The 60,948-nt window shown below is 49.9% G+C and overlaps 2 protein-coding genes across 2 annotated transcripts; both read right to left on the bottom strand.

The window, feature by feature from the left end:
* Window positions 1-1,627: 1,627 nt before the first annotated feature.
* Window positions 1,628-44,424, bottom strand: LOC122375208 (heparan sulfate 2-O-sulfotransferase pipe-like). Its single transcript, XM_043354467.1, has 9 exons — window positions 44,094-44,424; window positions 37,471-37,607; window positions 28,649-28,752; window positions 22,495-22,683; window positions 21,389-21,468; window positions 13,274-13,430; window positions 3,509-3,633; window positions 2,743-2,897; window positions 1,628-2,452 (listed from the first exon to the last, which is right to left on the bottom strand). Exons 1-9 carry the CDS (start codon window positions 44,150-44,152, stop codon window positions 2,286-2,288), a joined length of 1,173 nt encoding a protein of 390 aa, XP_043210402.1. The 5' UTR covers window positions 44,153-44,424; the 3' UTR covers window positions 1,628-2,285.
* Window positions 44,425-55,657: 11,233 nt separating this feature from the next.
* LOC122375201 (alpha-(1,3)-fucosyltransferase 10-like) lies at window positions 55,658-57,272 on the bottom strand. Its single transcript, XM_043354455.1, has 2 exons — window positions 57,241-57,272; window positions 55,658-56,989 (listed from the first exon to the last, which is right to left on the bottom strand). The coding sequence occupies exon 2, from the start codon at window positions 56,843-56,845 to the stop codon at window positions 56,114-56,116; it is 732 nt and encodes a 243-aa protein (XP_043210390.1). The 5' UTR covers window positions 56,846-56,989; window positions 57,241-57,272; the 3' UTR covers window positions 55,658-56,113.
* Window positions 57,273-60,948: the final 3,676 nt, after the last annotated feature.

Genomic DNA, 60,948 nt, shown 5'->3' with positions numbered 1-60,948 from the left:
TGAATGAAAAGTCCGGTGCTGCTCATCCCAAGTTTATAAAAGTCGCCAAGTCGAGCAGGGACACTGCCTGGCATTTGCACCCCTGTAGGTCAATACCTACGACTGTTAAACGCAATCGGGGACCAAGACGCGTTAAAGGGACCCTCCCACCTTAACATTAGTTTTGAGTTGAGATAGCCAAAATTGCGGCCAGGCTCAGAAACCACCATTTATCCTGGTCGCAACCCCCGCAGCTTTATGGTGTTCAAGAAATTTCTTCCCTTTACTTGCAGGGTGGGACCAGCGTGGTCCCTATCTCTTAACCATTACGGGAATCTGATGACGTCATCAGGCTTTCGAACGTCAGTTAAATGTTTGACTAAAACGTTTTGTAGCACGCGGTGGTATATGCTGCTTTGAGCGCAACAAATGCCGCACTTTCAAATAAAGTTGCTAGGAACAGCGGAGATCCCAAAAAGTAAACAAAAGTAAAAGTCTAATATCTTTAAAACCGGTGAATATTTTTCGATGAAATTTGGTAGATATTCGTTTTTGCGCTTTCTGAACCGAGCGACATCACTTTCATGCCAATTCATTAACTTTTTTGAAGGTGGGAGGGTCCCTTTAAAGGGACTATCCCACCTTCTAAAATGTTGTTAAAACCAGTTAAATTGTGCCCGACTTTATAGATTGGATGACCAGGAACACGGTTCTGGCATTTATTTTTCATTAAACATCTTAGGCTTCCCATATTCCAAACACAAACTTTCAAATATGTGACGTCACAGCCCAAAATTACCTCCTTCCCCAGGCCACATTACTGTCATGAAGCTGATTCTTTTTACTCTGTAGGCACCACAACAAAGTTCAGACCAAGTTTTAAGCGATTTTTCAACGAACAAACCCATTTAAATCAGAATGACCAAACGAGGTGACGTCACACTAACGGTCGCTCCATGTTGAAGATAGGGCCTTGCACAAGGCCCATTTTCAAATGAAGGGAACGAATTTCTTCAACACCAAGAGGCCGCGGGGTTGCAACCTAGATAGATAGTGGTTTCTGAACCTCGCCTCAAACTTGGCTATCTCAACTCAAACCCCATGTTAAAGGTGGGATAGTCCCTTTAACCAAGCTTTCGGGTGTCGTTATGTGTTTTCAGTTCAGAGACCCTTCTTGGTGAAGCCAGCGCGATAAGTCAAAGGCGGAGTTATCTGATTATCGCCGTTCCCATTGTAACCCAGAAGTGATTTAGATCACTGAGGGCTATTGCGGGGGCTGGGGGCATTGACGACCAGTGAGGGCTAGGGCCAGTAAGAATGAACCAATGTCTCTGTACGGAGTATCGTTTTGGCTCTTTGTGCATGTCTTCCATGTTATTGTATCCAGGCGCAGCCGCTTTGTTTTGACTGGAAGTCCTTGCATATCGCTTTTACCATGATATACACCAGAAATGCGTAATTTGTTTCGTTCGTCTTTCGAAGATACCGGTTCAGTGTACACCCGCCTCTGTGGTGTCGAGACTACCAACAAGCAAAACATCAGCTACCATGCGCTCTAACAACCCGAAACGATGGCGCTCACATCATTACACCGTATATTATGTGTCACAGGAACAGGGGCGGCATGTCACCTCCGCCGGCCCCCTCCCCCTCCCCCCTGCCTCCCGTCCGTCCATATAGACTCGGCGCAGCAGAGACGGCGCCGCACGTATGGCGAACAGCGCTGGAAGAGCCGCGGCCGCGCAGGTCCCCGGCACCGCCTGAGATTCGAGCGGGTGGCCGCCGCGCTCCGCACCACACCCAGACACATACACACACACGTCCGTATCACAGCTGCTGAGGGGCCTCCGCGCAGGGGCGCCCTCGGCTCGGTAGTAGCTGCACCAGACCGACAGAAGATCGCCCACGAACGCGCGCGCACGCCAGTGGCAGTAGTTTGACCCGGCCCTCCGCCGAACGTCACCTCCGGCCTCAGTACAGCCAGCGAGCCGTCCACAATACAGTAAAAATACAATACAATACCATAAAATAACAACCCTAAGGACGGTCAGGTCAGGAGAGCACGAATAAAATACGAAAAACAAAGTCCCCAGGGTGGTTCGTAGTCTGTGGAAGTCAAGTCTTCACAGACCGATTGCATTTTCCCGCGCAGTTTGCGGAGATCGTCGACGATTTGACCGCGCACTATCACAACCGGAGCGGCCGCCAAGGGCCTCAGACACACAGTACAGACAGACACGGAATGTTGACCCGGCCGGTCGTGACGCCGCGCACCCGTTGTCGTGACGACCGGCGGCAGGCGGCGGTCAGTTTTCCGGCAGGCCCAGCGCGAGATATTGCTGGTGCAGCCGCTGCTTGCAGAACTCGTAAAACTCGATCTCGTGCGTGAAGTTTTTCCGGACAATGTCTTTGACGTATTCGGCGACAGGCGGCTTGTAGCTGTTCTTGTTCACATTGCTCAGCCTTTTCTCCTCTGAAACAAATGGTGCACATCAGGTCAGAACGTGTGACTTGCGACATGGTGTAACGAATAATGAAGTCGTAATATGCACGAGGCTGTTTATTATACTATGGAGTGGACGCTTGAAGCAATATAGATATGCACATTACAGTAGCTGAGCAAAGTAAAACTATAAAAAATCATTTCACCAACGGCGAGCAGTGACGTGCAGTGTTTTGTCACACGACAAGACAATCTAGCTTGAAACAAGCCGTCGTGTTTAGCCCGATATACGGCGCAAAAGTCCATCACTCGTCACTTACCCTGGTAGATATCTGATGCGCCGGCGAAGAACCGTGGAATGTAGTGCTCCAGCACGGTCAGCGTCTTGTTCATCTCCTCCAGCACACCCACGACGGCGTAGTACTTCTCCACGTTCCGCTTGGCCTTCTGCATGGCCACCTCCGAGTTGAAGGCGCTGACGGAGCGGGCGTCGAGGTCAGACGAGGGACCGAAGGCGAAACGGGACATTGTGATTAAGCTGCCTGACGAATACAATCTGGACTCTTGAAAACCAGAAATTCTAAATACTTTGTCATGAGCTTTAAAGCCATGTTTTATTCTCTTTAAGTAGCAATAACGTCTGTCACAAGCTGTTTCCCTCTGAAGTCTGACAAATAAACGGTTTTAGACTGAATGATCGGTGAACTGCTTACAGTTGATGTCGGTTCGCGCGTTGCGAGTCTGTAATAGCGAGGATACGACATGCAACACTCATTTAGTGCAAACATAAAGGTGCCTTCTGCATGTTTGGCAAAATGTGTGATGACTACCTACTAAAGTTCTCATTGGATAGCGAAAACAGAACACGTGTCCACCGTGCACTGTGCTGTGCCCATTGTCTGCGGAGTGCGGGGTCGGCGAGGGACTTTTTGGGGGTCGGGAGATGTTACACAGGACAAAATGAACACCCGGGCAGCGAAAATCCTAGCTGTAAATCCCCGAGTAAAAGTTACAAGGCTGTCTGCCGAGTGCCCCGGATTAGTTCCGGAACTGGCCACCAGATGTCAGTCGCGGCGCGTCACTCACGAGCAGTCCTCCTCCATGCCGCAGAAGAAGCCGGTCATGCGCCGGTGGTCGCCCACGCGGTCCTTCTTGTCGCCCTCGATGTAGCGGCACTCCCAGTCGTTGCTCAGCACGCACTGTTCGTAATCCTGCGGAGCCCACAGCAGTGGCGGTGATCGACCGCAGCGCCGCCAAGCGAACCGGCGCCGAAACACAGACTCCCCGCCAGGCAGCGCTAGTGCGACCGCTGGACGGAGGACAGAGGACGGGGGGTGGCTGGGAGGAGGTGGGCGGGGCGGGACAGGAGAGGAGGTAGGTCACCGAGCTGTCTTGATTTCGGAAACTGTCTACGTGAGTGCTATGTCCACAAAAAGCGAGCGAAAGAAAAGAAGCGAGAGCAGAAAAGAAACAGCTGATTGTTACGGCCAGCTGAAGAGTTCTAACGATTGGTGCGACCCCACGCAACTGGCTGAGGCCAGCAGACGACCCTGGGCAGTGCTCTGCTGGTGCTAAGGCTCGCCAGCCGCCAGTCGCACCGACTGCGCCAGGGCATGCTCGCCTGAACTCTGGATCAGGTGTCTGGTGCCTGTGAACCACGGCAGCTGTGCGGGCACGGACTCACGTGCACTCGCGCTCCATGCCGCAGAAGAACTCTGTCAGCTGGCCGTAGTCCTCTCGCACACTGCCCTGCTCGTATGAACACTCGGCGTGGCCGGCCTCCACGCACGTGGCATAGTCCTGCACGCCACGCCAGCGGGTTTAGAGGGACCGGGACCGGGGCCGGGGCCGGGGACCTGAGGCCGGGGTCGGGGAGGCACGCAAGGAGCGATAAATCAAAGCCGGAGGAAGCGAGACTGAACGGGGAGGGCCATCGTGCATCCACCATATGCAAGTATACAAAAACAGGGTTCAATAGAAGAGTGGTGAGACAGTGAGCGAGCCTGAAAATATAATACAGGGAATATACTTGCAAAACGGGAATGGGCTTACAGTATTATACAAGCTGCCTACTTTCCTTCAGAGCACAGTCCTAGCCCTGTCAACAAATTATTGAAGAGCAAGGATCCCGTACCGTTAATTATTTGTACACGGTTTAGGTGGGTAAAGATAGTTACGGGCATTAACTAGTTAGTTTCAGGTTACATATTGGTTATAGTGGATTCAGATGCATTTGCCCAATACGCGTTCTCATGCCTCATTTTACACTTCTGCAGTGATACCTATATCATCAGATTTTGCACAAGACATGCAACAAGACCAGCGCGGCGGTTCATAGGCAAAGTAAGAAGTAAACAAAGGCGCTGGGAATAAGGACAAATGTTGGATACAACACAATGAACCTGATATAACGAGCGACACAATACGGCATCCGATTTAAAAACGAGCAGACACCTGGTTCACCTCCCGCGTACAATAGGCATCATCAAATGACTCATCACTAATGTACAGTTGACGACACAGGAAGACTAGAGCACTCACGGTAAAAGTAAGCTGATGGGCTCATCCAACGTATCAGAAGGGCATTAACCGTGCTTACATAAAACAGGATATTTTGCGCATTATTTAGCATATTTTAGACGAGAACCAGTTGTACCACAACAAACGGGTCCAGGGTCCGGGGAATGTCCTTCAATGGTGTTTTTCAGACATGTCTGTTGAGTACATTTCAATTGCTCACGATAGGGGAAAAAGTACCGAGTTGACGTTAGCTGCATCAGCAGAGGTGAAAAAAATGTCTACGCTGTCTCCAACTGTATAAGCTGGCATACTGGCTCTGTCTCCAGGCAAATTGTAAACTTTTTGGCTGAGCAGCACACGAAGCCCTTATTTATACAGCCTTTACAATTTTTTGGCTTTGAAAGACACTCAAGTTCCGTTAGATAAAAGTTGAAGTATTTTCAAGAGCTGAAAAAGGGTCAAAAAGTGGAAACAGAATATTTTGGATTTTGGAGTTGCTTTTGGGGGAGTGTTCCTTTTATACCTTCAAAAACTTTCTGCCATCTTTCTGCCATCTGGACCCAGCAATAACCATTAAAAGACTGGTTGTGTTTATGCTGTGTTCCCATGCTTTTGATCCGCTGTAATCACGAATGCCGCGAACAAATGCGAAGGGTGTATATGTTTCTGGGATAGACTTATGGCAAAACGATTGAATTGATGGTTTACCAATGCTTATAGAGCTTGTGTCAGACCAGACAAAATCAGCTAAGCCCTGCGTCAGTCGTCCTGGACCAACCGTTCGATTACGGACGGTCCGCGTGGCGTTCGCATTGGGGTCCGCCTGATGAAAGACGCCGTTGTACCATTTTATGGCACACAGATGTTACGGTCGGTCCTTGGCCCTTGGGCAATGGGCAGCAGTGTGGAGGCTGTGAGGGGATCGGCTAGACGTGTGTGCTGGTGGCTGCTCTCCTTCATCTACACAAAGGCAAGGAAATTGAAAATTTCAACTTGCTTGGCTGCTAAATCAGCAATACTTATGAATACAATGGGTGTTATTTTCCTAAAATAAAAGCCGGACGGACGCAAGTATCAGCTTTCGAAAGGACTATTCCTTCGGAGGTCGGCACTTCAAACAAATCGTAAGAATTACCTACGAACAAATTTAGGCTAGCAGGGCGTTCAATAATTTCTATGTATACCTAAAACAGACAAAAAAGCAGGCTAGCACTGCACTTGTGGGCATCATCACCGGGTGTTATTCCAAAACAGAGGGCTAGTCAATGAGCAACACGCAGATGCCTTAATTTGCCTACCAACTCTCCAATTAAAAGCAAGTTATATTTGGGTAACGTCGCGCCTGCCTTATAATGGCTCGCGGACACTCCAGGCAAATTATTATTACCAACCTTGTTTATAAAGTGCAATGCTGCCCGTCGTCCCCGGATACCCCTCCCCACCCCCTGCCGCCCGCTCCCCGGCCCGTCCGCCAGGCCGGCCCGTGGCCTCGGGATCCGCCAACCTTCAGTGTAGGTGGCGCTACTGCCAACTGCCGGACCGGGGCCTTACACCAGCCGCCATGGCCACCGTTGGCAGGTCGAGAAATGCAGAACTGCAAGGGACTGATTTGGCTACTGGAATGAAGTTATGCATTGATAATGAAAACGTCATCTCGCATCTCCCTACTATTTTAAAGCTATAATTACCTTTGAATCCTATTTAAATATAAATCCTATAAAAATATAAATCCTATTTTCTATTTTTATCAATGACCTCCCTTCCGATCTAGACTCAGAATGTTTACTCTACGCAGACGATGCCAAAATCTTCAGGAAAATCACGACGCGCCAGGATGCTGCCACTCTGCAGACGGACATCGACCGGCTGAGCTCCTGGTCGGCCACATCAGGCGCGGATCCAGGGGGGGGCGACGGGGGCGGCCGCCCCCCCCCCCCCCGCCATCCGAAAAAGGCGCCCATATCCCGCGGCAGAGAGGGCGCCCCGAGCAGAAGAGCGGCGACACAGCAAAGGTTCAGCAGAAATAGGGCGCCTCCAGCAGAAGTTGGGCTCACCAAGCAGGAGAGTGACGCCCAATTGCCTATTCCCAGCAGATGAGAGTCGCCCCAGCAGCAGATGGGCGCCCCCAGCAGAAGAGGGCGTCTCGTTACAAGAATATAAAATACGTTCTGTTCAAGAGGGGCGCCCCTGGCAGCGGAAGGGCACCCTTAGCAGGAGACGTGTCCCCCTGAAGAGGAGCGACGCCCCAGCAAAAGGAGAGAGGCGCCCCCATTCCGAGAAGAGGGGCGCCCTGACAGCAGCTGGGCGCCCCAGCAAAAAAAGGAGCCCCATAGTAAGAAAATGGGTGCCACTGGCAGAAGAGGGGCGCCCCAGCAGAAGAGAGGGGTCTCCAGTAGGAGACGGGCGCCCCAAGCAGAAGAGGGGCGCCCCAGCAGAAGAGAGGCGCCACAGCAAAAGTTAATCAGAAATAGGCAGCCTCCAGCAGAGGTTGGGCCCGCCAAACAGGATATGGGCGCCCCATTGACAATATCCGGCAGAAGACAGACGCCCCAGCAGCAGATGGGCGCCCCCGGTAGAAGAGGGGCGCCCCATTACAAAAAGAAAAGGAGTATATTCTACCAAGAGGGGCGCCCCTGACGACAGCGGAAGGGCAACCCCAGCAGAGGGGCGGTGCCCCAGTAAAAGGAGAGGTGTGCCCCGTTCCGAGCAGCAGAGGGTCGCCTCGCCCCAGAAAAAAAAAAACAGGAGCCCCATAAGAAGAAAAGGGGTGCCTCTGGCAGAAGAGAGACGTTCCCCGCAGTGGAAGGGCGCCCCCACAAGAGTGGCGTCTCCAGCAAAAGAGAAGTGCCCCCTGCAAGAGAGGGGCACCCCACCAAGAGTTGGGCAGAAGTGGGGCGCCTCCAGCAGAATTTGGGGTCGCCAAACAGGAGAGGGTCGCCCTATTCACAGTAGAAAAGACTCCTCAGCAGCAAAGGGGCGCCCTAACAGAAAAGGTGCACTCGTAGTAGAAGTGGGACGCATCAGGAAGAAGAGGGGCACTTCTAGCAAAAGATGGGCGTCCCAGATAAGTGGGCCGCCTACAGCAAATTGGTCGTTCTTAGAAGGAAGAAATGAGGCGACTTAAGCAAAGTGGGTCTCTCCATAATGGATTAGGCGATCCAAGCAGAGGTTGGGCGCCCCCGGGAAGTGAGGCATACCAGCATAAGTGAGACGCTTCCAGAAAAAGGACCGGGAGGAGGAGGACTGCACCAGTAAATGGAGGTCACCTTTTTGCTAATATCTTTTGCTAGGGTAGCGGTGCCCATCTACGACTTTTAACCCGTGCCGTGCTGGTGGTCTGAGTTTTCCGTGTCCTGCTGGGGAGGGGGGGGGGCACACTCCCTCGTCTAATTCGGCTCCTGGGCCGCGTAGTGACACGCGATAAGCGGCATTCGAAAGATCGTCAAAAAACAGGACGAAAACAAAACGGTCATTTTTTAGGTCAGGTCGAATGTCAGGTCACCAGAGGTCATCAAAGGTAAAATGTTGCCTGTTTCAACATTTTTCCGTTTTCGAAGCAGCGGCACATAACTCGGAAACCAATAGAGCTATAGCGCCGCAGAAAAGCGCATTCGATAGCCCTTTTAAAGGTGTTTCTGCAAGCTGCGCTCAGATTTGACCTCAGGTCAACGGTTTAGCCTTCAGAGGGCAAAAGACTAAAAATAGCCTTTTTACGAACAATGTTTTCCTGCAATAACTTTTGACTCAAGAGAGTCTCGACATTACGTTTGCCAGCATTGCGTTTCTGTCGTCGAGACACGTCGAACAAACTAAAGGTTGACGTTATGAAGGGTAATTTTGAGAATTTGACCTCAGGTCAAGGTCATGACCTGACCGGGAAAGGTCATGATGCATAGCAGTCGATGCGTATCGTCGAGCTGAACACAGCTGAGGTGTTTTTATCGCTCTAGCTTGAATCTATCAAAAGTTATTTAAAAAAAAACTGCTGCGGACCTTTCATGACATGGGATGACCTCTGGGACATAATGAGTGGTCACACTAGGTGCAATGTTCTTATTCAGTGTGTTAATTTTATATGTATCCCAATGCTTGATATTGTCTAGAATGGCGCTCGTCCAAAAGAGATGCCTTTCAGTTTTCTCCCAAAGACTTAATTATACCTACCTACCTAATGGAGACGTCGCACAACTGACCTGACCTTAGGTCACAGATATCGAAATTCCGAGATATACATTTCATGAATAGTGTTGCTTTCATCAATCGCTGAAAGGTTCAAAGCAATCGTTCAGTCGGTATAGCAATGGTAAGCATTTGAACTTTTTCTTAGGCTAGGTCCCTTGGCATAACCTGGTGACCTGACCTTCCATCACCCGCGTCAGACATTTTTACAACATGTGCAAAAAAGATGCATGATAAGGTATGCTGAAAATGGCGGCGCTGCGCGCAGCCGTTTTCCAGATATTTGCGAAAAACCTGAGGGGGAGCGCAATAACGCCCCCTAGCACGGCGCGGGCTTTTAGCTCCCGATTTTGACGGTTTGGCGCCCCCTTTGTATGGAGCGCCCCCGGATCGCCAGGTCGCCCCCATTTCGACTTGCCGCCCCCCCTCCCGAAAATTCCTGGATCCGCCCCTGGGCCACATGGGGTCTGTCTCTAAACCCAGCCAAATGTAAAGCATTCAGTGTGACTCTGCGGCGCGCTCCCGTTCGGACCACCTACCGTATTGGCAGCGCTGTTCTGGAGAGCGTAGACGAGATCAAAGATCTTGGCGTCACAATTGACAGCAAGCTGTCATTTTCGGCGCACGTGTCCCGGATTGTATGCCAGGCAAACAGGGCCCTAGGCCTGATGATCAGAACCTTTCAGGCCGGGACTAAGAGATCGAAATTTAACAAACATACGTTACTCGTTACTTACTATGCCAATGTTCGTTCAATTTTGGAATACGGTTGCGTGGTCTGGGCGGGAGCGGCCAAATCCCACACAGAGCGGGTTGATCGTGTGCAGCACAAATTCTTGTTGTGGTTGAATAGCCACACATCCTCGCCATGTTCCTCTCTGTCCTATCCTTCTCTTCTGCATCATTTTGGTATTACATCACTGTCTGTCCGTAGAAACCAACACGACCTGCTCTTCCTGAGGAATATCCTGGCCGGTAAAATCCGTTCTTCTAACCTCCTTGGTAGATTTCCGCTCCATGTGCCGCCGCGATCAACCCGCTCACAGCGGCTCTTCGCCGAGCTTCCCTGGCGCGTACGGACCGTCGGGGATGGTTTTCTGCGCCGACTACCGAGGGCCATGAACGTGTTTTTAACTAGAAGTCCCGCTGATGTTTTTAGCGATAGTTTCTACACTTTTAGAGGACACGTTTTAAACTATGTGAAAGGGCTGGAAGCGGCGTGATCGCATCCGCTGTGCTTTTAGTGTTTCTTGTTTACTAGGCTTTTTAGGCTATTATTTATTTATTTACATCTCCTGTGTTTATAACCCTACGTGTTTTTATCTTCAGTGTGTGTGTGTGTATGTAGGTGTGTGTGTGTTGTGTGTGTGGTTGTGTGCTGTTTTACTGTCTCTTTGACTTCGCCTTTTAACACGCGCAGTGGAAGGGTTGCGAGTACTACGCCCAGTGGAAGGGGGGGGGGCGGATGTCGCCCCCCCCCCTAAGATCTCAGCTCCCACTGGAGCTAGAAAGACGAAATTTGGAGGGTAGGTGAAGGCAATGGGGAACTCTGTTGTGTGTGAATTTCATGACCCTAGGTCAATATCTTCAAGGTCAAATGAGGTCAAATGTGGTCAAATTTGCCATTTTAGCGACTTTTTTACGTTTACACGCCGATAACTCAAAAAGTTACCGGCCGATTTTTTTAAATCTTTCACTATACGAAAGAGCAAACATTTGTGAGTATGTATGGTGAATTTCTAAATAACCCAACAATAAATATGGCAGTTAGAAGCCTGCGAAGGGTAAGATGTCGCCGGCTGAAGCGGCATCGGCCGACGCGGGAAACGCGGCAATCACAATTTTGTGTTTACACACTCATAACTCAAGTTGTTACCGGCCGATTTTCAAAATTCTTTGACCATATGATTGCCTCTACATTTCTCAGTCTTCTCACCGAATTTGACGCGAATCTAATATAATCAGCGGTAAGGAGCGCGATGTAAAGACGGAACCGTCCCGCCCCGGCACAGTCTACAATTCAGGCGGCGCGTAACGGCTAGCGCCGGCCGCCGCGCCGCCGCGCCGCCGCGGCGGCAGGATGTTTGACTTTACACCGCTATTACTAGAAAAGTTTTGAACCGATTTTCTTACTTCTTGCACGAGAAGATCCGCAGTTCAATTCTGGACAGGTAGCCGAAATTTCACATTGATATTATGCTTGCGGCGCGAGTTATTGGCGAAAAACAGGAGGGGTGGGCGAAATCCGCCCCCCCCCTTCCACTGCGCGTGTTAAGTGGACTTATTGTCTGTTGGCGATTTTAAATATACAAATACAAATACAAATACAAAATAAATGCTTCCTCTGCCATGCAGAAATCGAAGGCATGGGAATAAGCCAATGAAAATAGCACATTTACATTGATATATGCACCAATGAAGACTTGGATTGTTTTAAATCATTGAGATGCATGCATATATTTAGACTGATATCTGGCCTTACCTGAAAGTGTCAGCAAGATGGTGCTTTGATATAGACCACCAAAATTTAATATTTGTAAAATCAAAATGATGACTGGAGTATTTGCTCTTCACTTCCAACAGGAAGTCCATAAATGGTTCAATAATATAGGTAAATGCTTGTTGCAAAATGCAAATGCTTGCATTGAGTCTGTGCACCTCAATCTGCAAATATCAAACCATGTGGTTTGTATAATGGGTACATAGAAACAAGTTTTAGACATCATGGATTGATGCTAGGACAAGGAACATCAAGCTTGAATAAAACTTCTTATGAATACTTAATCTAAAATTCTTGAAATTCAAAGATAAGTGCAATCAGCAACATAAACCACTTCAGATTTGTCTATTTCCTTTTGAAGCATTTCTAGAATAAGAATGCAATCAATGTATTGATATTGATCACCTTCACATGCATTCCTAAATCAGTCAATCAGAACTGAACTTTAAACTGAAATATAAAACAAATGAAAGGAAAACGACTGTTTCTGCATCAACTATATAATAAAAATCATTCACAAGGGATTTTGTACAATATATGTTACTTTCGTTTGAAAAGTTCAATATTTCCTCAGTACCTATTGATTCCTCAACTTTGATAATTATTCCCCAACCTCAACCATTGTCTTATTTTAGTCTTACCAAGGTAGATTCAACCAAGATCCAACTTCTCTCTTCCGTCACTTCAAGCACACTTTACTGTCGCTACTATCCCAACCCAACGGCATTTTCAGAAGCTGCGCCGCGTTGTCACAAGTGCGCAGGGTTTGTGCTAGCGTTTTCGCTACTGAAATTTTTTCGTGTCTCCGGAGACAGCCGTAAGGTCTAGTTTCGCGGCAGGCGTCAAAGAGAATCGTCTTTATGGATTCCGGCCGGCTCTAGGACTCATCACCTTCTCGCCACCTTCTGTCTCCGGTGTCTCCGGGGCAGCCTATGTATTATATAGGTACTGTATAGTGCTATGGAGTATGAAGTTTTCGTAATGAACTAAGACTCAATAGTCAATATGATTGATTTTTTTGTGTGCATCAAAGAAAAACGAGAAGACTTTTGCGACAAAATGAAAAGAGATTATTATTTATATTAAAGTGGTTGTGTCTCCGACGACCTTCCTTTATTGGATTGGCTCTGTCTCCAACACCGGTTGGAGAGTTGACACATTTTTTCACCTCTGGCTGCATGTATGGATGCATGTCACTTTGGAGACGATATTGGAAAATTACCGAGGAAAACAGACATCGAGCATATTACCGTGTGAAACTGAGCGATAAAAAGCTTTACACATCATTCACACGACGTTAATTAGCTTTTTGAAATAACACCATTTTGCACAACCATTTCTTACGGTCGTCCTCGCCTTAGCTCTCGACAATGCTGATTCAGGAGTCAGAAGCTGAGCTTCCGCCGGAGTCATTTAACTGACCGACCAGCCGCCAGTCCGCACCTATTTCTGTCAGTCGGGGTCCGTCAGTCCGTGCCCACCTTTTTGGTCAGTTTCAGTCTTTCCGTACCCTTTTAGACTATTCCACTGTGTTTCAGCCCGTGCCCTTTTCAGCCAGTTGGGATCCGTCAGTCCGTGCCTACCCTTTTCTGTCAGTTTCAGTCCGTCAGTCCGTACCCTTTTAGTCTGTTCCACTCTGTTTCAGCCCGTACCTTTTTCAGCCAGTTGGGGTCGGGCAGCTCCAGCTCAGGGAACGCCCGTTTGCGCTCGACGAAGTACCAGGGCGCGCGCACGTAGTAATACCAGGAGATGATGCGCTCCACCGGGTCCCGCACCATGTTGAAGTAGATGGGCGGGTCGTACCCGTACCTGGGGACAGACGAGGGCGACGGGCGGTCACAGACGGGGTCAGCGGGCGGACACAGTAGACAGTCGGGGACGACGTGCAGTCAGCTGACAGACGGGGACGACGGGCGGCTAGGCTAGTCTCACGGCACCGTCCATCCACTGCACAGTGCACAGTGAACAGATGGGTTAACGGGAGGCCACAGCCCACAGGAAGCTCTGCTGGTCAGATCAGACGTGGTCAGATGTTCTCCAGAGTGTGACTCGTTTTATTTTATTGGCACACACGGTGTGAAAAATTCAGCATCGTGACATTTTCAAATATAAGGTCACACTGCGCAATCAATTGATATTTATCCCCCCTGCCCGTTTCCGACAGTTCAACACGGACATTTTTTTGGACGAAAAATCGTTAAACCCATGTTTCAAAGGGATTTCCTTATTATTGTCCTCGAAGAGTTAATTGAGTGAGAACTACGCAGCTTAAATACTTGGTTACGCCATGTTACACAGCCGCGCTGGCGTTACGAGTTTCTGAATAATATCAGACGCGTTTCGATTTCCTGTTGATAGGGCAGTTTTCCTGCACACGGTCGTCGGTACGGGCAGGCCGGAAGCGCGGCCGGTAGTCCCACCCGCGGTCACGACTGTGTCGCGGCAGGCGGGGCCACACACTGTACTCGCGGTACAGCAGACACTCACGGCACTCACGACTCGGGCGCAGCAGGTAATAGTCGAACTCGACACCGATGTACGATATAGCCGACAGACCACGCGCGGCACGTATCGTCGTATCACAGTTCTCACACATTTATGTCCAGTCTGTAATTGCTCAGGCCAGTCCGAGGCCAGACGGGTTGTTTTTGCTGCCATTACTCGTAGAAGCTGTTGCTTCCTGGTCGTCAGGTCCATCAGACGCATGCTGTTTTTTTTTTTGCATTCTCGATTATAGAGACTCGAATAAAATGTAAAAATTGTCTTCGGCTGAGTGGCGAGCCAACTATCGCATATGATTTTGACGTTGGCACCTTTTAATTTCTATGCGCCTTAGGCATGCCATCTTATCGCTGGAGAAAGTATCGAGACGTGCGGCAGGTCTGTCATAAAAGGCAGTCTGTTGACTCTGACCTGACTCAGTGTGGCGCTAAAGTGCTGACTCAACGTGACCCAGAGTCCGACAGACGGACAGCGCGCCGTTCGCCGCATATGCGCCACTTTCCGCCGCTCTACTGCGCCGGGAAGTGGCTCTGGTGCGTCACATTGAGCCCACGGTCAGCTCCGGGAATCACGCCGTTTTATTACCACTGTCGACAATAGAGTGATACGTGATGGAATTTTCTCAGGGATTATTTTATAACGCCACAGCCCTTTCCTCCGCTCTGTGGTAAGAATGCTTTGCTGGCTCTCCATTTCCTTCCATGCTTTCCAAGAAAAACTGGCTCTCGTTCACCAACTAACTCGCAACTTGTCCAGCAGCGCACAACATCGACTGCCTACCTGATAACACCAGCTAAAAAATGAATGAGGAATGTTTAATGAACGTTACTCGCGAGTACGGCGCGATAAGGGATACCTACCCAAACATCAAAAGAAGTTGGCAACAACTGATAAGTTGGTTACAGAGTTTGCTTTCTTATAACTACCGTCAAGGGTCAAAGCCAATGCTTTGGCTAAAGTCATATGATATTAGAAAATAAACTGCATTGTTGTTCGGCAGCCCGGGAGATGCAGCTATTAGTTGTACTAGCTCAAATGTCACATAGGGGAGAGTGGGGCAAAGCGGCCACCCTAACGCTTCTCACGATGCCAACGCTTGATTTTTAAACTTGGAAAGATTCTTTCTATACCAATGTGATCCCTATTAAGTTGCCTTTCATTTCAACTGCGTTTTATTTCCAAAGGCGTTCACATATAAAAGATATCGACAAAACTTTAAACCTATGCATATTGGCCACTTTGCCCCATACCCTGGGGCAAAGCGGCCACCGGCGTCTTCTCAAGTCCCGATATGAGAAACAACATAGTTGCCTCATGTACGACTAGGGTATTTGATGGTGACAAGGTTTAAGCGAGGATGGATGTTTACGTTATTATCTTCCACCTGTAGGTAAACAAAGAAAGGATTTTCATGAAAAAACATTTAATTGCATTATTTGGTAACTCATGCAACTGAAAAGAGGCCAAGATGAATGCATGACGACACATTTGAATATAAATAATGTTTTTTATCCAGATGGAAACAATTTATGGCCAATAGGGGGGTGGCCACTTTGCCCCGGCCACTTTGCCCCGCGCATACCGTCCGAGACAAAAATATTCCAGCTTAGCTTTTAGTGGGGTAAAAAACATTAAAATTGGTAGAATGCATGTACGATAACCATGCAATGCATGGACAAGAACGCTTATAAAAAATTCCAAACGGTTATGGAATAACATAACATTTGAAAATTGTAAACATAGTTGGTAACATGGCAAGAAATGCTTTTCCGTGTTTCACAGAACAATGGTGATGGGCCTGAAACCCCGGTCTAGCTCATTCGAACGACCGTGAAGAGAAGTATAATTGGAAACCATAAATTGGAACTGACGCCAGCTACGAAGGGCTAAAACGATGGGTGGCCGCTTTGCCCCGGGTGGCCGCTTTGCCCCACTCTCCCCTACCTCAAATGTCACAGGCTATTCTTATACTTCCACCCCCGAGGTCACTGGTAGTAACTACTAATGGTCGCACATTCTAACTGAACGTAGCAGTAAGTAAACCGCTCTACCTCCGAAACGGACTACACTCAAACTTTTGAGAGACCCTCCGCGACAAGTTGGAGTTAGCCGGGACAAACGCAACTGGAAGTGGTGGGAGGCCGCGTGGGTGGAGCGCGAAGCCCAGAGATTGCGGGTCACTCAAATAGTTTCCAGCAACCATTTGAGTAGCTCTAACTCCGCCCAAGATAGAACCCGTACTTTTATCACACCCTAGGATATAACCCTGGCAGCCTCACCGACCGAGGGACTCGACTGGCTTCTCCGAATCACTCGAGCGACTTGCTCAGCTGCCCATTTCTACACTGACAGCGCCCGTCTGGGAGGTTGGAGCTTACGTGATAATCACCGGTGAGAGGGAGCATTACCGACCGTGCGCAGGGGTCGGTCAACAGCCAGCACCGCCGACCGCCGCGTCACTCAGACGACACGCGGTATTTTCAGCAGTACATTAGGGCTCTCAGCCTGCGGAGTAATTCAGAAGTGATTGACAGCGAGGTCCCGACCCGACTGCCCTCTCCTGTAACATTTGGACCTTTCCTGACCATCCACGTCCATTCATGGTATGGGAGCACGGAATAAGTGGACTTGCACGTGAGCTACTCCCGGGCACTGGCGGCTTGGCAGCGGGCAGACGTCCGTTACCATTCCGAACCCCGACTCTCAGACATTGGTCTCAGTAACAAAAGCCGTGTTTTACAAACAAACTTGACGCCTAGTTAACGGCTGTCTGGCTATAAATGATGGGAGTGACCGTATTTTCCTGCCCTTCCATGCATAACATTTGCCAGACAGGAAAGGAAAGACAGATCAATTATCCTACATCTTTTTAGCAATGCAAGGCTCTAAAGACAGTTTCCATTGTGTTTAACGAGGTCAAAAAATGCCACACAATCTTCAAACATAGTAGTTAGTGCCGTGGTACTTATATTCAAATAATTCACCTCACTCTTACACTAGGCATATTCTATTTAAAGTGCAAAAAGTTGAAATATAATGCTTTCGCACATGGGAAAATATAACACATGGTTTTGTACCTATATACATTCATGAATGCTATTGTTAATATTACCCACCGATTTCGAACACCTTCACCGCAATAAAAAAGGTAGCTATACAGCCCGTGCTTGTAACTCAGTGAAATAATTGCGTCCTCGTATTCTCCTTTGTTTGGTTTTCGCATTCGCATTAGCATCGCCTCTGCCGCTGGTCTGCCCCGAGGGCATATATAGGGTCTGCCCGAGGGCATATATAGGGTCTGCCCCAAGGCCATATATGGGTCTGCCCCGAGGGCACTCCCCGAGCCACCGGCTGACCAGCTGATAGGCCATCGATTTATCAATGGTCGTTCATTAATCAGGGCCCGACACACTGAGCTCACAGTAGTCAGTCAGTACTCACTCAAAGTCACAGTCACCTGAGCTCACAGCCACCTGGTCGCACAGTCACCCGAACCACTGATCAGTGAACATCTTTTGTACGGCATATACCTACTTGCAAGAGGCGAATCTGTGACCGCCAAATGCTGTATCCCGACCACGAAAGAACCGGCAGCGGGAATGACCCGCGAAAGTCTGCACAAAACAGGCGACTGACGATAGATATCGTGCGAGAGACGACAATTCACTCCGATTTTCACCTAGCCATTATTCACCTCTCGTGGTTTGTCTCCTGTTTTGCCGGTCCACGGCGGGCAAACCACGACGCGGTACTGTGCAGCAGAACCGCATCCATCACAAAGACAGATGTGTGCGGGATCCTTGTCATCCAGGCGATAAACTGTAACCATCGCGAACTCCTCACTCACGCCGGGTCAGCGTTCGGAGAGTAGTTACCTCCGACCCCGGCTCGAAGGTCACACCTGAATCCATCCCCGACGCACAATCGGGCGGCGTTAATCCCGCCCCCGCAGGTATGTACCCACGATAGCGCTGTTTGCCTCAGCAGCTACTGTGTGTCTGATAAACATGTCAAACCGATCGATTTAACACGGACATAAGAAGCGGCGCAAGAGCACGAGACAAAATATTTGAGGCAGTAAAGAAACCATGACGGCGCCGAGTAATTTCGGTATTTTTAATCGATTGTAAACTTGCTGAGGCATAATTTAGAAGCGGTTCACAAACCATCGGCAGATTCTGGCTCAAATCCGGGACATTTAGGCGCGACTGGTGCGGTGGGTCTGATATGCTCTGTGAGTCTGAGACCAACATCTGCAGCACTGACAAATAAGTCAACAACCACGCCTTGAACCAGACTTTGTGCATGCCGGGTTGGACGCAATCGCATTATGCACTGCACGAAGCCCTAGTTATGCATCGTCAGCCTGGCATGTTGCCAGAGGTCAAGCATTACCACATACGCTGATGAGGCGGCAGCGCCTCAATTAGGCATTGTCATCAGTTGAGTTTACGAGCTCACGAACTGAGGCAGACGCCATGCCCGCGCTATGGTTCATCGGCTGCATTGCCCCCGGGCCGTGCGCGTCCCAGGAGTCGCCGTGACAGACGCACGATGGAGGTCAAGTTCAGTGACCCGTCTATGCTGCCGACCGGACCAATGTATTCCGTTCACACGACTGCACTGGGCTCCGATTAGCATACCACGCGCGACCCCTGGCACGGTGGCTGGGTCGGATGCGCTGCGGGTCAGCCGGCGCACGCCACCCCTGCTATGTATAGTCGACTACAGAATGATGTTCCACTTTTCACAGGCAATTATTTGCCTGTAGTGGTAGGCTGTGCCGCATCACACGGGCTGAGTTCACATAGCTCTGTCCCAATGCTCACAATCGACACGATTAATTGCGTGATAAACGGCACAACTTAGCGCTCCGGTCAACTGATAGCTTCTGAGGAGTGGAACATCATTCTGTAGTCGACTATACAGCAGCTGGGTCAACTGTCGGTCAGTCAGCGCGACGGGACACCTCAGTAACCGGCGGCCAGGAGTGCTGCAGTGTCGCCGGCTCGGCAGAGACGATGAGTGGGGAGCGGGAGACGTGGCACGCTTGTCTCGAATCATCGCCCTGGTCCCTGATGCCTGGTGGCTAATCGCGATCAGTCTCAGACAGAGCGAACGAGAGAGCTAGCTTGTACGGACAGAGAGGGTGCATTGCAGCCAACAGCTGTCTGGCACAGACAGCATGGGGAGAGTGCAGTGGCCTGGTACCGAGTACGAACGGAGCGGGCAGAGCTGCTGTCTAGTATAGCTGTCGGGCCGATGAAGGTATGCTGAAGTCGGCTGTGACAGTGTGACAGGATCCACTGTCCACTGCCAAGCCTCCAGCTGTCGTAGCCGATCAGCGGACGGTGCAATGTCTCCGAGACCGCGCCGCTCTAAACCACTCCCGGCCCCCGACAGGCGCCTGCCCCAGTGACCGCAGTCGGTTTCTCATCCCATACCGCGGCGTCAGCGAGCTCCACAGAAAGGCTCCGGGAAACCGTCACTTCACACGGTCCACGCCCACCTTCTCCCAGCACGGTGACAGGCCGAGACGACGGAGCTAGCTGCCACGACATATAGGCCGTTCACAGAGTGAGTGAAACCCATCAGCGTGACCGTTCAAAAAGCCATTCACCTTTTCAGGCAGACGCTGCACGGTTTGGCTCAGTGAAACGCTCCAGCGCCCCCGCAGAAAGTGATTTAGGCCGCTCGATTTTCTAATCTAACTGATTCACAGCCCTGAGAAGACTGGAATTACGTTAACCCGCGCCCCGTTGGGCTCTGCCGAGCAACGCGCCCGGTTGGGGGGGGGCCATTTTGCCCCCCCCCTAAGATCTCGAGAACCACGCAACATAGCGACAAGCGGTAAACGGCGTTGGATAGCCCCAACGGGGAACTACCTTGTGACCCAATTTTATTGACCTAGGTCAAACCGATGACGTCACAGGTCAAGTCAAAGGTCCAATTTTCACCGTTTACAGGCACTTCAAGAAATGCGTTGTAAAATCGAGTAAAATGCATTTCATTGAAAATCATCGATGGGGAAATGTTCTTCAAACACATATTTTGCTATTTGAGGTCACTGATACCAGGTCAGGTCACAGAGGTCAGGTCACGGGGGGGTCACAATATGAAAGTGTCGTGTGATACATGTTTTATGGTCCATTTTACATGACAAATGCGATTATATGGGTCAGGCAGCCTTTGGGGCCAGCTTAGATCACGTTTTGGTCAAGGTCAGGTCAAGGTCAGGTCAAGGTCAGGTCAAATTAGGTCAAATTTTAAAGTTAATATTTTTGCATAAAATGTGTATCGAATCGATGCAGCTCGTCCCGGGGAGTTCAATGGTGGTCTTTGTTTTGCCGTACGTGGTCTAGAATTGCTAAAAATTGAGTTCAAAAATTTGACGTCATCATTTTTGAACAGTTTTTTCGCTATAACTTGGCCAAAAAACGAGATATCGATCTGAAATTTGGTATGTATATAGAAGAGCGCTGGGACTATCACATATATTCCGGTTTTTTCGAAATTCGGAAAATTTTTGGATTTTTTCAAAGTTTTTCTAAAAAAATCAATTTTTTGATTTTGTTTCGGTCAAAAACCAAAAATTTTGAAAATCCGAGATAGCAGTTTTGTAGCGACGCTTTTTGTCTACTAGACCATATAAAGAACTTTGAAATTGCTTCATAACTGTAGATTTGGTGAGCGTTTCAAGATTGCATGTTTTTTGCTCATTTTTGCTCGAACATGACCTCAGTTTGACCTCAATAACTCCTGACCTAAGGTGACCTAAGACTTGAAATTTGGTGTGAAGGTGTCAAATTGATGCCCGGGAAGGTACTGAAAATTTGGCGGCGCTACGCGCCGCCGTTTTCCTGCTATTCAGGAAAAACCACAGGGGGGGCCAAAATGGCCCCCCCCCCAACGGGGCGAGGGTTAATTGGCGGCGTGGAACTCGCAGTGTGCGAGCGTCGCCGGAAAATAAAGCATCTTCTCACCAAGAATGTATGGTGCTGTCAGTCACTATCTTTGCAGCGACACTTTGCGCACCTCATTAATCGTGCTGTGGTTTCGGCGCACTTGAAGTAGTTACATCGATGAACAGGAAGCACGACACATAATACCTACTGCATACGCGTAAATTAAGAGCCAGCATGCCAACAACGATGGCTGCGGCTCTCTATTTACCTCACTAGAGATGTATTCACTATTCACACACGACACAATGACGGAGCCGGTCTCTCCCCGAGACTGAGGGCCGATTTTTCGGAAGGACTTACTTGACGAAGTCGAGGAAGCAGACGTGCTTGACGTAGACTGCCGGCGGCCGGAAGATGTTGATGAGCGAGCAGAGCCGCTTCTGCGGAGAGAGAAGAGACACAGGGAACAGTGTCAGTGACCGCACTAATTGGTGACCCAGTTTCCTCTATCTGTCGCAATTAGGGAGACTTTCTCCCGGGCGTCTCGTCTAGTCATGTGTTTGGTGTGATCAGGTGATCGGGAGTCGACCGTGCGTCTTTTTTGCGCAAAAAGAAATCGATAGATCTGCGCTGGTTATCATATGCAATCGTGCTTTTTACGCATTTATACTCTAAAAAATAATCAGATGACATCTCGATCAGTAAACGGTCTTCTCCCCGCGGGGAGAAAACACTGAGCGCACTCATAATCACTCGAGCCATCACATTCACACGCATCACTTATACATGCGCTGACAGCCTGCACTGCCCCGTGCCCAGCCCCTGCCGAAGCTATGCAGTTATGTCCTACTTCTGAGGGCGGTGGGACGCTGCGTGTGTGCAGAGTGGCGGTGGGGCCGCTAAGAGGTCAACATATGACGCGCCACACGGTGTGCGGGTTGAACGGATGGAGCCTGGAGGACAGCGTGCAGGGCAGTTTCACAGTGTGTTTCACCGTCCCCATCCGAATATTAGTAAGTGGCTCTGGGTCACAGGAGGCCACTCGGGTCAATGATCAATGGCCAATGGTCAGCTACAGCCTAAATTTTATGTCCTCTTTGCAGATAGTCTGATTTTTTTTTTTTTTAGCACAAAGCCATTTTAATCAACGATACACATGAATACGATGCCGCAGACGTAGCTTTCCGAACTTAACTGCGAGACACCAATAAACAGGCTGCATAGAGCAGAGGCCAGTTTTACCAACAGAAAAATAGCCGCCTGCCGGAATTTTTTGTCTAAAGACAGCTTCACATACGATCGCATTTACGTATGTGAAGCGGTCTTTAGGCAAAAAATTCCGGCAGGCGGCTATTTTTCTGTATAAAACTGGCCTCAGATCCGTGTAAAACGTTGTTGTAGGTACGTTGACTCTGCTCAGCGGTCCTGTCGAGGTGGCGAGGTCGCACCTCTCTCCCCGTGCTCACCTCCTGCGGCGGGTTGAGGTTGATGAGCTCCACCTTCTGCGGGTGGTCCTTGTGGAAGTTGAAGCGGTTGCGGTACGATAGCCGCTTCAGCAGCTGCATCGTGCTCTGGGAGCCCACCTTGGGCACCCGGTTGAAGAAGAGCGTCTCCTTGCCAGCGTTACCCGTGATGTTCAGCTGACCGAAGTGAAACTGGCGGAACAGAGCAACATACGGGTTAGACAGCCTTGGGTTAGACTGACGATATAGAGAGACAAGGCCAGACCTATACAGTTTATAGAGAATAGAGGACAAACTAACGGTCCGAAGAGATATCACATAGATGTTAGACTGGCAACCCAGAAGATTGTGAACAGGGACATTTAATTGACTCTGAAATAACTGAACGAATGAAGCGCAGGATAACACTCAGTGGGTATTACGGCAGTCGGAGCAGCTTTTAATTGTCGATAAGTCAATGCCGATAGTTCCAAGAGACAGGTCAACGATGGAGAGGAGAGGGGACACCACACGTACGTGGAACACAAGACGTCAACAGACATTGAAACGGCGGTAAAAGGTGAGGTAAAAGGTGAGGCCAAAATGTGCGAATGGTGTGCAGTTATCACAGCAAAGAAAATGAGCCAAATAGGTGAACACGAGTCTAAGAAGTAAGAATTGTGTTCAAAGACCTCTCATAATACTTGCAATTTTCTAGGAAGCCGTAATGGGGTCTGCGAGTTTGGTGCCTGTCATCTTACATGAAACGTCTGGGAGTTCACTCACACTGGTCATCTCCCATGGGGATCGTATCGGGGACGGGTGGTCTGAGTCTGGGTCACATCCCCATAGCCATGCAGTGGGGGCGGACCGTCTGAGTCTGAGTCATCTCCCATGAGGGCTGTATTGGGGACGGACCGTCTGGGTCTGAGTCATCTCCCATGAGGGCTGTATTGGGGACGAGCCGTCTGCGGCACACAGGAGACGCCGCTTTCACCTGTGTCGCGCCGAACCGTCTAGACATTCTTGGAATACGCAGCCAGCACCTACGCTGGGCTAGAGGCGGAGAAACCGAAATGAGGACAAGAAAAGGAATAGGTCCTTCGGTGTTACGGGTCAGGAAGGGATCTTGACATACAATTAGGGCCGGCCTGCGTTATTCAGAGCTATGAACGTTAGCTGCCTTCAGTGGCTTCAGTTATGAGCGTGTTTCCTTTTTTTGCAATGGAGGAAATGTAAGAAAACAAGCCTGCCTTTCCACTGTTCAGTCCCTCATGACGGTCAGACGGTCAGTTTCTCAACATTCCCACCTTCATGACAAAAAAGAGAAACGTACCAAGTCTTCGCAAACAGGCTCAATGTCACGGAGATCTCATCCGGGAACACTGAACAGTCGGTCTGTAGGAGTACAACAACCTCAGAGAAGAAACCTTCGCACCGTTGAACTCCACTGCCAAGAAAGCTGGAGAAAAAGGCCCGTGAGTGGCTGACCGACTGCGCGGACGACGGCTCACAGCTGCTATTGAACAGGTGTGACCGAGCGAGGATGAAACCCCAGTCGCAGAGAAACTTTCCAGACTGCAGCGGCGGCACTCGATAAATGGGTTTTCTAGACACGAAGGAACAGTCGCAGTCCGCAGACTCACAGAACGTCAATAAACTGCGAATGCTCTGGGGCGGTGTGGTGGGCCGAGCATTCACCGTCAATTAATAAGAAACCAATTTCGATGTATGGTATCAGTTGTATAACTCAAACTGCACCACCATCATCATGCTGTGCGGCACTTGATGTTCCGTCTCCGTCTCACCGACGCTGACGCCGTCTCGGTCTCACCGACGCCGACGCCGTCTCCGTCTTCTTTGTGTTGTGTCTGTCTTCTCCGTGACGTTCCCATCTTCTTTGCACCGTTTGTTGATTCTCATCCGCGCCGTCTCAATCTTTCTTGTTGCGCCGTGTCCGTCTCCTCGACCCGGCTTCATCTCCCCCGTGCCAGGTTTTTTGTCTCCCCTGGACCATGTTTTTTGTCTCCTCCTTTACCTACCGTATGTGTCTCGGCTCCAACCGGACAGAAGTGTTACGGTCACCACTGTCCCAGCTCGTGACGTCACCGTGAGTGGTCACGTGACACGAGGTGTGACTGTCGGACGGGCAGAGAAGAAACTCTGAGAGAGGGTGGTTTTGGGAGATGAGAGGAGAGGAGAGGAGAGAAAAGGAGAGAGAGAGGAGAGGGTGGGACAGGAGAGGGAGGAGAGGAAAAGAGATAGGGGAGCTGAGAGAAGAGAGGAGAAGAGAGGAGAGGAGAGGAGAGGAGAGGAGAGGAGAGGAGAGGAGAGGAGAGGAGAGGAGAGGAGAGGAGAGGAGAGGAGAGGAGAGGAGAGGAGAGGAGAGGAGAGGAGAGGAAAATTATGGACTGCATCCATCGGCCTGACCTAGCCCAGGGCCGTGATAGTGAGTGTAGCAGCCAAGAAGCCCGGTTGGCCTGCTACCGACAGGAACCGATTGCTCGCGGCAGATGATCGGTCACGACAGAAACAGGCCGCACAGACGATTAGTGGGCGGGTCGTGTGGCGGTCAATGGGCGGGGCTGTTCGATGGGCGGGGTCCGTGACGGAACTGTCACAGTCGCACATGTCGCCCACGTGGGTGGCTCTCCGACTGTCCAACCGTCTCTATCACAGCCGCTCACGTCTGTCACATGACTCTGTGACAGTCAGTGGGCGGGTCTCCCACTGTCCGCCCCACCGGTAGCACCATCGCTCAGTCATCTGTCTAACGCCAGATCTGGGCCGGCACCGTTCGTCAGACAGTTAATCTGTCGGTCCGACACATCATCTCACCCGCCACTGCAGCGACAAATGACAACCAAACGGGACACGAGTGCCGTGACTCGCCAGTTTGCGGATGATGGTGTTTGAGGTGTGAGCGTGCGGTTAATTGCGCCTTACTCGTCATGCTCCAGAGCCCGCGCAAGTAGGACTTGGTAGTCTAAAAAAGTTAACATCACCACACATGGGTACCTTCTGGGCACTTCCGTGACACCGAGCTGTTCGTCACGGTCAGCCGTTCAAGTCTGGGCTCTTCCACGGCGTGATTTGGCGCGCCTGGCGCGGCAATGTCTCACGATTTCTCCTCGTATCGCGGTGCTAACGCGGCCTCTGCGGAGCTGACGCTCCCGTTCACTGCGCGGGCACCTCGCTGGGACGGCGGCGCGCGGTCGGTCGGTCGGGCTCGGCCGGCGACGTGCCAGCGCGGCGCCTCAGAGGTCAGGGCACACCTCACACGCGCGGGGGCGGGGAGGGCTGTGACCCGGCGGCCGAGTGACTGCTTGGTGAGACCAGAACAGCCGAACTTTAGTGGTGACTTGGGTGTGAATACGACAGTCAGAAGGGACAGGATGAGGCAGACTTGACAGAAACCCGTAGAACGACTACACGAGTCGATCTTAAATTATATGCGACATCCGAATTACACGCCATCATATAATTACAGGAGCCTCGTGACTCGCGTCATGACTTGCGTGTGCCATGCAAAGCGCACACTTGTCATGCATGTCTGCCGTCGATGCTTATCAGTAGGTTCAGCATAGTGATTGCATTGAGTAATGTACTATTTGTACGTACTTATCATTTATGCCACTGTGTGCTGCTTGATTGTTTTCAATGGAGTAGGTAGTTTGTTTGGTACCCATTTAAATAATACATTGATTTATCAAATGGATTCTGTTCAACAAGAAACGGGTCGCAGCTCACACTCAATCCAGCCGAGCCGGGATCCATTTCAAGCCTTCGAGCCCCAGTAGCGAGCACCACCGTTGTACAGTGGGCCGTTTCGTCGTGTCCAACAAATAGCCCACACCGTGGGAGCAGACGTGGGAGCCTTCGCCGCCGTCATCGCCAGCCCGGTAACCGTGGCGGCCCTGTCTCCGGGAGACCCTGGAGGACCGCGGCGGTCACAGACACTCCGCCGGAGCTGCGAGAGCCGCCAGAGCCGCCGGAGCCAGCGAGCCACGGTCAGCCGAACGCCGGCGCCCGATGTGGGTCATCCGTCCGTTGACGCTGCGGCGGCAGCGGCGGCGGTGGTGGACGGAAAGACACGGCGACCAAATCAGCAGTGACCTGCGACTTTAGGTGGAACGGTGGCGACTGATCGCCTCTGTGAGCACAGGCCGTGGACAAGCGGACGGTGGACGGCGGCGGACGGTGGAGTGGAACGGACGGTGAACGGTATAGCAGACGGTGGACTGTGGACAGCAGCAGACGGCGGCCCGGTCGCGGTGGCACGGACGGTGAGCAACGGTGGCGGTTCGGCCTGTCCGCCCCAGAGTCGGGCCCTGGCTGTGGCTCGACTAATGGCTCCCACCGTCACGGCGTCGGTCGGGTACCGCCGGTAAAGCTCCCCCAGCCAGAGCAGGTCGGCGTGCGTGACCCGGTTAGCCCGTCACGCGGCCGGGTCACGGGCGCGTCCCCGCACCGTTACGGCGGCACCCGTCTCTGAGCGCCGCCGCGCCGCCGGGCGCTACCTCACCGAGCATTGCGTGCAACCGTGCACCGGTCAGACAAGCGGAACGCAACTAAAAAATTGTGGAGAAGTCCGGTGCTGTAAAAGGGTAGCACGGTGTACCATCGGACTCGTCGGTTCGCTGGTCCGCGAGCACGGGACTCATGTCTTAGTTTGGAGGACTTGTTATTGTCCGCCGACTGCCACGACCAGGCGTCGCTCGTCCGGATAACACCATTGTTCCTTTGTGAGGCAAAGGACATGGCCCATGGCCGGGCAGTAACGGTCTTATTTCTGGAGTTACCACTTGGCAAAAACATGTAACCGAATGATGGGTGTTTGTTCCTAACATAGCTGTAATGAGCATATTGTTTGTCAACTTTGCAACCTGCAGCCTTAGCAAGATATTCAATGTTTGGCTTCTAAGCGTTAAATGCCGAACACTAGCCGTTTTTGAAAACAAAAATGGCCAGAACAATTATGTACCAATTGCCATTGAATTGCATTTAAACGTGACAAAGAACCCATTGTACAAACACTAGACAATGAAAATTTGTTGTATAACAACCGGCATAACAAAGGTGAACTGAACGCAAAATAAGCTTTAGGCTGTCCGCTGGCGTGAGGCTGTTGACTTGGGAATATTATCATTACCGAATGGACGTTCGTGCCATGCATTCCACAGAAAACACCGTCTAATATAGGTGGATTTATCACAAAGTGCTACCTGTGGATGACTGACAAACTGGGCCTCTGCAGTTTGCACTCGGCGTTCACTTGACAGACTATGTATGAAGCGTTCAGGAGACCGGTGTAACCTTGGAAGCATCCACCAATCCCGAACGGTCTCTACCATATGCCCCGCTGACTGACGCCGGGCTCCGCACCACGAACGTTCCAGGCTCGCGTGCTCGACAAACTATCCACCCATCAAACGAGGAAAGACGGCCGTCGCGGCGTTCCGGCCGACTGTCACCGCCGCTCGATCGGGCTCTGAAAGCCCCCGGCGCCGCCAGGCTCGGCCGGCAGCGCCAATCGGCGTGTCACCGTGCCACCCGCTCGGCCAGTCGGTGTCATTGGGTCTGAGTGACACCACGGCTTCCAATCGGCGAGTTGGTGTCATTGGGTCTGAGTGACACCGGGGCTTCCAGTGGGAGTGTCAGTGTCGTTAGGTGTCCGTGATACCGGGGCTCCCAGTGGGAGTGTCAGTGTCGTTAGGTGTCCGTGACACCGGGGCTCCCAGTGGGCGTGTCAGTCTGTGCTTCAGTGACACTGTGTCCCCAGTGAGTACTGGGAGTGTCAGTCTCTGCGAGACACCGGGGCTCCCGGTGGGCCTGTTAGTCTGTGTGACACTGTGTCATCCGCTCGGCGTGTCACGGACACCCGTGTCACCGTGTCCACCGTCCCAGTTCAGCGTCCGTTCCGGATCACCCGCCGTCTGCAGCCAGCTGAGGGTGTGTTCGTTCGGACCGTTACCCGTCCACCGGCGCCGGGTGAGACCGAACTCGAACACGGTCAAACGCGCCGCGCCTCGCCTCGCCTCTCCGCGCCTCGCCTCTCCGCGCCGCGCCTCGCCTCTGCATGTCGCCACAACGGTCTCGACTCGCGGCAGCACCTCCGCCCGTGTCCCGTCACACGATGTCGTGTCACGAGGCGTCACATGTCGGCGGCGGCACCCACCTGTGGCGCTGTCTGCTGGAACTTGTACCGCATGCCGCCGGCGCCGCTGGCCGAGCTGGCGTCGGCACGCAGCGCAAGAGGACTCCGGTGGTCCCGCGACTGACCTGCAGGGCGGACAGAGGGGGAGAGGTCAGACAGAACGGCACGGGGAGGGGCATCGGACACTGCAGGGCGAGCAGTCTCCGGCAGGAGATGATTTCCAGTCATTGTGAGTCAACACCAAGTGGTCATCACAGCTTCCGCTCGTCTTTGTGAATGAGCAACCATAGCCGGACTGGACAGCTAATGGCTGGGGGTAACGTCTGTCTAACGGTTCAGGGAACGATCGTAATAGGCAAACTCCATCTGTGAGACCCTCGGACTGGGCACAGAGATCGAATGGTGTCTATTATAATCATAGTCAATGGCCCTTGCCCATGAGCCTCTCATGCAGTAACTTCCCTGCTACAGTAGCAGTGCTACTTTCATATTTAGATAGCTCTAGCTTGATTCAGCGGCAGTCGACAAACACAATAATGCCAAAATGTCACTAAGTCACTAAGAATAACGTTCGCTCGATAACACGGTTCAGTTTCAACCTGCCATCGTTACCATATCATGGCAAGAAATTATTTCATGCATACTTTCCTGCCTGCCTTCATATCAATTTCCATTTATTCTTTCATTTATTTATTCATTCATTCATTCATTCATTCATTCATTCATTCATTCATTCATTCATTCATTCATTCATTCATTCATTCATTCATTCATTCATTCATTCATTCATTGCTTCGTTCATCCATTCGGTCGGTCATTGGGGATATTGCTAATTCACAACAATACTAGGTATACATCCAACATTGCAATAGTTTTGTGCAATAATAATGCCTATATTTGTAAGCATCCATGGAGTCCTGCATTATGGTGATTCTCCACTGAATATCACAACCGTAGGCGGAGTCGCAGTGTTGAAAGTGGGCCGGTGGGTAAACGTTTCCGGGGACATTGTCTCGTATCGCCTAATTAGAGGTTGCCGGAGGTGGCCTATTAGCAGCGGGGGCGACATCGCCCACACTCTTTGGACGCTCATATTGCACGTGTTATCCGTCCCGGGTGACACATATTACAGCAAGATACACAGCACCAGACAAGCAGGTGTCACCCGTGTACCCACCTTCTCCTAAAGTCCCCAGCTCCGGCCCGGAACAGCACCAGCTGCTGGTTCAGAGACCCTGCTTCTCTACAGTTGTGGGTGGTTATGGAAGCGCGCACTGTGCTGGGAAACGGCTTATCACTTACCGCCTCTGACGGCATGTATCAGCCACTATATCAGCGTCGTTGAGCTAAACGTTTGCGGTAAAGTACGGGCTATATCACCGAGCAGATGTGAGCTCGGCATCTAGCGACTGACTGGCCCGGAACGGAGCTCATCATGAGACCGTGAGTAGGCATGCGTGGAGACAGACAGCTCCCATCCGGTGAATTCAACCGTGGCGTAACTGGAGGGGCAGTGACCCGGTGAACGGTGACGTCACTACCGTCAGTGACCCGGCGAGCAGTGACGTCAACGTCAGTGACCTCCTGACGTCACAGTCAGTGACCTGGAGGGCAGCGACGGTGCATGCCTGCAGTAAACTATCAAACAGTGATGGCACAGTCAGTGAAGCGTTGAGTAGTAGGTAACTACACCGCAGTGAAGCTGTTGTCCCTTGCGAGTGAATGTGTCTACACGAGTCGGCCGCTGCAGGAGACAGCAGCTGCTCTAAAACTAGCACATGAGGCAAGCCGTGCGTAATTTCCAGCCCGTACAATGGATACTGCGCAGACAATAGAGTCGCCTGTCACCGGGCTGGGCGGCGGGCAGTCTTGCCAGGCCAATGGGCACAATTAGAAGGGTCCGCTAAACAATTGGGAGTGGGACTAACCAAATTTCGCACGATGTGACCATTAAATCGCACGGAGGTGAAAGTGCGTGATAAGACGACTGATGATCAGCTGTGGACCGGAAGCCGCTAGCTGGAGGCAGCGTCACGGGTCACTAGAGGATGCCGGGAGTCGGGACAGAGCGATGTGAAAATCACGTTATAACGGCACAGAGACCCACACGGCGGGCGGTGCGAGTAGCCCACCCGAACCGGGTGCACGCCTTTCCCAGCGTGCACGGGAAGCGTATGGCCGTGTGTCTGCCCGAAGGGGCTGCGAAACGAGGGAGGGAAGCAAACACAAGTACCACGGCTCGAGCCAGATAGTCCGCACTGCACTACAAGGCGACTTCAACGCGCAATGGAAAGCTAGCACGCATTTTGTAACAGTGCGACTATTCTTTCCTGATTCCAATGTTTAGGTTTTGTCTGAATATGAGCCTTTTGGCTGATTTGGTATTTCTATACTGACTTGAAATAAAATAAACGACAGTTGTTTAACGATAGACGGCAAAGTGCCGCTTCACATCAGTTTTGCATGCAACATGCATCAGGCATCTCATCGCAACGTCTATATCTGTGACATCGTACACCGTTTTTCCCGGCTACGAGAGAATGCGCAGGCTTCGGCTCCCTTTCTTTTCTTTGTACATCGAGCTGATTGATGCATCCTGAGGCTGATTTCGATAGTGACTTACAAGGCCTGCCATAGCTTCACTGTCTTTCACAATCAGTCACAGCAATGCAAGTGGACCATGCTGGCTTAGAAAGGGAGATGATGAGCGGGAGCCGATCTCCCCAGGATCTTCATCAGATGTGCCATTTTACTGGATGGTTGGACTGTTCTTATCGCTTCAGAAAGGGAAATGCAGGTTCCCGATGTTTGACAATTCTGCATGCCCAACCGTGCACGGTTGGGCCGTTTATGTAATGTCATGAAACATGGACAACATCGCCTCGATGGTTATCATACAGTAAGCAGTTGTTACTACACAGACACAGGTACAGTCGCCGGACTGCTATATAGAAAGGAGGTCATGTCGTACGTAGCAATGAACAGTGAACACTCAGCTGTAAGGGACGTTTCATCAACGGATGAATATCAGTGAAATGATAATTTCTCACCAGGGGATAAAGGAGGGAATCGTTTAAATATTGGATTTTGATAACCAGAATATCGAGATAGAATGACGATTATAAAAACTTCAAAGTGGCACCTATGAAACTCTGATACCGCTGGCGGCCGATAGCCTGGTACTGCCGGCTTTAATAGGGGCTGCAGCGGTGTCGGAGTCGTCCGATCCGCGGCGACGCCCCGTTGACCTGCCCCGTTCGAACGGCCGAGGTGTGCGGAGCCGGGGGTGCCTGGCACCGCGCCGCGGGCGTCATTGAGGGCCCCGGGACACGACTGGTGGACAGCGCTCCTGAACTGACCCGTGAAATCAATGAACGGTCAGTGAGGGGAGGGGACGGGGACAGCATGCTGACAAAGAGTCGGGGATGGTGGCTGTGGGATCGGCAGACACCCACGGTGCCACAGATGTGTTGTACAGCAGAGATAGGTAGTCGAGGCATGTGTGGACAGGTAGTCGACATACAACACCATATTCTCTGTGCCCCATTCGTATTTTTGAATTGAAAGCTGAATTATCATAATAATTCAGCTCTTTGCACCGATGTAATTTTAAAGCAAGCTGGCAAACATAATTAATTATGTACGAGGGCGAAGGTCAAGCATAAAAGGGAATAACAACCTAAGCGGCCTGCCTGATATCACATGCGCTTTTTGACCATTTATTTTCACAAAATCCACCAAAAAATAACCACATCCGTCGCTGGTCAAACCAAAATAGCTTAACAGCCTGTTATCAGTTCACGTTCGACATTCGGGGGCGGTGAACGCCAGCATGAAGCACCCACCCGTAACTGAGGTGCGTGCGTGTGTGTGTGTGTCGGGAGGGGAGGGGAACCATAGAATACCGCTGTGGCGGAACGACAGAGGAGCTCACAGGGCGTCCCTACCGGAAGGACCGCGCCCAATCCCACCCCGCCCCACTCCTGTCCCGTCCAGTGTCCAGTGGGACAGGACATTGTCCCAGCGGGACTGACTTCCGGGAACACAGACTCACAGACTGGGATGTGGGTAGCAGCTGTGACCCTTCCATGTGTGCGGGTAGATACATATACTTCCGCGTTAAAAATGAAACAATAGTGTTAATTCAGCTCTGTTTGGAACAAAGAGCCGAAAAACTAATGTTTTTTTTAGACTCTTTGTCCAGTATCCCTAGCCTCTGGGCTCTGGAAGTTGGAACACACCAGTCACCAGTCGATGGTTTGAACTTTGCTCAGTCCATGGAGGTGTCTCCTTAATCCTCCATAACGCAGTCCTGACTGAAATTTTATCAACAGGCTGAAAGAGCCCTTTAGGATCTTGAATCCAAATTTACCATCGGATGATCAAACAGCCAGCAGCCCTTGGAATGGACATTGGATGACATTTATATCCATGGAAGAATGTCCCAAATACCCTGCGGCCAGCCTTCCACGTCACGAAGCTCTCCGAACACGCCTCAAACACCAGCCATCCCCGGCCCCCTCTATTCTCTAAGGATGACGAATCACGAGGGACTTAGTTGACCTAACACATTAAATATGTGCGATATAACAACACAGTCGTGATATTGTGGCAATTGTCAATATGCGGGCTATATGATGCGTTTCGAATCTATACTACTATTTGAACAGGATCCATCTGTCTGTTTGTCCGCACTTGGTCTCCCCAATATATTGCAGTTCGCACCGTCTGCAATATATCCAGGCGCATCATCCTGGATGGGTAGTGGGTTCAATTCCACTCGCCTACAGGGCAGACGGTATATCGTAGGGGGTTGAAATTTGCACACCTTCTAGGTGACAGAGCGGGTCAGCGCCTTTTCTAGGTTCCGACTCGCTGGGGTGCACGGTTCGCGCGTGGGGCGCGCTGGAAGAACGCCAATGAAATTTTGATCGGTTCGTAGATCTTCATTGAGAGCCGGGGTCGACAAACTTTGGGGACTAAATGCATGCCGATCGGCGGCGAGTACCTCGCATTGGCGGATGGGCAAGTTTTTAATTTGAATAAATAGTGGCGAGAGATTGTGTAGATTTTCGTTGAATGGCGACAGTTGGCGATACGAGTATACAAATGCACCGCGTTTGCCGCGAGGCGTCACATTGGTCACAAGGCGTCATTTTTGCCGCAAATCGCACAGTTTTGTCAAATATGGTCTGATAAAGGTGCAATTTGGTGTCAAGATGCATGCTCAATCGCCGGTTGAAAATGCGCCGCGTTTGTCGTAGTGCGCCACATATGCCACAAAGCGCCATTTCCGACAAATACGATTGAGCGTAATGGAATTGTACGAACAGGAGGAGGGCTAGAAGCACTTTTAAAGCCTGATTTTTTTTTTAAAATACTTATTGGATCTAAGTATTATGTGACCTCACATGACCCAGTGGTAGGTAATGGTAGTGGTAGGAGGTAGGGGTAGGGGTAGGGGTAGGGGTAGGGGTAAGGATAGGGGTAGGGGTAGTGGTAGGGGTAGGGGTAGTGGCAGGGGTAGTAGTAGGGGTAGCAGTAGGGGTAGGGGTAGTGGTAGGAGTAGTAGTAGGGGTAGTGGTAGGGGTAGGGGTAGTAGTAGGGGTAGTGATAGTGGTAGGGGTAGGGGTAGGAGTAGGGGTAAGGGGTAGTGGTAGGGGTAGTGGTAGGGGTAGTGGTAGGGGTAGTAGTAGGGGTAGGGGTAGTAGTAGGGGTAGTGGTAGGGGTAGTGGTAGGGGTAGTGGTAGGGGTAGTGGTAGGGGTAGTGGTGGAGGCAAAGGTAGAACAGTGGTCCGGGATGATCCCATCAGACGAGAGGTGTCCTATGTGACCTGGCCTGACCCAGAGTAACCAAGGCTGACCCCTATGACCCGTCTTGACCCCGTTTCACCCAACTTTCATCCAACGAATCCCTCAGAGCAGTTTTTTAATTCTCTTCACATTTCCGTCCATATCTATGCTTCTAGACGACACATCGATTTGAAACGAACACCATTCGAAAGCAAATTGGCTGGTGCCGCAATTTTTTCCTACCACGCAGCAAAGCAAGTGGCGCAGCCGCTTGTCTATCTTACTATTTGAGGAGGGTGCGTCTGTCCGTTACCGAGGTCCCGACTTGGTCGTGCTTTGCGTGGACTACAGGCCAGACCGTTGCACCTAACGCGGTGAAATTTGCACAACTTATAGATCAAGGATGCGCGACGTGCCTTTGAGGGGTCTCAGCTCGATGGGATTGATAGGGAGTGCGTGGCGCGTGCTCAAAAAGTGCAAATTCGCGTCATAGACTTTACATGTATAAATCGGCGTGCGAAATCGGGCGAAAACGGCTAAATTTGCCCGACACGGGTCCGATCCCGGTGCCATATCTTGGCGACCAGGGGTCTGATCGGCACGGGGAAAACAGCACCGTGTAGATAATTGAGCGGGCTGTCGAATGGTGTGCGTTGCAGAGGATAGCACGCGCCACGTGCACCGGGGAGGGCGCTTTTATTGGAAAAATTGCGGTTTTTGACGGATTTTGGAATTGATTTTATTTTTAGGTGACCGTCAGACGGAGCGAGTTGGAACAACGACTGTTGGCAAGAAAAATGTACCGCCTATCATATAAAAATTGTGAAAAGCTGATTGATCCAAATCAAGGTGGTACGAATCACGGGAGAAAATGGTGTTTGTCAATTTTGTGCCACTTTGTTCATCAAAATGGTTTTGCTCCATAATCTGATATCTTTGGCAGTTAAAAATGGCACCGTTGGAAAGAGCATTCAATTTTGTCCAAGGTTCAGTCTTTATTTTTGCATGATGAGCAACAATATTCTTAAAAATGTAAATGTTCCAAACCATTACATTGTCATTTTTAGCGAAATTCATCGATGGCCCTCAAAAGACTTCACGCCAGTTTTCGAATCATTCTTAAGTGTAACGCATGATAATACGACACGGGCACCTCGATGCGATGTATCTTTTTTGTTTTATTACAAAATGCTTGACCGTCAAAAAGCAATCGAACGAAATGGATACCAACCAAATCGACACAGAACAACCCAATGCCCGCGGGTCACAAATAACCCTTCTTCGCGTTGCGGAGCACGCGGGTAACCCTAGTCTATTTACTAAGGCTGGTTGCTTTGGATTGCATAGATTTATTGCTATGCCATCATACCTACTTATACAGACATTTGATTTGAACTGCGTTATCTTTTAGATCAAATTTTCCGCATTCATCGATCCAGTCGACACAGGGAGCATATAGAATAAAGAGCAGAAGCGTTCATGCAATAATGCACTGCATATTAATTTCTTTAATCGATTGCACTGGCTTTAACAACTATCACCTCGTTGGTGAGTCAACATTCCCGATCATTCAATGAACGACTGTTTGACGAATCGCTCGCACCGTTCACAAACTGCGCTCCTTGACCTCTCCGTGGCGAGGCGATGGGCCGTCACGATGTTTGTCCCTGCTCGTCGATAGAGCTGGACGAACAGGCAGCTGTCACGTCACGGCGCACAGCCGCACACCCACTACGGTAATAGGAGCGCGGCAACGAGTGTATAACGGCCCGTCGGCAGTGCCGCCGATCAGACGAAGCTGGCTACACATGACGCGATCACTGGAACAGGCTACAGGCTACCGGATGTAACAGGTCGATGAGTTTACCTACATGTCCACCCTTGTTTTGAACGTCTAATCGCGAGGCTGTTCATCACCTTTGAGGGCCAATACAGCATAATAACGAGTGAATAAAACGTCAACCCAAGCCTCACCGTAAAATAACAAGAAAGATTAACGGATAATCGATGCGAGAATAACCTTGCACAAGAAAATACCATCAAATCACCGATAGTCAATAAAGCGCCATTTTAATGTTCCGGGGAAAAAGCGAGGCCAGTGCAGCTGATATACGTATAGCAAATACTCTGTTCGGTGACAGGTTCTGACGGCTGACCCGTGGGTCCCTACTCAGTATGATTGTAATGCAGCCCGTCATAGGTCGGTGCGATCCGGTTGTGTCTCGGTTTCCCGTTTTGATGTCCAGTAATATCCAGCTGTTGCTGGATGAGGCACGGCTGACACAGACAGGAAAGTGAAACCATGGGCTGCAGGAAGCGGTGTGTTTTGCTCGGCCTCCATACTGCATACTGCAGAACAATGGTGTCTCTGGAGCAAAGTGGTGCCGCGGCGGCACGATTTTCCTCCTTTTACAAAAGTGACGAAGAAAAGCGTTTTTCATGCAATAAAATGCGGTAAATGCAGGTCATCTGTATGATTTCAATGAAACCACTGGAGCCATGATATGAAATATTGCAGATTCCCGCTCCCGCTTTGCAGACTGCGAGATGAGAGACGTACTCAATATATTGATTATTTTTGCACCCACCCTTACGGTTGAAAAACGTTGTCGCTTTGAATCAACGGCTAATAATTATTACTTATTATTGCCAAGGCCAAGAGGGCAGATATTGTAATATGGTTACTTAACAGCACAAAAGCTGTCACTCTTTTCATGAGAACATTTTGTTACATCACACATCAACATAATATTTAGAAAGCAACTGATGATTCTGCATTAGCGTCGCTGAAGGCGCCGCTAAGGCGCCTGAGATAATAAGGCCTCCTATACCATCTGTGGATGCGCTCAGTTCAGTTTATGATACAGCAGTTTAGTTCGTGGGCACGACGAGTTCAGAAAGTCATTACCGATCCGCCCTGTGTTCTCCGGCTGCCAGTCAGAAGTGACACAGTGAGTTACGCATTCCCGTGGCTGGCGCGTCAGTGAGCTCCCATGCCGTCTTTGTGGTCAACTGTCAGTGCAGTGAGGTGAGATAGCCGGTTCTCTTACCGTCGCTTCTGGCGCCGGTGAGCGCCAGCCGCTGCTGCTGCTGCTTGGCCGACTCCAGCTGCGCAGCCAGGTCATTGGTGTGGACGAACAGGAACACGGTGACGGTGAGCAGCATCAGCGCCAGCATCTCCGACAGCCTGCCGAAGAACACACCCACGTCAGACGACGGAATACCGCCCGACAGCCGCCCAGCTGAGTCACAGCGGCAGCCGGCAGCATCTCCAACAGCCTGTGGAAGGACGTGACGCACACGTCACACCAGGGCACCGACCGACAGCCAACAGCTCCGACCGTCTGCCGAAGGACGCGACGAACACACGTCAGACAGACCACGGTATACCGACGTCCGATCCACTGAGTCACGATGGCAGCAATTATTTATGTAGCACAGGCATCCACAGGACGGCGCATTAATTGCGGGGACGTTCAATGTAAGTTCTTCACTCACACAGCTGTTTTCCTGCGAAACCTGACTCATTTGACGCCAACAGTTTCTTATTTGTTCTGTAGGTAATATATGGTATATTGTGCAGTAACGGCTAAAGCTCGGATGATAGGCGCGTGGCATAGGATACGTTTCCATGGCACAATCTAAACCGATTTTGAAAAATGGATTTGCTCCATCATAGCATTTAGGCGTAATTTAAAAATGTAAATATAGGATTAGGTGCTAGCTAAAACCATATATACGCTCAGTTGTTGCATAAGGTAAATGGTTTCCGAGAAAAACGCACGTGAAATTTCGCTAAATCTATTTAGACGTGTCATGGAAACGTAGTGATAGTAGCGCGTGAGCGTTGCACAGCTGCTTATGACTGAACGTTTAATAATTGTTCATGAACATCAGCAACAATAAACGTCATCACCAAAACCGAAAGACTTTCTTGAACGCGAATATGCAGGCATCAACCAAACCGTGCCGTTTCTAAGCTGGAACAACGAGGTTATCTTTGGAGCGAAAGTGAAATCAAGGCCGGTACGCTTTTCCAGGTGGCACAGACATCAGCTCAACCATCGGACTGTCTCCTCGCCACCAGTCTGTGACGATCAGCCCAGTGCTGCAGTGTCCACGCTCAGCCAGCAGCACGTGCTCCACTCGGGCCGGCCAGCGCGGGTCAGCGCGCACTGCGCAGTGCGCAGTCCAGGTCACCGGGTCGCCTGTGTCGCCGCCGCCTGCCGCTGCACGTGCAGAGAGCGCCCGGGGTGCCAGCACATCACCGACCGCCAGAAGATCGCCCCACGTTAGAGGCCGGCGTGGGAGCGGGGTCGGTCGGTTAGTTACAGGCCGGCGCGGAGCAGTGCTGGGAACTGCACACCCGTCTTTGGCCGCCGGCGATGGCTGCACTGTTGCGAGGGGCGGCTGGACCACCTGTTCAGCTCGGCACACGGGGCGCTCGCGGGCAGGGCGCACAGACTCGGACAGGGTGGTTGGGTGAGTGACCTTGCCGCCCCTCTCTGCCCCTCCCCGGTCAGAGAAGCCTTGCTCAGACGCTCGGCGGACGCCAAGCCATAGAGAGACTCGTTGATATTCGGTGGCCGTGACGTGGCAGCTGGGACGAGCACGGTATGACGCGGGGGCTCATGGGAGTTTACCGCGGTTGTACCGGACTGAGTCCCAAACACAGCAAGTACTTCGGCTGGGCACTGGGCAGGGCCTCGGGCACAACCACGTGCTCTAACTCGAGCCTCTAGCAACAACGTGCATGCTGCTTTGTACAAGATGCATGTGGTACGCTAGTGCGCAGTATATGTGACTTTGTCGGGTCCCACGCCCTCTCAGAAGCCTACCCCTTCCCCCAGGCGCGAGTGTCAAGATACGCGCTTATTGTCTCCTGTGCATGACAAGTGAGTTGTAAGTACAGTACAAATCGCAGCTTACAAGCACGACTTTGAATTGTGCTTATTAGTGGCATTGGACACAATAATCTTCTCAGAAAGAGCCCCCGGCGCAAGCTAAGCTGCAGAACTATCTCTATCTCGATATACACCTATCTCCTAAGACAAAACGGAAAGGGAGAACTAACAGATTTCGATGGTTACTAAGAATTGTGTCGTGCTCTGACGGCTTTACAATGCCGTGACATCCTACCTCAATAAACGGCACGTGACTTCGCAAAAACGCGCTATTCATGCAAACATACCACGCACTAAGATACGCCCCACTGGATAGAGACGACTGTCGGCTGGATGGAGAAAGCGGCCTGCCTAGCGCGGCCCTTCGCCTGCGGTCACGGGTCAGATAAATACAGCAGAAAGACCTGCGGTCGCGGCTCCGGCCTACAAGTCGGCTTATTGTAATGGCTGAACGGAGTGAAGGAAGGGCGATGTTAAGATGGCTTATTTATTGGCACCACTGCTCTCGCTATCCAATCCAGGCGGTGACTGTATATTTAAAGGGACCCTCCCACCTTAACATTAGATTTGAGTTGAGATAGCCAAAATGGGGTCCCTGGCTCACAATTACCGGTTTCGGCACTCACAACATCGAAAAATGCCTTAAATCGGAAATATTGAATTTCAAAATTGCAGCATTTTGATTCAGAGGGGCTAATGCTTAGGAATACCCCTCTGAATGTGTGACGTCAGCGCAAATATCTAACGATTTTTAGATGTTAGACTAAAACGTTTTGTAGCACGCGGTGGTATATGCTATTTGCGCGCAACATCTGCCGCAAACGCCGCACTTCTAAAATAAAGTCGCTAGAAACAGCGGAGATCCCAAAAAAGTAAACAATAGTAAAAGTCTAATATCTTGAAAGCCGGTGAATATTTTTCGGTGAAATTTGGTAGATATTCGTTTTCGCTCTTTCTGAACCGAGCGACATCACTTTCATGCCAAATCATAAACTTTTTTGAAGGTGGGAGGGTCCCTTTAACATATCGAGACGATTTGTAGTTTGCACAGATGATCCGGCAATCGGCATGCCTTCATATGCCTGATAGACGCATAACTACGTGCCTTATAAGATGACGTGACAGGTTTCTGTCACCCGTGACACATCTCACTCTCCCATACGGCCAGTCGCCTGTGGCTCCTATGCGTTCGTCCGGACACGGTTGACCGGCTGTGACTTGGCTCAGTGCACAGTGGCTGGCCGGCGCTGGCTCTCGGAGCATTCAGCTCCGTTAGAACGTCCATCATTAGTGGAGCGAGACGCGCTCAGACACTGATAGGCAGCACGGAAAGAGACAGAGCCGAGGTGACACAAGGAGAGACTGGAGTCAGTACACAGAGCGACCTGGACAGCACTGAGAGGGACCGGGTCAGCAGTGGGCAAACGGGACGACGGACGGTGATATGAAAAATGCCCGGTGCCTGAATATCTACGTTTTCCAGTGTGGCTGGGATTTGAATAGCTGCCTTGCGGAAATAAGGCGTGCATCAGCTTTTTCTTTTGATAGAGTCAAACGTTGCGTGTGCGTTTGCAAACAAGATTCCTAGAAGACTTAGCGGTATTACCTAATCGGATGCCTAAAAGTCGTAAATATCAGATACTCCTAGTTCTTTGGTCATGAGCTATAACCATCAAACGGTTCACAAAAAGTGGCATAGTCGTGACGGTGGTTATCTAACGCAATTCGATGCGCTATCATCGTAACGTAATCGATGGCCATTATAACCCCACGACCCGACCGATGTCTCAGAGTGCTGATAATGTCCTCACGGCCCTGGTAGCTCAGTGTTCTGAATCGCGCTCGATTGGAGGTGCGCCAGTGACCGTGAATTGTAGCGAGATTCCGCGGTGATTCCTGAGTAAGGTGAGCGAAATGTGGGGATCCGCACGGACAGCTGGACCCAATCCCTCCGGCGTGCGTCCTGAGCCCAGTGGAGATGCAGGCGTGCCGACTAATTGATTCCCGTGACCGGCAGCCGGGCGCTGCGTGTCGAAAAACAGGCCACCGATGCACGCTCGGCCATATGCATCAACAAAACGGGCAGCGGGAGCGATAGCGCACGCTTCGATAAACTATCCGGTCACTCAGGTCAACTGCAGTGAAGTTGTGTCGCCTCCAAAACGAACCGAAAGAAGAACTAACAAGGATGTGTAAGCGAGTGACGCTTCGTAAGCCCGTTACTTTTTTGTCCAGGGTTTACCTTATTGAGTCAGTGTCGTGTCGATAGTTGTAGGCAACCATCAGTGGATGATGCAGCCTTGCGTGGGAAAAAGATGTTTGGACAAAACAGTCACATGTCTCATATGTTTATAGCCTACATAAGAAGCAGACAAACACGCATGGAAGCCGCCTGGACATGTCGATTAGACAAACTAATAACCCGTTGCCTCCCCTCGTCCGCCGTCGTCAGCTCATGTCAATACGTATCGGGGACGGGTATAGCCGATAGTAGCGACATTGCGCACACCTCCCCCGCCGTCTACATACGTGTATACTACCGCGGCCCTCCCGGGTGGGTTCGCACGGACCCCATCGCCATTGTGCGGACATGACTAATGCATCGGCGGGCGAGTGTCCGCCCCCCGGTCCCGACACGAGGCGCAGAGTGGGTACAAATTGGCGGGTGTCGATGGGTGAGCTCGCTGTGGGTGTTCCTGGGCCAAGAAAGACGCCCTGGGATCGCCCCAGACCGGGAGGAACATGGTGGAACTCGGCGAAATAAGATTCAAATAGTGGGCGGCACACAGGCAGGTAATATCCCGAATGCCGTCATCATGAAAACGGTGTTTTACATGCAATGTAGTTACACAACATTGCTTGGAAGATGTCATATGGCTTTGAATATTATCTAAGCTCTAGGGTATAGACTTTCTTTCATTGGTGTGTCGAATTACGACTTACTTCTAAGTCGTAATTGACCTAATCCTCTAACCAGTTCCAGGAAAATGGCTGCCATATATTGTCCTCAGAAGGACAAAACGGACACGGAAAAATGGCTCCACCAATGACTCGGACCAAAGCCACAAAAATCGCACACAAAACCCGAGCTGGAGGAAAGTACCGTCTCACGAAGTGTAGCGCGGCACGTCGGGCCAATGTACCGGCAAGGACAAGGCGCCGGCGGCAGTGACGTAGTGTGGAGCGGGCGGCGCCTTCCGAGCCCGGTAAACCGCGACCGACGCCGTATACCCGATACTCTGAAATCTGTCAGAGGTAAAGCACTGACTGACTGCGTGTAGGAACGTGCGTTTTTTGGTGTCTGAGGTATCAACAGGAAACGAATCGGTGACGCAGTATCAGTCGATTTACTGAGACAAAAGTCAGAACGATTAGCGTCTAAAATATGACCCCTAGCGCTCTTTCAACTGAGAAAGCAAAATAAATCGATTCATCTGTAGTGAAAATCTCAACCGATGGGATGCCTGGAATGTGTATGACGGTTTCGATGCGCCCTGTCACGACTTTATGCCGTGCAGCAGTACGAGTATGAAAATATTTAACACGAATGTGTTCTGCATCAACCGTAATCAGATCCGCTATACATGTGAGAAACAGCGTCCAATCGAATGCCGAGATGCTGGGAAACAATTTACCAAATGCATCGCGGATGCCTACGAACCCTAAACCGACAACAACCACGTAACCCAGTCACCCCCGCATTCCAAACTCACACCTGCATGGGCGCTGGATGGTTCCACCTCTCAGGTCACAGCACCAGGACATGAGTGCGGCGCTCTTTATATGGACCGTCTATGACTCGGGCACCGCGGGCAGCTGACTCATGACTCATGAAGGTTTAGGTATCGAATATATTCAGAATATATGTGGTTAAACACTTGATGAGATGACACTGGTGCCGCTTAGAAGTCAGAACAAGTTACAACAGATAAAAACACCTTTCGCTGCACTTGATCTATACCAAAAATTAAAAACAATCCAATAGTATTGAACTGAATAAAATTCGCGCACAATTAACTATTCTGGATCACAGAGGACTCACTTGCACAACGAGATTGGCTTGAAGTGCCGCCCAGTTTTAACGTGTTGCTCGGACGTCATGTCCGTTATGTTACTTATGTGGAGCTTTTGTGGGATACCTATGTGGTTGCAAGCTACAGCGCTTTTTCCATGGAAACGTATACCTACGTACAATATTAGGCTAACAAAAAATATGCCAATATAGACAGTGTCCCAAAATTGAGTTTTGTCTTGGGTGTCAGAGGGGAAAATTACCCACCAAAAAGAGGGTAGAGAGTGGAAAACTGCTGATTCGATTAGATCAAAAAGGAGTGAGAAATGACAAAAAGCATGCATTTTATTCTAGGGTGTAGAATGTTTGATGCTAACTGGGCATCCACACAACTGTCTTTCTATAGGTAAAAAATCTATGTTTTCTTGGTTGGGACTTGGGAGTGGAAAATTGTTCTTAAAAATGGTGGTGAGAGTGGAAAATGAATTTCATTTGGATGTCGTTTCCCACCCAAATAGACAAATTTTGGGACATTGAATATAGAACTGTAGAAAGTAGCGCAATAAGCCACGGATGTGTTCATCATTTCATCGTGATCTACATTGTATCGATGTCCTGTGCGAGAAAACAGCCCTGAATACGCATCAGAAAAAGTACATCGGTAAACCGCGCGGAGCAGTGCAGGCTGCAACGGTAAGGCCGAGCGGCGCGTGCCGCACGTGCAGTGTGCACCCTGCAGCCGGCGGGATGGACTCACCTCCAGGGGACGAGCTGTCGCCAGCGGCGCACCACGTGCGTGATGACCTCCTTCACCATAGCGGTGCCGGTGTCGGCCGAGCGGCCGCGCGAACACAACCACCAGCGCACCTCACGAACGGAACGGTCACGACCAGCCAGCGATCACGGACAGACGGACTCACGACCGGGCGGAGCGGCCGACCGACGGCAGAGGGTCGCAGGCGCGGCTGCCGGGCAGTGGGAGTGCAGCTCGGTGTTCCTCGGACACTGTCCGCCGGCAGAGTGACGCCCGCGTCGACAGTGCGCGCCCGGCCGCCCTCCGACCGCCAGCGCCGCCCGCTGGAAGTGACGACTCCGGCGACCGCCGCCGGCCGGCGGACCGCTAGGTCGCCGGCGCAGTGCGCATGCGCGACGCCCCGGCCGTTACCTAGACGGGCGCAGACCGAGACCTAGTTCGGTGAGACACCAATTACCGGCCGATGGACCGACTGCGGCCTACACAGTTCACTGCCACCGCCAGTGCCAGCGGAGCGGGATATGGTTTTTCCCCAGCTCCTCAAACTTTCGCCATCGTGCGGGAGCGGTCATCGCAGTCCATTCGGTCAAAATTTCGCGAGGCGGTTGTCAAACACCGAGGTGGGACTGACTGAAGAGTTGAGGATCAGCTCCATCCGATTTGGATCGCTCGGAGCCTCTCCAACTCATAGCAACGACTTCGGATGGCCCGTGCATACCCTTGACGCGTTACGGTAGGCATTCATGAACGGCAGGACCTTACAAGTTACAAGACGTTACTCAGTTAGAGTTTATTAAAAAATACATTACGGTTGATTCAAAAAATGCGAATGCAAGCCCGGTGCTAGCTAAACCAACTGAACGATTACCTATTATGAATTCTTGATCATCGATAACAGTGCCGGTGCCTGGGAAAACATGTGTAGGCACTAGGCAGTAGGCACCTATCGTTTTTATATCGGTTGGCGGTGATCTACTGATATGGTGAGCCGTGAGGTCAATTAGTGAATCCTCCATCGCAAGTCATTCTATTGAAGCGAACACCACCCTAGATGATAAAAACTCCACCATTATAGCTCTAGTTCAAAATGAAAAACTTTTGTATCGGATAAGATTCGTTAACCCGTGCCGTGCTGGTGGCTTGAGTTTTCCGTGTCGTGCTGGGGGGCGTTTTTCACGCCCCCCCCCCCTCCCACTAACTCGGCTCCCGGGCCACGTAGTGACACGCAGTAAGCGGCAATCGAAAGAGCGTAAAAAATAATGGCGGAATACTTTGGTCATTTCTAAGGTCAGGTCAAAGGTTAGGTCAGAAGTCATCAAAAGTAAAACTTTGTCCATTTCAACAATTTTGGAAACTGCCAACGGCTAACTCAGGAACCAAAAGAGTTACAGCGCCACGGAGCGCAATCGATAGCACTTTCACAGACATTTCTAAGCATTGTTCTCAGATTTGACCTTACGTCATAGATGTAAAAAATCCGAGACATAAATTATATATATATATATATATGTAGGTATATGTACTGTTACGTTACTCGCGACGCCACCCACGTCACCTTTCGACGACGACGAATTACGTTACTCAATCGCTGAAAGTTTCAAAGTGATCGTCACAGTCGGTGTAGCTATACAGTGAGCCTTTGAACTTTTTCTGAGGTAAGGTCACTTGACGGGACCTGGTGACCTGACCTTGAACGACCCGGGTCTGAAATTTTCACAACATATGGGGATAAAAATGTGTTAACATGGTGTACCTACTTAATAGATATTCGCAAAAAACCTGAGGGGGCGTGAAAACGCCCCCCCCCCCTGCAGCACAGCGCGGGTTTATGCGATGTTTGCACGCATAACTGTATAGAAAAGTTTGCTAATTGTTAACACTTTTATAAAGCATTTACATTTTTCAAGTTCATGTCACTGAAAGGGATATGGAAATAATGCGTATGCAGATTGTAACGGATTGGATTGACTATGCTCGTGAGGGTAGGTAGTTCGTTTCTGAGAAAACCTTGACATAGAAGTTACGAGTACTTGGGAGGCTAGGTACAAGTGCCGTAAGTTCATATTCCTGCGAATGATTCTTTAGCACTGAGATTTGCGGGCGTTGCGAAGTGGCGACAGTATTGGACCGTGCGAAGGTTGATTTATGACGTCATAGGCCTAAGGCGAGAAAGCTGACCCTATCTTATAATGCGGTCGATGTCACAAGACCCGGCTTGAATCAAAAGTCAGGTATCTATGTCAACTTGCAGCTCTCCTTTGTCAACTCGTTCTGAGCAATAACGAAGAAAAAACGATAGGTGACGGCAACAACCACCCTTTAGGCCGGAGAAGGTTGAATAATAATATAAAGCCGTTATAGAATTATTAAGTTATCGTAAATCGTTAGTCGCGATATCGTTACTAAAATGGATGCCTACGATGCATTGTTAAAATGCCCGACGATCCGTTTTAATCGTTTTTTTTTTCAAGAGGGCTTTACATATAACTTAACCCGCGCCCTGCTGGGAGGGTGTTTGAACACCCCCCTTGTGGTTTTTCGCGAATATCTCAAAAACGGCGGCGCGGAGCGCCGCCGTTTTTGGTACACCTTATCATACATCAATTCTACACATGTTGTAAAAATTTCAGACCAAGGTCATTCAAGGTCAGGTCACCAAGTCACTTGAAGTGACCTCACCTCATAAAAAGTTTCAATGTCTGTCATAGCTACACCGAGTGCCCGATCGCTTTGAAACTTTCAGCGATTGCTAAGAGCAATAGCACGTACAAAATGTATACCTCAAAATTTTGATATCGATGACCTAAGGTCAGGTCAATTTTGCGACCTCCCCATTATAAGTCAATGGGAGAAAATTTAAATGCGCCTCTTTTGGACGAAAGACATTATAAACACTCCCAAACACTGAATTATAAGTGCTTTAGACACACTGAACATGAAAATGGTGTCCGTGACCCCTGTTTATGCCCTGAGGTCATCTTAGGTCACGAATGGTATCTAACAGTTTTTCGCAAATAACTTTTGATAGAGGCATGCTAGAGCGATGAAAACACCTTAGATGTGTTCAGCTCGACGATACGGATCGACTGATATGCAACATGACCCTTTCCGGTCAGGCCATGACCTTGACCTGAGGTCAAATTTTCAAGTTGACCTTTCAAGGTCAAGTTTTAGTTCATTCGATGCGTCTTGACAAGAGGAACACGATGCCGGTAAAAGTAAGCTCGTACAAGGCTTGGGTCAAAAGTTATTGCAGAAAAACTGTTTCCGAAAAAATCGGATATTTTTGCAGTTTTTGCCCCCTGCAGGCAAAACCGTTGACGTTAGGTCAAATCTGAGAAAATTACTCAGAAAGGGCGTTAATAGGGCTATCGAATGCGCTTTTCCGCGGCGCTGTAGCTCTATTGGTTCCCGAGTTATGCGTTGGCTTCTTGGAAATTGTCGACATTCGACCTGGAAATCGGCGAAATTTTGCCTTCAATGACCTCTAGTGACCTGACCTTTGACCTGACCAAAAAATTGACCGAAGTGATTTCCTCATTATTTTTGACGCTCTTTCGAACGCCGCCTTCCGCGTATCGCTACGTGACCCAGGAGCCGAGTTAGAAGGGGGGGGGGTGTTCAAACACCCCCCCCCCCCCAGCAGGGCGTGGAAATCCAGGACCCCCAGCCGGGCGCGGGTTAACAAACTTTCCGATAGGTAGGTAGGTACAGCAATATTTTTGAAAATATCTCTTTACAAAGTGCTCACCCCTGGACACGCGTCGAATTAAACCGCATGCAATTAAAAGAACACAACTTGGTATTAGGAATAGGTAGGTAATGGAATTCTTATCTAGCTTAGTTAAGCGTTACCTACCTTACAATCAAATGACGAAGCACTCTGGTGAACAGCATTATATGTAATATATTTAATGGAATAACCTTCTATTCAAAATTTGGCAATTTTTAGAAGTTTGAACTTTGAACAGAAGGTTATTCCATTAAATATGTTACCTACCTTATTAAAAAAGAAAGCCTTCATCTAATCGTTAATATGCCTATCAGCCCTTGACAAAGCGAATAAAGCGATACGCCGGGCTTTTATGTATCTTGTTGAGCTTAACCCGCGCATGGCTGGGGGGGGGGGGCTCTATAGATCCCCCTCCCGTTTTTCGGCAATATCTTCTAAACGGTGACAAACCGTTTGACAGATCAGCACGAAACTTGCAGTACCCTCAGCAGCATTAATGTGACACCTTGCGTTAAAATTTCAATTTTCTAGCTACCATAGTTTGGCCGGACATGACGTCAGAGTGACGTCATGTCGGCCGATTTTGATGCAAAATATTGAATTACGGCAAACGCTCTCAAGAGCTTAGTCTTAAAGCTAGATCCAATTTCTTTGCATCAGTGGACTACAAATACACGTCGCTATCAAACTGCTATCTCGAATTTTCGAAACTTTTTTTAAATATATGTAATAGAAAACACACCGATGAACTACTCTAGCAAGTTTTAACCCAATATCTTCAAAAAAGCCAAGTTATTTGCATTATTGTAAAAAATTTACAATTATATATTTTTCAAAACCATTTTCAGTACGTTTTTGACGTCGTACAGCAATATAAATGGCACCCAACGTCCAACGTCCAATTTCAACTGGATTCCATTTACTTTTGTAATTTGTAATTCCCATTAAATCAGTTGTAACATTTAATTGCAATTTGAATCCATTAGAAACGTTTCCTTACGATCCAGTTTTCCCTGATCCTTTACGATCCTTTACTGTAGGGTAAGGTGCCTAATTAGCGACCCCCTTAATTTGAACCGTCATTGCTCACGCTCTGTGGGTGCCACTGTATTACTGGCTTGATTTTCGGAGAGATCGTTCATTTTTCTATTAAAATATAGTCATTTTCTGCCCCAATATTCACTAACTTATTTGTAGTGAGCATTTTGGCAGACCATTGCAAAAAACGCTAATAGGGAACTCTTCCCGATTAGCGACCGGGGAGGGTCGCTAATAAGTCTATGGGTTTCCCCATATTAAAAATGGCAAAAAATGCGACGCCTGAAAAGATGAAATATGATCTCAAAAAGGTAACCTATACGCAAAGCACTCAACCACTCGAACATGCACGTTTATCCAACACATTTACGTAAGTAAAAACTGATCACGTGATGCACTGAAGGCGAAAAGAAGGCGGAAACCCAAATTTTGCGGGCTATCTCGTATGATATTTGAGGTCCGCGCTGAATTCGGCACCCCTGCAGTCGGTGACGACATTTGGCATCCCCTGCCACACATTGCAAGCTTCAGCAACACCTCATTTTCATTTCTCCCTTTTCCCCTTTCTTTCCCTTCTTGAGCTATTTGCGACCATGTCAGGCGCAAATAGGAAATATGAGTTGCGACACATTTTTAACCGCCATGCTGTGCACAGTTGAGCGATTCACTATGGGAAAACGGCAATCAATTGAAAAAGGAATGTCGATTCAGAATAAAAAAGGTGCATCATCCTAATGTGCATCGCTTTTCATCAGAGAGGGCCCAAACACACACTTTTTGGATAAGAAACTCGTCATTTTTATTTAAACTCACCTGAAACGTCCCACCAGAAACATCGACGACCGGAAAATAATTTAATTTGATAACCAAAGTATGGCTGACCTTTTGACGATGTTTTTACCCCGTTTTCTCCTGCCAGTTTTTCTGTAGGGAGGTAGGTCGCAAATCGGAAAGGGTCGCTAATTAGGCACCTTACCCTATCTTGTTTCCAACCCTCAGTTCGAGAAGCTCTGGATGGTCGGCGAACCACCATTACCTACGAATTGCGATGCGGGCTCACATTTCAACAAGTGCGATCACCGAAAGACTTTACTTTAGAAAGACTGTCGTTCCAAGGCTGTTTTTCGCTTATGCATTGCATATCATGGGCCTAATCGCAAATAGATATGCGCCGCGCTCGTGTCATTTCAAATTTCAAAACCATGACCGGCCAAAGCGACACGTCGGAACATATCCTGTTGCGAAAGCTTGCATGTTTGGCGTCTTTGGCAATGTCGCTATCGCCTCCCGTCCGTTTCGCCACCTGCTGACCGCTGGCTGGGTTTGACTCGGTTCGTATCGTGTCCACTCGGTCCGGCGATGGTTGTCGGCGTCATGGGCAGTGGTTGGCTCGTATCGTGTCCACTCGGTCCGGCGATGGTTGTCGGCGTCATGGGCAGTGGATCGTCACGGTCAGCGACTCGGCGCCCACAGTGACCTCTCTCTATCTGCCCATTCCCAGCCCGTCCTGTGGAGTGCCGCAGCGACAGCAGCGGTCGCTCCAGCTACCACTCGCCCGAAGTGTACCCTCTACCCCAACTCTACCCGTCATTTACCTTATGTTATACATCATACATGAGCCAGAAAATGCGCATCAGGAGCGGACTTTCCTACTCGTTCGCCATTGTAGCTCGTTTATAATACGCATTTACTTTGCTTATGTGTCCCTGGTCATAGTCCGTTACCGAGTCGAGTACCAATCTGCAGACTACTCATCTGCCCCGTCCAATGGCCGTCGCGAGTCGAGTCTGACTACTACTCGGTCCGTCGCGGGACGAGTCTTGGCTCAGTCTCCGGCCCGTCGCGAGTCGAGTCTGACCAGTACCCTGCCTTCCTCGGTCCCCCACCCGCCCAGAATAGTGAGAAATACGGATGACGACCGGGCAGCTGCAGAGGGGAGACCACGCACGTGCCATACTGAGATGATCCATACTCCGTTCTTGTCAGCGTAGTGAGTAAAACTGTTATTCATATTGCTATGCCAGACAAACTTGCCAATGCGTACCAACTGGTTGTCACACACCAAAGATCGGCTGAGCCACACCAGCAATCACGTTGTCTCGGAGCCCACCGGTGCTGATCGTCGTCACGCTCAACCACTTGTGTCCCTAGTCGTCACCAGCTGACGATGTCATCACGATTATCACATTCCCAGCCGTCACCAAACATTACACCACCGGACAGTGACCCAACACCTTTCCCCAGCTGCCGGTCACCTCTGGTCACCGCCGACCCTCCCCTCCCCTCCCCAGCTGCCGCGCGAGTCATGGCTCTTCACCCACGCCGGTCACCTCGGCCGGCAGCCAGGGGCAGCGGCAGGCCCCGAGCGTGAGAGACCACCCGCTCCCCACCGAGGGTGAAAGTTGTCGTGCAGCGTCGTTGACCCTTCTCAAAGAGCTGCCCACCCCCGAAACGTGTGTCGAAGTATTCCCACCCCCGGGACCATAAGTGGAAGGCATGCCTGACCGACCAGCCCGCCCCCTATCCATGTGCAATCGTGCCTTTCGCCTGGTTTAGCGACAGCCAGTTCAGACCGGTTTTTACCCGATCAACCCGGTATGGCCCAGTATCGCAGGTAAACGTCTATCATCGCTAGTTATCATTCCGTTGCGTGACCGTAAGCGTAGCTTGGTAGCCAATTTGTCAGGTGGAATATGCGCCTGCGGCTGCCTCCCCTCCATTCTTTATACATGGCTGGACGACTCAACGTGTGTATTCAGTCCTTTTCTCATTGACAAAAAGTGTAGCAGGTTTATATACCATATGGTATGACGTCTCCATGGCATCACAACTTCGTTCGCAACTCGGCGGCGGCCGCACTTCAAGTGCAAGAAGCTGAGCCGTCCGTCGCGCACGGCGATGGCGATGCGCTCAGCCATGATCTCGAGGCTGGTGTAGTCGGGCAGCTTCAGGTAGTTGACGCACGTCATCACGGACGGCAGGAAGTCGTCCGGGTTCTCGTTGGGCTGCATGATCTTACGCAGACGATGGTGAGCGGCGGCGAGAGCGCCCCGAAAACCTGCGGTGCTAGACGGGGTGGAGGTAGTTTCATTCGTTTCTTTGCGTTACAGAGAACTTTTCATAAAGAGTTAAAGCTTAAATAATTATTTCAAATAAGTAGGCAAGCAGCAAAGCTGCTCTGGTATCCACTTAGCGTCATGAAAATAGATTTTGGCTGTCATCGCCGTTTTTCTAGTCGCATAAAACTAATCAACTTTGGTGACCGAGCGTCTGAGTCCAACGGAGCAGCTCCGGGAGCCGGGTCTGACACGCACGGGACGGACACGCTCTGGGCGGTGCGGACCAGTCACGATCGGTGGGAAGAGTTACCGTCAGTCGTTGAACCGTTATCTCAGTGGACACAGCGTGACAGTGGAGCCATTTCGCCACCCGGGCGACAGGGAAATACACAGGCACAACGCTAATGGGATGAGAGGACATAAATAACACGCACATGTAGACCGAATCAAAACCCCGTCACCTTCCTGATGAGAGCAGTAGCCACATCGCCCACCTCCAATCCGAGTGTCCCACGAGCCCCTCAGGCACAGTAATATTGCTCCTCTCCGTCACTCTCACCTGAGATCGGCAGGCGCAGCAGCCGTCGGTCTTTGTCCTTCTCCTTCCCTCTCCTCCCTCGCCCCTCCCACCTCCGACAGGCTGGCGCGGCGGTCGGCGTCCGGCCGTCCGTTCCTCCGGATGCCTTCCAGCAGGTGTATTGCTTCCTCCTCCAGGCACCGCCGCAGCGTCTCGTCGTGAACGGAGATAGTCTTCCTACTGTTCGTCAACTGTTATCTCGGTCTGGTAGTCGACAACTCTGGGTGTTTCCTTTGCTGGAGCTCCGGATCTTTTCCTCGGTCGGTGAAGCTATAAAAAAGCAATGTCGCCAGTCGAACGCACAAGATTGCCGCACGGTGGTGGCCATCGGCTCATCAATAATGCCAGTGAAGCAGCCACCTGTCTAGGTAGGTACGAGATGACAGGCAACAGGTGGTCGAACGCATTCTTTCCGCAAAAAGGTTTTGCGGGAAGAGCTGTCACGCCTACAGTTTTGAAGATAGAAAAAATGTTGCACACCAAAGAGGTGTAAAATTTCCAGGACTACAAAACTGCGATCTCAGTGTAGTTGTTACTACAGTGTAGAGTAATAACCCGAGTGCAGGACCGGCTGTATGCTTTGTGTATATTATTATTCTATGCTAAGCTTCACGGATAAATAAGAGTTCATACCTACATTGCGTCCTCTAACGTAAATATGCGGTATAAGAAACGTTTCATCTAGAAAATAAATGTCCTCTCACTCTGTGTGAAGGAAGTTTAGGCTAACACGAATGGTCTGCTCCCCTTCTACTTCTTCGAGTCACTTGCACTGATAGAAGTTAGCATTGGTATGAAACAATCAATCATAAGCATGCTTGTATTCAAAGTACAAAATACTTCAAATGGCAAAACACTAGGGTGACCCGCGTGCTCCGCAACGCGAAAAAGGGGTATTTACGATCGGCGGGTGTTTGGTTTTTCTTGTGTCGGTTGGGTTATCTATCCATTTCGGCGATTGCTTTTTGATGGCTAAACGATTTTGTTTGGAAAAAAAAATATCCATCGGATCGAGGTGCCCGTGTCTGATAAGCATGCTTTCTGCTTCAGAACCTGTCAATAGTTCAGTGAACCTGTCAAATGTGCTTTATAATTGAGGTGCGTAGTTTTAAGACAAATGAAAGGCGTAGATAATTTTCGCTAAAAATCGTTTTGCAGAGGTTTAAAACATTTATATTTCTAAGAATACTGTTGCTTGTCATGCAAACGTGATGATTGGATCTTGGAGAGAATTGAATGCTCTTTCTAATGATAGCATTTTCAATTGTCAAGCGTATCAGGTTAAGCAGCAAACCCCGTGTATCTTTTTAGTGGCACATTATGGACAAATACCATTTTAATTCAGCGATTTTTCCACATTGTTTTTGATCAATTAGCTGTCCACAATTTTTCCATGAGAGGCGGTACATTTCTCTTGGCAATTGACGTTGTTTCAACTCTCTCAGTCTGATGGTCACGGGAAAATAAAATAAAATCCAAAATCCGTTTGAAATAGCACTTTTTGAAATGAAATTGCCCTCACACTTGCACGTGGCGCGTGCCACCCCTGCACCGCACACTATTCGATTGCCCGTTCGATTCTCTACACGATGCTGTTTTCCCCGTGCCGATCGGGCGCACGGCTACCGAGATATTGCACGGGGAACGGACCCGTGTCGGGCAAATTTAGCCATTTTCGCCCGTTTTTGCCAGCCGATTTATACATGTAAAGTCTATGACGCGAATTTGCACTTTTTGGGCACGCGCCACGCGCTCGCTATCGATCCGATCGAGCCGAGACCGCTCAAAGGCACGTTGTCCATCCTTGTTCTATAACTTGCGCAAATTTCAGCGCGGTAGGTGCAACGGTGTGACCTGTAACCCGCGCTACGTAGCACCATGTCGCGACCTTCGTAATAGACAGAAACTACGCCTTCCTCAAATAGTAATATAGATGCCCATATTATGCATAAAAATAATATAAACAATGTAACACCAACAGTGTATCATACCCGCATTAACCCGCGCCCCACTGGGGGGGGCTATTTATAGCCCCCCCTCCCGTTTTTCTGCAATAACTTCCAAACCGCTTGACGAATCGACGCCAAACTTTCAGTACCTTCGGCTGAATCAATTTGACACCTTGTGTCAAAATTTGAACTTCGTAGCTACCATAGGTCGGCCGGAAATGACGTCAGAGTGACGTCATGTTCGTCCGATTTCGACGCAAAACATTGAACCACAGCAATCGCTCCCAAGAGCTCAGTTTTTAAGCTAGATCCAATTTCTTTGCATGAAAGAACTCAGAATTGACCGCGCTATCAAACTGCTATCTCGGATTTTCAAAATTTTGAAAATTTTGAAAATTTTGTATAATAATATTCAAAATTTATATTTTTATATTTTTTTCGAAAAGTTTTTGATTTTTCGAAAAAACCGGAATATATGTGACAGAACGCATGATTATGACTAACTCTAGCAAGTTTTAGCTAAATATCTTCAAAAATGGCCAAGTTATACGCATTATTGCAAAAAATTCACAATTGATAATTTTTCAAATCAATTTTTCAGTACGTATTTGGCATTCTACACCAATATAAATGGCACCATCGTGTTCCTGAGCTCAAACTGCATCCAATAGACACCTTTTTTTGTGGAAAAAATTCAACTTCAAAATTTGACCTTTTTTGACCTGAAAGTGACCTGACCTAAGCTAATTTCGACTCAAAATGACCTTGAATGACACAGACGACATCAAATTCGAAATCTATGGCCTAAATGGACCATAAAACATGTGTCACGTGACCGACGCATGATATAATATTTTCGTGACCTGTGATGACCTGACCCTGACCTGAAAATCAAAGTACAAGTTTGGTACCCTCGAGGTATCTAGAGCATCTGTTCACGAGTGTGGAAACCAAAAATGAGCCTGATCTGACTTGTAAGACGGCGGCCAAAGCCCAAAATGTGAACAAGCCAAAGTGCTAATAATTTTTACTTTGACCTGACATGTGACGTCATCGGTGACCTCGAGGTCAATGAAATTAGGTTTCGCTCGACAGTTTTTCCGGGGCTATCAGACGCCGTTTGAATTTTGACGATCGGCCCAGTAGTTTCGGAGTTAGGAGGGGGGGGCTATGAATAGCCCCCCCCCCAGTAGGGCGTGTTATACACAGACCCCAGTGGGGCGCGGGTTAATCTCGTACCTATACGGTATACCATACGAGTAAATACACTTCAAATATCGGGTATGACCATAGCAGGACTATAACAAGTACAGACAAAATATGTACCCTCCAACGCTGACTAAGGAATGAATCATTGTGCCCTGAAAACGAACCTCGTGGAAGCTCAGATTGAATTAGACAGCCCAGAGGGCAGCAGTCTTTATCACAGATATACGTGAAGTCAGCCAAAGCTGACTAGCGCCCCACACCATCGACCACAGTGCACGGCAAGGCTCTGCTCTCTGAACGTAAAAGCGTGCCGTGCTCGTCATTTTCTGGATCACTGCATATACTGGAAAACACAACCAGTCAGAGTCACTTGCCCGAGCTCCCACATCTGAGAGGAGCACCACGCATCCCCCGTCGGCTCGGCCAGCAGCGGCACTCTCGCTGTGCCGCTGACGACCTCACAGCTCGTCTCTCCCAGCGCTGAGCCGACTCAGCACGCGTCTGTGGAAATCCTCTCTGGAGACAGCGCGTCCCTCGACCACCAAGCGGCGCATCTGGGCGGCCTCCAGGGCGGCGCGCTCCCACTGCTCGGCCCACCAGGAGGCGTCACCGTCCGCCAGCAGTGGCGCCGGCCGCGGACACCCGTAGTGACCACTGTCGGCGGTTCTGGAGGCCGTCCCTCCAGTCCGCCGCGCCTCCCAGGCCAGCTCACACGCCCGGCACTGGAATGCCTCGACCAGGTTCGGCGCATCACTGAGCGTATCGTCCAGAGCTGCCCACGGCCGCGACGCCAGCGTCCTCTTTAGCTCGGCGTTGTCCACCTGGCCCCGTTTGTGGCGGAGATGCGCCGAGTAGGCCTCAGAGTCGGCGCCGAGTCGCTTCAGGTGCGCGGCGAGCGCACGCGGCGACTCGAACTCGGAGACGAGCAGCGCCGAGTCGTTGTTGGGCAGCCAGCGGCGCACGTTCGGCGCTCCATGGTAGACGGGCACCAGGCCGAGCCGCAGCGGACGCCACAGCTTCTCCGTGATGTAGTCGTCACAGACGGCGTTCTCCAGAGACAGGTAGAACCGGTAGGGCGCCAGGAAGGCGTCCAAAGCGGCCGGGTCGGCCTCGCTGGGGTCGGCCAGCTCCACAGGCAGTGGGCGATTGTTGAGACAGGCGCCCAAGGAGTCCACAGCGATGTGCTGCATTAGTTCGGCGACAAACGCGTCCCGCTGCACGGGCGTGTCGCAGCCTGAGGCGAGGTAGACGAGCGGCGCGCGCTCCGAGGCCAGCTTCTCCACGATGGGCACCACGCCGGCAGGAGAGGTCAGCGCCTCCAGCGACGAGAGGTACTGCAGGGTCAGCGGCAGGTCACTGCCTGAACGGAACGTGGCCGTGAGGTTGAACAAAGAGATACAGTCGTCGTGACAGAAAATAGGCGCATTCTTGGGCGACTCTTCATGCAGGAGGCCCCAGGGAACGCGAGCGCTGCGTGGCAGAGGCAGGTCCCACGGCTCCAGCAGAGTGCCATAGAACAGGACCCAGCTCAGTTGGGGGCTGTTGATGTGCGAGCGGGCGTCAGTGACTAAGCAGCTCTGCTCACCACACTCCTGCACGTAGCCAGGATCGTCACTGAACGGCGTCCACCAGAGCAGGACGGGCAGATCCGCCGGGGTGTCTGGCTGAGCTCTGCTCGCTCTCATATGTGACTGGAGCTGCAGTATTACAAAAACAATGGTGAAGAGCCTCCACAGGTTCAGCATGGTTACCTGGAGACCAAGCACAACATTGCAATCACTCGAGTGCTACATTGAATACTGTGACATCTGTCTTGCTGAAGCATTTGAAATACTACAACAATTTAACCCTCGCAAGTGTAGGGGGGGGGGGGGGTCGGATGGATCCCCCTCGTTTTTCGCGAATAACTCGCAAAAAAGCGGCCGACCGCGACGAAACTTACCAGCACCCTAGAGTTGATCAATTTTACACCGATCCTGAAAATTTCGTGACTCTGACCCAAAGGACCTTTGACCTGTGACCTATTTCTCGAGACCATGTTTGCCCGGAATCGCGATTCAGCGTAGGTATAGCAGCTCACAGTATCCGCGCGTTTCCAGTCTTTTTGTGATTGTAAACACGTCCAAACATGTGAAATGATGTTCGTCCCAGGCATTACGGTGGGTGTCAAGGTCATCTGAAGGTCAGGTCAGGTCATTGGCCTATCATGACCTCGGTTCATTCTTTCGAGTTTTACATGTATCTAGGGTAGCTTTTTTGGGCTGATTTCAAATTTAGCATCCATTTGAACATTTACGAAGTAGTTTTAGTACCTTCGTTTTCGTAACATGTTAACCCGCGCCCCACTGGGGTCTGTGTATAACACGCCCTACTGGGGGGGGGGGGGGGCTATTCATAGCCCCCCCTCCTAACTCCGTAACTACTGGGCCGATCGTCAAAATTCAAACGGCGTCTGATAGCCCCGGAAAAACTGTCGAGCGAAACCTAATTTCATTGACCTCGAGGTCACCGATGACGTCACAGGTCAGGTCAAAGTAAAAAATATTAGCATTATGGCTTGTTCACATTTTGGGCTCTGGCCGCCGTCTTACAAGTCAGATCAGGCTCATTTTTGGTTTCCACACTCGTGAACAGATGCTCTAGATACCTTGAGGGTACCAAACTTGTACTTTGATTTTCAGGTCAGGGTCAGGTCATCACAGGTCACGAAAATATTATATCATGACTCAGTCACGTGACACATGTTTTATGGTCCATTTAGGTCATAGATTTCGAATTTGATGTCGTCTGTGTCATTCGAGGTCATTTTGAGTTGAATTTAGCTTAGGTCAGGTCACTTTCAGGTCAAAAAAGGTCAAATTTTGAAGTCAAAATTTTTCAACAAAAAAGGTGTCTATTGGATGCAGTTTGAGCTCAGGAACACGATGGTGCCATTTATATTGGTGTACGATGTCAAATACGTACTGAAAAATTGATTTGAAAAATTAATAATTGTGAATTTTTTGCAATAATGCGTATAACTTGGCCATTTTTGAAGATATTTGGCTAAAACTTGCTAGAGTTAGTCATAAGCATGCGTTCTGTCACATATATTCCGGTTTTTTCGAAAAGTCAAAAACTTTTTGAAAAAAATATAAAAATATAAATTTTGAATATTATTATATACAATTTTCGAAATTTTCAAAATGTTGAAAATCCGAGATAGCAGTTTGATAGCGCGGTCAATTCTGAGTCTTTTCATGCAAAGAAATTGGATCTAGCTTAAAAACTGAGCTCTTGGGAGCGATTGCCGTGGTTCAATGTTTTGCGTCGAAATCGGACGAACATGACGTCACTCTGACGTCATTTCCGGCCGACCTATGGTAGCTACGAAGTTCAAATTTTGACACAAGGTGTCAAATTGATGCAGCCGAAGTTACTGAAAGTTTGGCGTCGATCCGTCAAGCGGTTTGGAAGTTATTGCAGAAAAACGGGAGGGGGGCTATAAATAGCCCCCCCAGTGGGGCGCGGGTTAAGTCAGTGGTGGTTGATACCTACTATGGATAGCCGGCAGGACGACTACTGGTTGACCTGACCTGACCTGACCCGACCTGGCCTAAATGCATGAAGACATCATCTGTGATCAAAACTGACACGAAATACGTGATCAGCACCCCGAAAAACCATAACGCCCTCACTTTACGAGGTTTTAGCAGGGCGGCCCCGATTTTCCCGACTTCTGTATCATTGACCTGACCTGGAAAGTCAACCAATGACCTAGGACCTTAAAATTGGGTATCATCGGCTTCCTCTCGTCACGGGCCACACGCTCGTTTTTTCGCGAAGCTCTAGCTCGATCAGGGGCCGATCGGCAAGCGGTTCGACGCCCCCCCCCCCCCCTACACGTTAGACTCTGGAAAACGCCGCACGGCGCACACACGCAATCTTGGCACACATGCGAGGGTTACCTAATGGTTTTACAGGACTGGCTTAATTTCTACCTTTTTGAATTCACTTTCTTTTCTTTTGAGACAAAACTGAGATAACAGGCCAGTATTTCATGTAACTGAAAATGTGGACTGCGGAATCAATGTTTACCTGTTCTATTCATGGATGCTTATTGCTAATTAAGCACAATGCAGTTTTTTTGTAATTAAAAGTGCCTATGAACTTTGCTCTTCCCCTTACTTGAATTGAACAATAAAACTGAGAGTAGATACGATACCTATCTACCACACTGAGTCAAGCACTAATGTATTGATCTAGCAAAGCATAACAAATTTAACAATTGTTCCCTGGTTAGCCATTTACTAACCATTCATTATTAACCCGCGCCCCGCTGGGCTATTCAGCCACACGCGCCCTGCTGGGGGGGGGGGGGGGCAGATTCTGCCCCCTGTCTAACTTCCGAACCGATGGTCGTAGAAAGACGGAAAAAACGACAATCGATTATCGAAAGCTCTCAACAAGGCGGATATTAAGAGCCGATTTTTTTGCTTAAGTAGGTCAGGTCAGGTCAGGTCAAGGTAAGGTCAAGGGTACAAAATGCAAGTTTCTACAGTATCGGTCTTGCACAGTAGTTGCCGAAGAATGGACTGAGACTGATTGCCCAAAACGTGTTCTTAGGCTACCAAGACAATATTCGTTGCATACAATATCATGCAAAGGTCAAGGTCAAGGTCAAGTCAGGTCACCAAAAACGAAATATAGAAAAGGGCATGTGCGACACACGTTTTATGGGTCATTCATTTTATTCGTAGAATTCAAAAGGCACACTTAATAAGTGATATGGAAAACATCTGGATGAATTTCAGGTTGAGGCCAGGTCAAGGTCGGGTCAAGTAAGGTCAAATTTTGAAGTTGGTTGTCAAGACCTAAAAAGGTGTCTATCTGATGCAGTTTTTCACGGCGAATCGAATAGTGCTATTTTTGTTTCCGTACAGGGTCCAAAACTTTCAAATAATTTAAAAAAACTTGTGTGTCGTGACGACTGACGTCGAATAACTCCCACATTTTTGAACTGATTCTTCTAAAAATTGGTATGTAGGTGCACTGCAGGTCAGGCCAAGTGCAGGCCACTTCTCTGACATTCATAGGCGTCGCCAGAGATTTTCGGTTGGGGGGGGGGGGCAAAATCAACTTTTGTGTTAAATCTTGCCTTTCACCAGTCGTTACTCACTCGTTTTACATATCATTCGACGCGCAATGGTGCGAGGAATCCGATGGTGACACAGGTTCCCTTCTAGCTATGACATGTATTTTTTTTTTTTTACAAAAAAATTCGAAATTTTGAAATTTCATGACAAAAACGACT

The sequence above is a fragment of the Amphibalanus amphitrite genome, unplaced genomic scaffold, assembly GCF_019059575.1.
Source record: "Amphibalanus amphitrite isolate SeventyFive unplaced genomic scaffold, NRLGWU_Aamphi_draft 000040F_arrow, whole genome shotgun sequence".
NCBI classification, from domain to species: Eukaryota; Metazoa; Arthropoda; class Thecostraca; order Balanomorpha; family Balanidae; genus Amphibalanus; species Amphibalanus amphitrite.
This window is presented reverse-complemented; position numbering and strand designations above follow the sequence as displayed.

Bases quoted from the DNA above. Each gene is read 5' to 3' on its own strand.
- LOC122375208 (XM_043354467.1), bottom strand. From the start codon at position 44,152: ATGGTGAAGGAGGTCATCACGCACGTGGTGCGCCGCTGGCGACAGCTC. The intron at 28,753-37,470 runs GTAAGAGAACCG...TCCGCCCTGCAG, and splicing joins CACCGGCGCCAGAAGCGACG to GTCAGTCGCGGGACCACCGG. The intron at 2,453-2,742 runs GTAAGTGACGAG...CATTTGTTTCAG, and splicing joins CGCATCAGATATCTACCAGG to AGGAGAAAAGGCTGAGCAAT.
- LOC122375201 (XM_043354455.1), bottom strand. From the start codon at position 56,845: ATGCAGCACATCGCTGTGGACTCCTTGGGCGCCTGTCTCAACAATCGC.